General features: G+C 50.1%; 4 protein-coding genes across 4 annotated transcripts; 1 reads left to right on the top strand and 3 right to left on the bottom strand.

Moving 5' to 3' along the window:
• Positions 1–13,666: 13,666 nt before the first annotated feature.
• Positions 13,667–22,155, bottom strand: LOC142917424 (ephrin type-B receptor 3-like). Its single transcript, XM_076062087.1, has 7 exons — positions 22,035–22,155; positions 20,799–20,996; positions 19,449–19,510; positions 18,758–18,973; positions 17,947–18,096; positions 15,842–16,005; positions 13,667–13,688 (listed from the first exon to the last, which is right to left on the bottom strand). Exons 1-7 carry the CDS (start codon positions 22,153–22,155, stop codon positions 13,667–13,669), a joined length of 933 nt encoding a protein of 310 aa, XP_075918202.1.
• A 3,573-nt stretch (positions 22,156–25,728) lies between these two features.
• Positions 25,729–27,260, bottom strand: LOC142917423 (ephrin type-B receptor 2-like). Its single transcript, XM_076062086.1, has 3 exons — positions 27,096–27,260; positions 26,104–26,206; positions 25,729–25,822 (listed from the first exon to the last, which is right to left on the bottom strand). Exons 1-3 carry the CDS (start codon positions 27,235–27,237, stop codon positions 25,729–25,731), a joined length of 339 nt encoding a protein of 112 aa, XP_075918201.1. The 5' UTR covers positions 27,238–27,260.
• Positions 27,261–38,450: 11,190 nt separating this feature from the next.
• On the bottom strand, positions 38,451–43,178 carry LOC142917422 (uncharacterized). Its single transcript, XM_076062085.1, has 3 exons — positions 43,173–43,178; positions 39,769–40,734; positions 38,451–38,711 (listed from the first exon to the last, which is right to left on the bottom strand). Exons 1-3 carry the CDS (start codon positions 43,176–43,178, stop codon positions 38,541–38,543), a joined length of 1,143 nt encoding a protein of 380 aa, XP_075918200.1. The 3' UTR covers positions 38,451–38,540.
• A 12,660-nt stretch (positions 43,179–55,838) lies between these two features.
• LOC142917412 (protein Wnt-5b-like) lies at positions 55,839–64,517 on the top strand. Its single transcript, XM_076062070.1, has 7 exons — positions 55,839–55,975; positions 56,948–57,056; positions 58,508–58,746; positions 59,517–59,848; positions 60,817–60,933; positions 62,198–62,507; positions 63,885–64,517. The coding sequence occupies exons 2-7, from the start codon at positions 56,971–56,973 to the stop codon at positions 63,977–63,979; spliced, it is 1,179 nt and encodes a 392-aa protein (XP_075918185.1). The 5' UTR covers positions 55,839–55,975; positions 56,948–56,970; the 3' UTR covers positions 63,980–64,517.
• The last annotated feature ends 6,884 nt before the right edge of the window (positions 64,518–71,401 follow it).

Genomic DNA, 71,401 nt, shown 5'->3' with positions numbered 1-71,401 from the left:
AACGCCACCGTGATGTTAATGACTCATCCGAATCGGACTCGGATGACAATGATCAACTTTCCGAATACTCGTTCAGTAGTAACACTCTGAAATTGATGGACAAAGCTCTCGTCAGAATTCCCTATTTTGATCCACACAATAAGAACAGGGACATTCACACTCACATCGCAACGGTAGAAGCAGAAGCAATGATCAGGGGTCTGAGGAAAACGGATGAAAAAGCGAGTTTGCTGAAACGCAGCTTGCATGGACAGTCCATATCATGGGTAAAATTGCTACCATACGAGGTTCGGAACGATTTTAAAAAGCTGAGCCTGGCAGTGATTCGGAAGTTTGGAGAATATTCAACACTGTCTGAGGGATTTAACGCTGCAAAATCTATGACCCAGTGTGCAGACGAGGATCCTCGGGATTACCTCATGCGATTTAAAATAGCGTACTATGCGGGCGATGTGGATCAGTATCACGAAGGTGACAAAAGGTTCAAAATTATGTTTTTTGGATCTTTGAGTCCAGAGATTACAGAAATTGTGGGAATGGTCTTGAATCCAGAGACAGCCTCCTTAGACCACATAGTGGATCGGGCACACATGGCTTGGCTGTACCGGGCTAAAAACAATGATTTCACAGCACACAGTGAACGGGACAAGGCAACCAGCCTATCAGAGGAAAATAAAAAACATGTGAGGCATTTGATGCACGCAGGCCCACAGTGCAGAAAACAAAAAGCACCCACGGATTACCAACATAATTACATACACGGGTGGTCAGATAACAATTACACGAGACAATGGCACGCAGACCGGGAGCGATCGCAGCGTGCAGGGTCGCGTATTTGCGAGAATCGCAACGTGTGGAGACCACGAGCAAAGTCAGACCAGTGCTCAATTCCACGGCACACAGACCGAGAGCGTTCGCAGCATGCAGAGACGCGTATTTGCGACAATCGCCACGGGTGGAAGCAAAGAGCAGGACCATATCTTCACCCAATGCAGCGGCACACAGCCGGCCAAAATTATCCACACAGATGGCGAGATAACAATTACGGTCGACAGTGGCACATAGAGAATGGGCGGCCACGACACACAAAGACACATAATCGCGAGAATCACGGCGTGTATAGGCCAAGAGCAGAATCACGCCGATTCCCCATTCCACGATACACAAGGGGCACACATGGCTTGGCTGTAACAAAGAGGGTGACATGGGCACGTGATAAATCGCTCACACTGGTTGAGAGGAAAATGACAGGGAAAGAGGTGTCCGCTGATCTGAAAAAAAAAATCACAGCCCTTGGAAAAAATCAAGCAGGCTGGAGGTTACAAACAGAACCAGGAGGGGAACCATGATTGTGGAAAACTAAATGCGCCATGCACACGCTTTGATATAGTGGGGAACGCGAGAGTCGCTCCCGTGGTGAACCCACCTATTGAACAAGGAAAATTAACCATGAAGCGTGATCTAACAGGAAATGATAACCAACAGGATCAGGGGGAGAAACATGCTTGTTTGGTAAGTGGAAACGCGATCAATTGTGTCGCAAAATTGCGTGAGAGTACTGTAAAAGTGCCAGGGAAACGCGTTACGGAGACAAAAATCCATGATGGATCGGGGAATGTGTGGAAATCCAGCACACACAAAAACATGGAATCGAATCGAGGCACGGAATCGAATCGTGGTACGGAGTCAGCAAATCTGCACATGGCTGCGGAGAAGGCAAATGACTTCAACAGTCAAGCACGGAAACTCGTGTTGTGTACTAATCCTGGTGGCGCTCGACATGGCTTCACGCCACATAAACCCACAGGGAAGGCGAGGGATAAAAAAAATTACCGATACGAACCAAGGAACCGTGCTCATTTGGCTAAAGCCATACCGACGATGAACCAAAACGACGATGTGATGATGTTGCATGGAAAGGTCACAGGTTACTCTAAAATACCTGGTCATGAGAAAAATTATTCTGCACTCTTGACCAAAGGTGGCAGTAAGGTTGCCAATAACTTGGTAAACATTAAACAAAGAGATGCCAGGAGGGAAACGGTGTACCACCGGGCTCGAAACCGCTATCCAGTGTTTCCCAGGAACTGAAACAAAAATCAAAGCAATAATTGATAACAACCGATGTAACATGTTGCCTTTATTTTTTTTCCTGTTCTTTTATTTTTTTTATTTCAAATGTAATCATGCTGTGACACGTACGCGCGCGTTGTAAGGAAAAATCACAAACTTGATGGTTCATGGTGGAAAAAGGCATTTTTCTTTAATATTAAAAATAACCGGTGGCAGACCACCGATCATTTTTAAAAGGGCGGAATGTTGTATACGGCCCTTTTTCCACAATTAATATCCGTAAGAATATTTACGGATGCATACACCTAGATTTCTTTTTCCTTTCTTTCGTGACAAACAATATATATATTTTTAATAATGAATCAAACCCGTAAGCCAGAAACACGAAAAACCAGATGTCGGTCATAAACAGACCATTAAGAAATAAAGAAATAAGAAAACTCTCGAGGCGAGGATGTAACAGCTATCGGCGAAAATCTCCAGATGAACAAGAGTTTGATGGGCCCCTTAGGAAAGGTCCCCCCGAGGTCAGAACACCAAGAGAGCAGACACCAGACGCCAACAGGGTAAATCGTATACATATTCTTTTCCTTATTTTCCAGTAAAACAACAACAAAAAAATTAAAAGGCAACAACAAGAATAAGATAAAAGTAGCGAGCCTAACGCTCACTCCAATTAAGAACAGGCCACCAGACACATCAGTGAATTATTATCCAATGATTAATTCGCTATCAAATGATTTTCACCTTTAATACTTTTACTGTTAAAACAAAGCTTGGAGCAAGAATACCGAGTCACATCAAAGGTTATCGAGAAGGAATGAGACAACGAGCAAACTTGCGAAAGAGTTTAAACAATATTCCAAGCAACCCCGACCACATTTGTCTCTCTCACAGCGCGGAGAAGCAGGAATTACACCTTATCACAAGGGGCCATCTGGAAAAGCCAGCCGGGTTTGATGAGGAGACACACCCACCCCACACACGACAACCAGGCAAAGAAAGTTTTAAAGAAAATTGCAAAATAATATTAATAATAACAACGTGTTAACCTTACACGACATTCCATTATAGAACCTTACAGAACCAAGGGATATGGATTCCAACAATCAAGAAATGGACCTCTTAAACTCAGGATGATAATTATTTTTCTTTTTAATAATTCCATCATAACAATTCGAACCTCGGTAAAACCGAGAGGTGTCGGGAAGACGTAGTTACAAACACGAGTCTTGGCGAACATGGGACCAAATGGTATTTGAGAAAAATAAGTCGAAAGTATAAAGAGGTGCTCCCGACCACCTTTGTCTCTCCCGACCACCTTTGTCTTTCCCTGCAGCACGTGATAAAATGCATACGCTCGGAAGAGCATCTTCACTTGGAAATAAATCAAATACTATGAATCACAAGCAGGATCATAACTGTGTATGATAAGATACCAACTGTGATGTGAAATGTTAAACTTAAAAAAAAATCTTAACCATTTCTTTGTGCGTCGGAACGCGAACGGAAAAGGGGGGGGGGGGAACCCGCCCCTCTCTCTGGGTGGAGGGATCAGACAACCAGACGCCACCGAGATGAATCGAGGTGTCTGTTGTCTTGATGTTTATGGCTTGAGGAAAGACCCGAACAGGGCCATGTCATAAATGACACACACACAAACATACACACTGACACACGAACCCCCCCCCCACCACCGACACACGAACCCCCCCCCCCACCGACATACGATCAGATCAAAGATAGCTCCACCTCGTGAGGGGGAGCCGAGAAGGGGAGAGATTTTTGGCATAAAAAGGAGCCGTTTCAGCATTGAAATCAACTCATCAGCCCTTGGGGCCAACTCATCAGCCCTCGGGGCCAACTCATCAGCCCTCGGGGGCAGCTCAACAGAAGAAGACTCATCTCAACTCAGCTCAACAGAAGAAGACTCATCTCAACTCAACTCAGCAGAAGAAAAACTTGACCTGTCGCTCGCGAGCGCAGCGTCAGCTACTACAGCAGCGGAAAGAGCGCGCGCCGGCGTAGCTCATCCAGCAGTGGAGGAAACTGCTGTCAGCGAATCAGCACGGGCGCGTTCGCGCATCTTCAAGGAGAAAGAGCGCGGCCAGCAACGCCAAGCAAGAGCGTGCAGCAGCTCAGCCAGCAGTGGAGAGAAACTGCTATCAGCGAACCAGCACGGGCGCGTTCGCGCATCTTCAAGGAGAGGGAGCGCGCGCCACCAGCGTGCCATCAGCACCAGCATCAGCACCAGCGCGTGCCAACAGCGCGCCACCAGCGTGCCACCAGCACCAGCACCAGCGCCACCACGAGCGAATCGTGAGCCTGCAATCTACAACCGCCGACGACGGAGCACCAGCGCGCCGCTGCGGGCGTGCTTCTAACGCCGTCTACCAGACGGTCATCTCAGCTACAACAACGCATCTACTCGTTCACCAACGTCCGTCGAGTCCGAACCAACTACTGAAAGAAGAATCAACTGATACGTATGATACACTGCCCCCCACTACACACAAACCAGACGTCTGCTTGACGCAAAGAATCGATTCCGAACATTGGCCTACTCTTCCACCACTCACACCATTCAACACACACACACACGGGTCATTAACAAAGCCTAAAAACCTCAAGCCATTGAACCATCCGTGATTGTGGAAACATCGCAACGACCGAGTGAATAATCCATCGTTTTTAAGAGTGTTCATAATTTTTCTCTGTAATATTGTGCTGGGGCTGTACTTCTAACCGCATAAATTACCAACTGACCCATTAACAAGGATTAATTCTTGACACCTCACCACGGAGCGCCGCTCGCGGGGTTGAAGAGCGGGTTCAACCGGTTCCCTGTCAGGGGTCTGGCCACAATTAATTAAAAGATTGGCCCGAGATAAGGATCTCAAAAGGAAACATCGCCACCCATTGAGTCGCGTTGAGAAGTTGATTAGGAATACTTGAGTCGTTCGTTAATATTTGTCTTTCTGCATAATCTTGCTGGTATCCACGAATGAAATAACGAATTGAAACGCATAGTTGTGCCTCCAAGAATAATACTGGTTGTAGTGCCCTGTCAACGAGTAGCGTTGCATAATAATCAGTCATCCTATTGTGAACAACGTGACAATAATTGCATTAAGGGCCGCGCATGATCAATGACCGAATGCTGTGTTGTGTGACAATTCAAGTAACGAAGCATTGTGGCCATCGAGTGGTGTTGATAAGGCAATTCGAAGTATTTCAGTCGAACGCTTTAAATTCACAATCGTTATGAATCAATGAACGAACATCAACGTGGTACTGTGCTGACGATTTCAAGCATAATAACTTCGCATATCAGAATGTATTAAGGATTGGATACGAATCAGAGACCAAGTGCCGTGTTGTGTAACAATTCAAGCATACGAGTTTGCATATTATAAAGTTAAGGTTTGATAGAATAGTTCGCATGTTTTTAATCTCTCTCTCTCAACAACCGATCGATTGCGTTACGCGTCGGGAATTAACCACAGGTGCCGCTATCGAGGTGAAACAACGCAATCGTGATGGTATCATGTTAACGCTGTGTTGGAATTCCAAAATCCCGAGATTGAGTTTTCATATTATCCAAAAATTAAAGTTAGCTAGAAATAAAATTGATTAATGCAGAAGGTTTGCGTGTGATTCTTCCTGAAATTCTGCATAATATTGTTCTGCGTATGAGATCTGAATCTTGGGGACCTATCATAAGCACACTATCACCACACATAATCCATAACACACATAATCCGTAATGTTCAATCGAGAGTAATCGTATCCTTATCGATAATACGGAATTAAAGAGCAGAGTCGAATCGACTCTCTCTCATTCACGCTCACAACGCCTGCATCACTGCATACGATTAATTGCGTTATTCCAATTCATAACACAATCCTCGTCACCGAGGCTCGACCTGATAATCCATAACGACCTGCATTATCATAACCACGCCCACTCGCATACATTAATACGATTATCTCTCGAATCAGCATAATTTATGCGCATAATTACACCAATTAACATAATTTCGGATAAATTATGCAAATTGCAAATTTCATTTAATTTTCATTATTTTCATCAATTTTCATAACACCTATATATACAACAATACACTATGGTATACAGTACACACTACACTATAGTACACACTATAGTACATAGTACACACTACACTATAGTATGCAGTACACACTACACTATAGTACACACTACACTATAGCATATAGTACACACTACACTGTAGTATACAGTACACACTACACTACAGTACACACTACACTATAGTATATAGTACACACTACACTGTAGTATACAGTAGACTACACTATAGTACACACTACACTATAGTACACGCTACACTATAGTACAAACCGCACTACAGTACACACTACACTATAGTACACACTACACTGTAGTATATAGTACACTACACTATAGTACACACTATACTGTAGTATATAGTACACTACACTACAGTACACACTACACTATAGTACACACTATAGTATACACTACACTATAGTACACACTACACTATACACTACACTATAGTATACACTACACTATAGTACACACTACACTATAGTATATAGTACACACTACACTATAGTATACACTACACTATAGTACACACTATAGTATACACTACACTATAGTACACACTACACTATACACTACACTATAGTACACACTACACTACAGTACACACTACACTATAGTATACACTACACTATAGTATACACTACACTATAGTATACACTATAGTACACACTACACTACAGTACACACTATACTATAGTATACAGTATACACTACACTATAGTATACACTACACTATACACTACACTACAGTAAACACTACACTACTGTAGCGACTCACTCCGAGACGGGGTTCTTAAGACACCGCCTTCATTTCTACACGTAAGGGAACCCCAGACGCCCTGCGCGCTGACTGCAAGTCAGCCGCACGTCCATCGCGTGGAGGTACTGCCTGGCTAGCGCAGTCGGCAGGCTGCCTGGCCAGCCAGCTAGCGACGCCGCCTAAAGGTGGTCGAGACCTGGGACGTGCGGTCACGGGAGGCAGGGGAGGCAGAGCCTTTACCTGTCATGCCACAATGAAAATAAGCTGTTACTAAAAGTAAAAAAAAATCTGATCAAATAAAGATTACGTTTTTCCCACTGATCTGTGTTATGCCATTTCTGTATGACTCCACGATCATTTTTTACAGTTAAAATCGCCAAATTTGCGGAGCTCCGCTGCAAATACAGGGAGGGGTGAGAGGTGAGGCAGCGACGAGCTCAGCCTCCCCTCTGATTGCGCAACTCCTCAATAACTGGATGGAGCGCGGGCAATAAGCGCGTGCCTGTTACTGTCTCAATATGTCACTAATGTAATGTTTGTAGACCCCTTAATTTCATGTCCTCGCCTTCCATAGTCCAGGTAACTTACTTCACGTATGTGTATAAAGATATTTAGACTCGCTGGTCTCATCGTGAAACTGCAATGAAAAAGCATCGGGGGAGGCAGCTATCACATCTGCCTCACTGAGGGGGACGTGTCTAACACGCCTCCTCAGTGAGGCCACGCCCCCTCTCAGTGAGGCCACGCCCCCCTCAGTGTGTGAATCTGGCTCTGACACTGGCCAGTGCCTGCCTAGCCATTGACCTCACCGCACGTCACTGGTCGAGACGAAGGGCGACACTGCCAGCAACGGCCCCGGGCCCCTCTCATATCCTGGCAAGGGCGGGGCGAGGTCACGCCCTAGCCACGCCCTACATAGCCACGCCCTACCTAGTCATGCACTACCTAGCCGTGCCCTACATAGCCGCGCCCTACATAGCCGCGCCCTACCTAGTCACGCCATACCTAGCCACGCCCTACACAGCCACGCCATACCTAGCCACGCCCTACCTAGTCGCGCCCTACCTAGCCACGCCCTACCTAGCCACGCCCTACCTAGCCACGCCCTACGTAGCCACGCCCTACCTAGTCACGCCCTACCTAGCCACGCCCAACCTAACCCACGCCCTACCTAGCCACGCCCTACCTAGCCACGCCCTACCTAGCCACGCCCTACATATCCACGCCCCCCCTTCTAAAAGCGACTTGCGGGTTCTCAGCTTCCAGATGGACCCCTGTCCTGGGCTCCCCACGTGATCTCCTCACGCCAAAGTGTGCACTGCCCCCTGCCGTCAGTGCCCCTTACACCGTCACAAACCCGCGTTATTACACTACACTATACACTGCAGTACATACTATAGTACATACTACACTACAGTACACACTATAGTATACAGTACACACTACACTATAGTATACAGCACACACCACACTACAGTACACACTACACTATAGTACACACTATAGTATACAGTACACACTACACTATAGTATACAGTACACACTACACTATAGTACACACTACACTATAGTATATAGTACACACTACACTGTAGTATACAGTACACACTACACTATAGTACACACCACACTACAGTACACTATAGTACACACGACACTATAATACACACTACACTATAGTACACCCTACACTATACGCTATAGTATACACTAGAGTCTACACTATAGTACACGCTACACGTATAGTTCCAACGTGCACACACACACTGCAGTGTAGTGAAATATGCCGTGCGCACAGTTGGCCGAGGGGCAAGTCGATGCGCAGTGTGCAACACGTGAGGGTCGTTGATGTGGGTGGTGGTGATGATGGTTGATGTGGGTGGTGGTGATGATGGTTGATGTGGGTGGTGGTGATGATGGTTGATGTGGGTGGTGGTGATGATGGTTGATGTGGGTGGTGGTGATGATGGTTGATGTGGGTTGTGGTGATGATGGTTGATGTGGGTGGTGGTGGTGATGATGGTTGATGTGGGTGGTGGTGATGATGGTTGATGTGGGTGGTGGTGATGATGGTTGATGTGGGTGGTGGTGATGATGGTTGATGTGGGTGGTGGTGATGATGGTTCATGTGGGTGGTGGTGGTAATGATGGTTGATGTGGGTGGTGGTGATGATGGTTGATGTGGGTGGTGGTGATGATGGTTGATGTGGGTGGTGGTGATGATGGTTGATGTGGGTGGTGGTGATGATGGTTGATGTGGGTGGTGGTGATGATGGTTGATGTGGGTGGTGGTGATGGTGGTTGATGTGGGTGGTTGTGATGATGGTTGATGTGGGTGGTGGTGATGATGGTTGATGTGAGTGGTGGTGATGATGGTTGATGTGGGTGGTGGTGATGATGGTTGATGTGGGTGGTGATGATGTGGGTGGTGGTGATGTGGGTGGTGGTGATGATGGTTGATGTGGGTGGTGGTGATGATGGTTGATGTGGTGGTGGTGATGTGGGCGGTGGTGATGGTTCATGTGGGTGGTGGTGATGATGATGGTTGATGTGGGTGGTGGTGGTGATGGTCGATGTGGGTGTATAGATGTTGTGTGTGTAGTGTATAGTGTAGTGTATGTGTTGATAGCTATGTATATAGATGTGTGTAGTTTATAGTGTAGCGTATAGTGTAGTGTATGTGTTGATAGCTACACTACACTATAGTACACACTACACTAGAGTACACACTACACTATAGTACACACTACACTATAGTACACACTACACTATAGTACACACTACAGTACACACTACACTATAGTACACACTACACTGTAGTATACAGTACACTACACTATAGTACACACTACACTATAGTACACACTACACTATAGTACACACCACACTATAGTACACACTACACTATAGTACACACTACACTGTAGTATACAGCAGACTATACTATAGTACACACTACACTATAGTACACACCACACTACAGTACACTATAGTACACACGACACTATAGTACACACTACACTATAGTACACCCTACACTATACACTATAGTATACACTAGAGTCTACACTATAGTACGCGCTACACGTATAGTTCCAACGTGCGCACACACACACACTGTAGTGTAGTGAAATACGCCGTGCGTACAGTTGACCGAGGGGCAAGTCGATGCGCAGTGTGCAACACGTGAGGGTCGTTGATGTGGGTGGTGGTGATGATGGTTGATGTGGGTGGTGGTGATGATGGTTAATGTGGGTGGTGGTGATGATGGTTGATGTGGGTGGTGGTGATGATGGTTGATGTGGGTGGTGGTGATGATGGTTAATGTGGGTGGTGGTGATGATGGTTGATGTGGGTGGTGATGATGGTTGATGTGGGTGGTGGTGATGATGGTTGATGTGGGTGGTGGTGATGATGGTTGATGTGGGTGGTGGTGATGGTGTGATTGATGTGGGTGGTTGTGATGTGGGTGGTGGTGATGATGGTTGATGTGGGTCGTGGTGATGGTGGTTGATGTGGGTGGTGGTGATGATGGTTGATGTGGGTGGTGGTGATGATGGTTGATGTGGGTGGTGGTGATGATGGTTGATGTGGGTCGTGGTGATGGTGTGGTTGATGTGGGTGGTTGTGATGTGGGTTGTGGTGATGATGGTTGATGTGGGTGGTTGTGATGTGGGTTGTGGTGATGTGGGTGGTGGTGATGATGGTTGATGTGGGTGGTTGTGATGTGGGTGGTGGTGATGATGGTTGATGTGGGTCGTGGTGATGATGGTTGATGTGGGTGGTTGTGATGTGGGTTGTGGTGATGTGGGTCGTGGTGTTGATGGTTGATGTGGGTGGTTGTGATGTGGGTGGTGGTGGTGGTGATGATGGTTGATGTGGGTGGTGGTGGTGATGGTTGATGTGGGTGGTGGTGATGTGGGTGGTGGTGGTGATGGTTGATGTGGTATGTGATGATGATGGTTGATGTGGGTGGTGGTGATGTTGGTGGTGATGGTTGATGTGGGTGGTGGTGGTGATGGTTCATGTGGGTGGTGATGATGATGGTTGATGTGGGTTGTGGTGATGATGGTTGATGTGGGTGGTTGTGATGTGGGTGGTGGTGATGGTGTGGTTGATGTGGGTGGTGGTGGTGATGATGGTTGATGTGGGTGGTGGTGGTGATGGTTGATGTGGGTGGTGGTGATGTGGGTGGTGGTGGTGATGGTTGATGTGGGTGGTTGTGGTGATGGTTCATGTGGGTGGTGATGATGATGGTTGATGTGGGGGTTGGTGGTGACGGTTGATGTGGGTGTATAGATGTTGCGTGTGTAGTGTATAGTGTAGTGTATGTGTTGATAGCTATGTATATAGATGTTGTGTGTAGTGTATAGTGTAGTGTATGTGTTGATAGCTATGTATATAGATGAGTGTAGTTTATTATGTAGTGTATAGTGTAGTGTATGTGTTGATAGCTATGTATATATATGGTGTGTATAGTTTATAGTGTAGTGTATGTGTTGATAGCTATGTATATAGATGTTGTGTGTAGTTTATAGTGTAGTGTATAATGTAGTGTATGTGTTGATAGCTATGTATATAGATGTTCTGTGCATCTTCTTTGGTTCTTTCGGTAAAGTCACGTAGAATGAGAATAAAATAATAAATTGATAAAATAAAATAACACAATAATATTCTCACGACGTTTCGGCCACAACACAAGCGGCCTTCATCAGGTGAAGGGGGCGAGACTGTCTGGTAGGACAGCGCTGGAGTGAGAGAGCCACGTTCAGATCACGGCTTTTAAGCTGTGTGAGAGGAACAAAAAAAATGTTCTGTGTAGTTTATAGTGTAGTGTATAATGTAGTGTATGTGTTGATAGCTAAATAGAAGCATTGTTTCACTCTGTCCCATGTGTGTGTCTCTCTCTGTGTCTCTGTGCTGGCTCTCTCTGCTTGGATGTCAGTATATGTGTCTGTGATCTGTACTCTATCACTCTTAACCTATAATTTAGCAATCTTTGAAATAACTTAATCAGCCAGACCATGCGTTAATTGTGTTTTGACCGACCCTCTGTGCTGCATTATATTGTTTCCAAAATTTTACTAAATCTTGTTTCAATTTTATGTGCTTCTCCATCTCTCTGTGTTTCCTCTCTCTCTTAAATTTAGCTCTTCTATACCTGATGATGATTGCTTGCTTTGCAATCGAAACGTCGTATGCTATCATGTAATTTTATTTCATTATTATTTATTATTTCTACGTGACTTTACCGAAAAAAACAAAGAGTATTTTCAACCGCAAGTTCAAAAGTTCAAGTTTCAACCGCAAGTCCAAAATTTCAAGTTTCAACCGCAAGTCCAAAAGTTCAAGTTTCAACCGCAAGTTCAAAAAATGCAAGTTTCAACCGCAAGTTCAAAAGTCCAAGTTTCAACCGCAAGTTCAACAGTTCAAGTTTCAACCGCAAGTCCAAAAGTTCAAGTTTCAACCTCAAGTTCAAAAAGTTCAAGTTTTAACCGCAAGTTCAAAAGTTCAAGTTTCAACCGCAAGTTCAAAAGTTCAAGTTTCAACCGCAAGTCCAAAATTTCAAGTTTCAACCTCAAGTTCAAAAAGTTCAAGTTTCAACCGCAAGTTCAAAAGTTCAAGTTTTAACCGCAAGTTCAAAAGTTCAAGTTTCAACCGCAAGTTCAAAAGTTCAAGTTTCAACCGCAAGTCCAAAAGTTCAAGTTTCAACTGCAAGTTCAAAAGTTCAAGTTTCAACCGCAAGTTCAAAAGTTCAAGTTTCAACCGCAAGTTCAAATTTCAAGTTTCAACCGCAAGTCCAAAAGTTCAAGTTTCAACCGCAAGTTCAAAAGTTCAAGTTTCAACCGCAAGTCCAAAAGTTCAAGTTTCAACCGCAAGTTCAAAAGTTCAAGTTTCAACCGCAAGTTCAAAAGTTCAAGTTTCAACCACAAGTTCAAAAGTTCAAGTTTCAACCGCAAGTTCAAAAATTCAAGTTTCAACCGCAAGTTCAAAAGTTCAAGTTTCAACCGCAAGTTCAAAAGTTCAAGTTTCAACCGCAATTTGAAAGGCACCACGGGCGTGAGGTGGCGGCTCTCCCTGCTGGTGGAGTTGGCATGGTGGGCAGCTCTGCCAGTCGCCCCCCCACCCACCCAGTCAGTTGACCTCCCCACCACAATCCGAATTGTCTTGCGACCTCCTGCCGCGTGAGCTTCTGCCATTCCACTTTGGCTCCTCGCTCGTTCGTTCCGCCACAGGTTGCCATTGCGACGTCGCTCCGTGACATTGCCACTAGGCGGGGCTTCCCATGAAAGTGATAAAACTGTCTCATCTACCGGCGGCGGGCGCTTATAGACAATACTACTTTTTTTTTGAAACACGACAAAACAATTTGCGGGAAAAGTTAATTTTTTTATTAGAAAAGTAATTTGTCATCTCGAGCTGCTTTGTGGGGCGATGTCCCAACTCCCCCTTAGTGGATGAACCAACGCAGCAGCCCCCAGGTAGTGATTACATAAAGAGCCTCAACTCAGCGCACAACTCAAACGCCTGGAGACGTGGCAGCAGCAGCAGTCGAATCACGGCCGCACGCAGCAGCAGCAGTAACGGCGTCATCCAGCAGCGGAGAGAGGAGCTGACCAGGGATTGTGTAAGTCGTCGGCCCTGCCTCCACTATAGTCTGTGTGGTTAGTAAAGAACACGAAGAGACGATGTGATGCAGCCACGACCGTCAATTACCCCTACAGGCCGGCAGGTGTCACCCTGTCATTACACAAGTTAAGGGATCAAAGAGGAGGCACGCGAACAACAAACGAGCACGGGGAAGACGCAGGTCGTCGCGAGCGGGGGAAAAACAATAGAAAGTGTTAAAACCGACGGGGGAGCGCCGTGAGAAAAACCCAACGGGACACGAGAGGCAAACGCTGAGACCCCGAGTGGAGGACGCGCCAGCGAACACGACTACAACCGAGTGGGAGGAGACGGCGGCGGAATCGGCGTTGGCGTTGGCGGTGAGAAGGCGTCGCCGTGAATGGAGGCCACCGCTGCCGGAGACGACAAGCTGGGCAGGGGGAGAGAAGGGAGTGGAAGGTGACGAGGGTGGAACACCGACCACCGGGCAGACCCTCATTGGGACCGTGAGAAGGCCAAAGTGGTCGCGACGTTTGTGCCGCCCGCTCTCGTTTCCTGTTTTTGTTTTACCGGGAAGCGGTGCGCGTCATCATCACGTCGCCCCAGTGCTAGCGATGCTTACTACACAACGCACCGGGTACTCGTTTGAGGCCGAGTCGACCTAGTGGAGGCCCAGGACCAGTTCAGATAATCGTCATTGGTGTTGGCCGTGAGCGGGAATCAAATCCGGTGTCGCCGGGTTCGTAGGGCGGCGTGCTGACCACTATACCACCGCTCCCCACACGCACACACACACATACACACATACACACACACATACACACACATATACACACACACATACACTATCGCTACACTATCGCTCACACATACACACATGCACACACACACATACATACACATGTACACACATACGTACACACATACATACATACACACATACATACATACACACATACACACACATACATACACACACATACACACACACATACACACACACATACAAACATACATACAAACATACACACACATACACACATATACAAACATACATACACACATACACACACACATACACACACATACACACATACATAACAACAACCGCCATTCGCCACAAAGTGGCGGTGACGTCACCACGACGCTTGTGCCAGGCCATGCGCACCTTGAGGCCACGTGGAGTGTCTAACGCCCGCTGGCAGGAGGTCACGGGACAGACCCAGCAGGTGCCACGGGTCAATTGACAGAACATGCTCTTCTGTCACTATGTAGTTCAGCAGATGTTCTTGCTTGCATCCATGATGGTGCGTGGATGCGCCGATGCCGGAACAGCGTGTTGGTAATGACAAGCTCATGGGCTGCATAAAAATTTAGCAGCCTCCTGCCGCTGTTATTGAGCTGATCTGGCTCATGCCTTCCAATCACTCCAGACCAGGTGACAGCATCATGACCAACTCAGGTGAGCACCTTTGACAGGTGCTCACCTGACTCATCGGCCTTGCCTGCATCCCTCCACGGATGTTCGTCTTCGGTGGGGGCATAACTAACCACGACCACCACTCCTTGCCTCCGGTTGATGGGAAGGCGAGCCCAAAGTAGCCTGGGGCTTACAGCTTCCCCCACCTCACCGCCACGCTTCCACGCCCCTTTCATTCTTTTGTTTAGATAGAAGAGCCACTCGCTCTCTGTTGTTTAGCAGTCCCCTGCCCCGAGTAGAGGACTATCCACCCCTCATGGTGGCAGGAGCCAGAGCCGGTCTACCGGACCTGCTGAATATCGCAGAGATCCAGGCGGTTCCGGTCCAGCTCCCGACAGAGGAGTGGCAGCCTCTCCTCCGCAGTGAGCGTTCGAACATTCCACGTGGCCACGCGTAGTGGTTTTTTGTTGTTGTTTCTGGAGGAGCTCCGATGGTGAGGATTCAGTCTCCCGGCTCCGCCAAATGGGGTTTTGGCCAGGAGATGTCATAGATGCCTGTCCTCCGGCACAAGCTTATTAATAAAAAATTTCATTCATGATTTAGTCGTAATTAATTGAAGGTGGAGGGGTTACCAACCCCTCGCACCCGTCCAGATCCCCCATTTGGTCGCTGTGGTGGTCACAAACACCATGAAGGGAAAGGCCAATTTAAATTGTCCCTCCTCCCACGGCACCGCCCACGACAGCGTTGCAGTCCGGCACCACGAAGAGGTAGGGGGTTGTTTTCTTGCTCCCCACACACACACACAGACACACGCACACACAGACAAACTCACACACACACAGACGCACACACACAAACGCACCTGGCCGTGTCGTGCAGCGCGTTAGTGACGGCGGTAACGAGGCGGCTGAAAGAGGGCCGCCAGGAGCTCTCCTGCTGCCAGCAGCTCAGCATGAGGCGGCGGAGAAGCATGGGGCAGTCCATGGGGCACGGCAGACGCCAGCCGCCCTCTACTGCCTCCATCACCTGGGGGGTACGAGACCCATAGACTACTCACACAGAGACCCATACAGTACTACTCACACAGAGACCCATAGAGTACTACTCACACAGAGACCAATAGAGTACTACTCACACAGAGACCCATAGAGTACTCACACAGAGACCCATAGAGTACTCACACAGAGACCCATAGAGTACTACTCACACAGAGACCCATAGAGTACTACTCACACAGAGACCCATAGAGTACTCACACAGAGACCCATAGACTACTCACACAGAGACCCATAGAGTACTCACACAGAGACCCATAGACTACCCACACAGAGACCCATAGACTACTGACAGAGACCCATAGAGTACTACTCACACAGAGACCCATAGACTACTCACACAGAGACCCATAGAGTACTACTCACACAGAGACCCATAGAGTACTACTCACACAGAGACCCATAGAGTACTACTCACACAGAGACCCATAGACTACTCACAGAGACCCATAGACTACTCGCACAGAGACCCATAGAGTACTACTCACACAGAGACCCATAGACTACTCACAAAAAGACCCATAGACTACTACTCACACAGAGACCCATAGACTACTCACACAGAGACCCATAGACTACTCACACAGAGACCCATAGACTACACGTACAGAGACCCATAGACTACACACAGAGACCCATAGAGTACTCACACAGAGACCCATAGAGTACTACTCACACAGAGACCCATAGACTACTCACAGAGAGACCCATAGAGTACTACTCACACAGAGACCCATAGAGTACTACTCACACAGAGACCCATAGAGTACTACTCACACAGAGACCCATAGACTACTCACAGAGAGACCCATAGAGTACTACTCACACAGAGACCCATAGAGTACTACTCACACAGAGACCCATAGAGTACTACTCACACAGAGACCCATAGAGTACTACTCACACAGAGACCCATAGACTACTCACACAGAGACCCATAGACTACTCACACAGAGACCCATAGACGACTCACACAGAGACCCATAGACTACTCACAGAGAGACCCATAGACTGCTCACACAGAGACCCATAGACTACACACAGAGACCCATAGAGTACTCACGCAGAGACCCAGAGACTACACACAGAGACCCATAGAGTACTCACGCAGAGACCCATAGACTACTCACACAGAGACCCATAGACTACTCACACAGAGACCCATAGAGTACTCACAGAGACCCATAGACTACTCACAGAGACCCATAAACTACTCGCACAGAGACCCATAGACTACTCACACAGAGACCCATAGACTACTCACACAGAGACCCATAGACTACTCACACAGAGACCCATAGAGTACTCACACAAAGACCCATAGACTACTCACACAGAGACCCATAAACTACTCACACAGAGACCCATAGACTACTCACACAGAGACCCATAGACTACTCACACAGAGACCCATAGACTACTCACACAGAGACCCATAGACTACTCACACAGAGACCCATAAACTACTCACACAGAGACCCACAGACTACTCGCATAGAGACCCATGGACTACTCGCACAGAGACCCATAGACTCACCACACAGAGACCCATAGACTACTCACACAGAAACCCATAGACTAATCACACAGAGACCCACAGCCGCACACAGAGACCACAGACTACTCACACAGAGACCGCAGACACACACACAGAGACCCATAGACTACTCACACAGAGACCCATAGACTACTCACACAGAGACCCACAGCCGCACACAGAGACCACAGACTACTCACACAGAGACCCATAGACTACACACAGAGACCCATAGAGTACTCACACAGAGACCCATAGACTACACACAGAGACCCATAGACTACTCACACAGAGACCCACAGCCGCACACAGAGACCACAGACACACACACAGAGACCACAGACACACACACAGGGGTGCCGGTGCTGAACTCACGTCCCGGTTGCTCATGTCCCAGTACGGCCGTTCGCCGTACGACGTCACCTCCCACACGACGATGCCGTAGCTCCACACGTCGCTCGCCGACGTGAACCTGAGCTGTGCGATGGCCTCCGGGGCGGTCCAGCGGATCGGGATCTTCCCCCCCTGGTGGGGAACATTCACAACGGGACCTCGCCCTCGGGTCCGGCACGCGGGGCTCTCGCGGCCCGACGTCGTCGGCACGCGGCGAAGGGTTTGCCGGGTCAAAGCCGGCGTCGCGAGTTCGCGCCGCCTCGACGCGCCGAGCGTCGAGATTCACGGGTCCACACCGTCTCCGGTGTGGACCCGTGAATCCCAAAGACAACGGCACCGTACGCTGCACGTTCGCACTTTCACCGCGCGTGTGTGCATGTGTGCGTGTGTGTGTGTGCGCGTGTGTATGTGTGTGTGCGTGTGTGCGTGTGTGCGTGTGTGTGTGCGTGTGTGTGCGTGTGTGTGTGTGTGCGTGTGCGTGTGTGTGTGTGTGTGCGTGTGTGTGTGCGTGTGTGCGTGTGTGTGTGTGTGCGTGTGTGTGTGTGCGTGTGTGTGTGTGTGTGCGTGTGTGCGTGTGTCTGTGTGAGGTTAATGCATTTCGCTCGACGCACGGCGGCGGCAAGTACTTTCGGCGAAAAACGGAAGCCCCTTAGGGAGCGGTAACGCCGCGCCGACACACGCCGGGCCGGCGCGGCTTTGCCTTCTCCTCGACTCCGGCCGAACGTCGGCCGAACGTCGGCCGAACGTCGGCCGTCGACGACGCCGGCGCTTCTTTTTTCCTGCCCCGCCTTACCCGGGAGGTGTACGCTCCCTCGGGGTCGGCGTCCAGTAGAAGCGTCCGCGAGAGGCCAAAGTCGGACACCTTGCACGTCAGCTCGCCACTCACGAGCACGTTGCGGGCGGCCAGGTCGCGGTGCACATAGCCCCTGCGGGACAGGTACTCCATGCCCGATGCGACGTCACGCAGCATCCCGAGCAGCTGGGTCACCACGAGGTGCCCCTTCTTCATCTACACCGTGCCCGGCCAGAGGGGGGAGAGAGGGAGGGAGGAGGGGAGGAGAGGGGGGAGAGGGGGGAGGAGAGGGGGGAGAAGGAAGAGGAAGGGAGGGAGAAGAGGAGGCGATGAGGAGCCGCCTGGGTGACGTTGTGCTGCTTGTTGTGCGGCCGTCTGGAATGCTCTTCCGGGAGCTGCTATGTGCGTTTAAGTCATCGTTGTCTAAACTAATTTGTTTAGAACTCTCGCTTGTTGTGTTTAGTTTGTCCCCCCCCCCGCGCCAGTTGGCTACGTAAGGTACAAAGAAGTTTGACGCAGACGCGTGCAGTTGTCACCACAAGCGGAGCCCCGGTTAGTATGATCTACGGCACACACACACAACAACGCCACCGTGTGCTCTCCATTTGTGGACAGTTACACACACAACCGCTGAGGAGTGTGAGACTGCAACACACCGATGATCGCATCATTTGGCATTGCCACTTCTTACCCTGAGGAATAAATCCAAGGAATGGTTTTCCATGAATTCGGTGATGATCATGACAGGTTTACCTTCGTCGAGAGGACAAGAAAACCAAACGTTAGCAATCCACGCACAGCATTCACGACTTATACCGTAACATCATCACTTGGTCACATACACACCTTGTATCTCTGCCAAGATGCGTCGCTGTGGGTTCATACACAGGGACTCCTCTACTTACGAATGTTCCTCTTACGAACTCTCAGAGGTACAAACAAACCTGTTCGTACGTCCGGTTGCCCGTTCTGAACCGAGAGTCAGAGGTTCAACCTCTGCGCAATAGATGGTGGTGGCATCTGCATCTGCAGAACGTGAAGAACCAGTGGCATCTACATCTGCAGAACGTGAAGAACCAGTGGCATCTACATCTGCAGAACGTGAAGAACCAGTGGCATCTACATCTGCAGAACGTGAACCAGTGGCATCTACATCTGCAGAACGTGAAGAACCAGTGGCATCTACATCTGCAGAACGTGAAGAACCAGTGGCATCTACATCTGCAGAATGTGAAGAACCAGTGCATCTACATCTGCAGAATGTGAAGAACCAGTGGCATCTACAGCTGCAGAATATGAAGAACCAGTGGCATCTACATCTACAGAACGTGAAGAACCAGTGGCATCTACATCTGCAGAACGTGAAGAACCAGTGGTATCTACATCTGCAGAACGTGAAGAACCAGTGGCATCTACATCTGCAGCACGCGAGGAACCAGTGGCATCTACATCTTTAGAACATAAAGAACCAGTGGCATGTAGTGTATAGTAGTGTATAATGTAGTATAGAGGAGTGTAGTGTATAGTCGTGTATAGTGTTGTGTATAGTGTAATGTGCAGTGTGTATAGTGTAGTATAGAAGTACACCACACCGGTGTGTTGGAGAGCAAATCCACAACATTTCCAATCTGAGTACAATCACCAGTGATTACAACAACGGGCATAATCAGCTGGACAGCCAGCTACATAACAGACTTGCCAGTTTTAAACTTGGTTCGAAGCTTTTGTGACTGCAGGAATTAATCTTTGTTTTTTTCGGTAAAGTCACGTATAAATAAGAAATAATAAAATAACATAATAGCGTCCGACGTTTCGGTTGTATACATCTGGGGTTATGTATTTCCCCTCTCTCTTAAATTTAGTTCTTCTGTACCTGATGATGGCTGCTTGCGTTGCAACCGAAACGTCGTACGCTATTATGTTATTTTATTACTTCTTATTTATATGTGACTTTACCGGAAAAAAACAAACAAAGATTAATTGCCAGTTTTTAGTTTGTTTAAAATGCGTGTGGCATCGATTGGACGTTCTCGAAGCTCACTCTTGGTGACGACGCCCTCCAGGCGGACGATGTTGTCATGCTCGAACTGGCCCATGATGCTCGCCTCACACAGGAAGTCCTGCTGCTGCTGCTTGCTGGATCCGCCCTTCAGCGTCTTGATGGCCACGCGCACTGTCGCCGCCCCTCCGCTGCTGCCCTGGCGCTTCAGGTATCCGACGTGCACCTTCCCAAACTCTCCTGCGGGCCGAGGGGTCGATGACAGTGGGTAGCACGTAGAGCAGGTGTGAGGACCCCCCCCCCCCCCGGTCCAGCTGCTAAGTAAGGTTCGTCACGTGAATAAAACGTGCCGATTGCTTGCTGGTTGTGCACTGGCCGGTCGCTGTGTGGTGCATGCGTTGGGGAGTGTGAACCCACGGCAAACGACGGGGTGCTGCAAAACAATGTTAACACTTTTCGATTTGAAGCTTTCGTGACTGCGAGGATTCATCTTCTTTGGTTCTTTCGCTAAAGTCACCACCACGTAGAATGAGACTAAAATAATAAATTGCTAAAATAAAATAACGCGGTAAAACTCTCACGACGTTTCGGCCACAACGCAAGCGGCCTTCATCAGGTGAAGGGGACGAGACTGTCTGGAGGACAGCGCTGTCCAGACAGTCTCGTCCCCTTCACCTGATGAAGGCCGCTTGTGTTGTGGCCGAAACGTCGTGAGAATATTATTGTGTTATTTTATTTTATCAATTTATTATTTTATTCTCATTCTACGTGACTTTACCGAAAGAACCAAAGAAAATGTTAACACTTATATTGGACTATTGGTTTTTCATGGAAAGAGAACGGATAATAATAATACTACGCTGTAACATGATAACAAATCCATAATGGAGATTTTTTTTCTCTGGTTAGTGCACGTAAATTTATAAATGTATGGTTAAACTCGCCACCACCCGACCCAGCCAACTAGTAAGGCTTGTCACGTATGGATGATCTGGGTTCGCGAAAGCCTACGTGTTAAACATGATAACAAATGTAACGTTAATAGCTTCCAAAAGTCAAAGAGTTTCTCCCACTCGTTCGCCGTCGTTGTCACCGTGCGCCTGGAACCTTCTCCAGGCGGTCTCCAGAGCCCCGGAGGCACAAACATTTCTTGCGGCGGCGTTGCAAATTCTCAGCAGTGTCAACATTTGAAGTGGGCGCCCTGTGAGTAAGTTTTAGTTAACGGGTACCACGGTACAGACGTGCCCGCCCCCGTCCCCCCCCCCCCCCCCCGTTCACCTGCTACGATGACGCGTCCAAGTTTGATTCGCGAGGCGTCGATTTCCGTCGTGAACTCGCGGAGAGCATCGCTGGGCTCGTCGTAGTCGTGTGGGTCAATGTACAGCCTGAAGCCCGGCATCTTCACTGTGGGTGGCAACGGCGAAATCAACCATGCACAGGGTGTGTGTGTGTGTGTGAGTGTATGAGGGGTGGTGTGTGAGGGGTGGTGTGTGTGGGGTGGTGTGTGTGTGAGTGTCCGGCAAAACAACCCCCTACCTCCTCGCGGTGCCGGACGGGAAACTCTGTCGTGGACAGTGCTGTGGGGGGAGGGCCAATTCCGATTGGCCCCTCCTCTCATGGCGTCTGTGACCACCACAGTGGCTAAACGGGGGCTCTGGACGGGTACGAGGGGCCGGTAACCCCTCCACCTTCAACATTTTTACCACGAAACTACGAATAAAATTTTTTACTAATAAGCTTGTGCCAGAGGCCCCGGGGGGACAGGCGTCTATGACGTCTCCTGGCCAAACCCCAATTGGCAGAGCCAGGAGATTGAATCTCTACCCTCGGGTCTCCTCCAGAAACAACGAAAAGCCACTTCGTGTGGCCACGTGGAATGTTCGAACGCTCACTGCGGAGGAGAGGCTGCCACTCCTCTGTCGGGAGCTGGACCGGTACCGCCTGGATCTCTGTGGCATTCAGGAGGTCCGGTGGACCGGTTCTGGCTCCTGCCACAATGAGGGGTGGACAGTCCTCTACTCGAGGCAGCAGACTGCCAAACAACAGGGTGTGGCTCTTCTTTTGAACACAAGAATGAAGGGGGCATGGGAGCGTGGTGATGAGGTGTGGGAAGCTGTAAGCCCCAGGCTACTTTGGGCTCGCCTTCCCATCAACCGGAGACGAGGAGTGGTGGTCGTGGTTACTTATGCCCCCACTGAAGACGAACATCCGTGGAGGGATGCAGGCAAAGCCGATGAGTCAGATGCCTTCTATGACCTGTCACAGGTGCTGGCTAAAGTGGCCCCTCGGGATAGAGTCATCTTGTTTGGTGACTTCAATGCCCGAGTTGGTCATGATGCTGGCACCTGGTCTGGAGTGATTGGAGGGCATGGGCCAGATCAGCTCAATAACAACGGTAGGAGGCTGCTTGATTTTTGTTCAGCCCATGGGCTTGTAATTACCAACACGCTGTTCCGGCATTGGCGCATCCACACAACATCATGGATGCATGCCGGGTCCAAGCAAGAACATCTGCTGGACTACATAGTGACGAATCAGCGGATGCGAGCCCATGTCTTTGACACCAGGACCTACCGTGGAGCTGATCTGCCCTCTGACCATCGACTAGTCATCTGTGAGATGCGCCTGCCATTCTTCCACTCCGGTGGTGGGTGTACACCCAGGACCCCATTCCAACCTAAAGTGGCCTAGTCTCAGTTATCTGATGAAAGTTGCAAGCGAGAATTTCATCATCGCTTGCGGCTGGGGTTGGCATCGTCCCCCACTCCTCCTGATGTCGAGGGTAAATGGGCGAGCTTTAGGACTGTGACTCATGCAGCTGCATTGGCTGCTTTGGTTACGCAGTCCAGACCTCCCCAGAGACCCTGGCTGAAAGAGGAGGTGATCAGGATAGTTTAGAAAAAGCGACAGGCCCACTGTCATCGGCTACAGAATCCCGCATCAGAGAATGAGGAGGCTTACCGCAGCCTTCGCTCGGAGGTTCGGAGAGCCGTGAGGCGCTGCAAGGATGGGTGGTGGTCGTGGGTTGCTGAGGAGATGGAGTCTGCCTCAGTGGCCCGTGATCACAAATCTCTATTTAACTCCATCAAAAAAGCAACCTGCAGCGCCACACCTATTACCAACATTAGGGGAAAAAACGGTGATCCAATCTCCGACCCCCAGGAACCGGTTTGCAGATTTGCTGAGCATTTCTGTGAGGTCCTGGAGGAGGGAAAATCTCTCAGCCAGGAAAACATCATGGCACAAAGTGGGGATGACCCTGCTGAGGCTGCGGTGCCTCAAATATTGGAAGAAGTCACCCCCTGTGAGTGGCTGGCTGAGGTGCCATCTGTTGAGGAAGCACTGAAGGCGATCCGGAGTCTGAGACCAGGAAAGGCACCGGGCAGAGATGATCTCCCAAGCGAAATGCTGAGGGAGGGTGGCGTTTGTGCACAGACTGCCCTATATGACATCATAACAACAGTCTGGACCACTGGACAGGTTCCACAGGATTGGAAGGATGCCCTGGTGGTCCCCCTCTTTAAGAAGGGGGACCGCACAGACTGTAACAACTACAGGGGCATCTCACTCCTCAGTGTGCCGGGAAAGGTCCTGGCAAGGATTATTCAACATCGCCTTGCCAGGCACGCTGAGGAGAGGCTTGCGGAGCCCAAATGCGGTTTCAGGAAAGGGCGGTCCTGCACAGATGCGATATTTTCTGTCCGTCTGCTACAGCAGATGTGTAGGGAATTCCAGCAAGACCTACATCTCTGCTTTAGTGACCTGGTCAAGGCCAGGTCACACCGCCCTCTCCAGCTGCGACATGATTCCCAGTCGCACGCTCGTTGTCACGCGCTTCGCTCCGTCCCCGTTGCTCGAGGGTGAAGATGGCAATGGCGGTAACGGTGATTGTGGTTGGTGTGCTGGTGGCAGGTGGGGTTTTTGCCACCTCTTCGTGGGAAGAGGAAGAACACTGTCTCTCAATAGTGGAGGAGCGGAGAGCGACTTGTGCATGCATCAATGTCTTGAGTGGCGTACCACTACCACCACCAACATCGGAGGGTGGAGGAGCGATGCTCACAACAACGAGCGGAGCGCCGGGTGGCTAAAGCACAGCGGGTTGGCACAGTAGGGGGCACAGGTGGTGCATCAGCCAGTCATCTCAGTCAGTCGACCTGTGGCACCTGCTGGGTCTGCCCCGTGACCTCCTGCCAGTGGGCGTTCGACACTTCGCGTGGCCTCAGGGTGCACATAGCCTGGCACAAGCGTCGTGGTGACGTCACCGCCACTTAGTGGCGAATGGCGGTTGTTGTTTTGAGTGTATGAGGGGTGGTGTGTGAGGGGTGGTGTGTGAGGGGTGGTGTGTGTGTATGTGTGTGAGAGGTGTGTGTGTATGAGGGGTGGTGTGTGTGTGTGTATGAGGGGTGGTGTGTGTGTATGAGGGGTGGTGTGTGTGTGTGAGTGGTGTGTGCGTGTGTATGAGGAGTGGTGTGTGTGTGGGTGTATGAGTGGTGTGTGTGTGTGAGGTGTGTGTGTGTGTATGAGGAGTGGTGTGTGTGTGTATGAGTGGTGGTGTGTGTGTGTGTGAGAGGTGTGTGTGTATGAGAAGTGGTGTGTGTGTGTGTATGAGTGGTGTGTGTGTGTATGAGGAGTGGTGTGTATGAGGTGTGTGTGTGTGTATGAGAGGTGGTGTGTGTGTGTATGAGGAGTGGTGTGTGTGTGTGAGAGGTGGTGTGTGTGTGTGTGTATTAGAGGTGTGTGTGTGTGTATGAGAGGTGTGTGTGTATTAGAGGTGTGTGTGTATGAGTGGTGTGTGTGTGTATGAGTGGTGTGTGTATGTGTGTGTATGAGTGGTGTGTATGTATGAGGTGTGTGTGTGAGAGGTGTGTGTGTGAGTGGTGTGTGTGTATGAGAGATGTGTGTGTGTATGAGATGTGTGTGTGTGTGTTTTAGAGGTGGTGTGTGTGTCTGTGCGCGCGAGGTGGAGCAGCGTTTACCCCGCACGCTGTAGAAGCGAGGATTGTCTCTCTTCGCGAGGCTCCGACTCTGCTGCTTGCCAGTGACCACTCCTCCTCCTGCTCCTCCTCCTTCAAACGCAACGCGATGCACGCAGCCATCAAGGCGGCGGCGGCGGCAGTGCTGAAGAAGCGAGTTCGCTCTGGAGGGTGCCGCCTCTTACCCAACGTTCAGGGAGATTGCCTCTTGGTGGTGCAGCCAGATCACGTGGGAACACTCAGAACGCCCGTGGGAACCCCCCCCCAGTGTGACCCCCCCCAGTGTGACCCCCCCCCCAGTGTGACCCCTCAGTGTGACCCCCCAGTGTGACCCCCCCCAGTGTGACCCCCCCCCCAGTGTGACCCCCCCCCACCTCTTCTTGACGATGATGCAGGCAGCAGCGATGAGCAGCATCAGCCCCACGAGGCCAGCGGACAGCAAGGAGGCCCAGAGGGTCACTTCCTGAGTCGCTTGTGCTGGGGGAGGGGGAGGGAAAGAGTTACAAACACATCCTTCACTTACTACAACAACCACAACAACCACAACAACCACAACAACAAACACAACAACTACAACAACACCACAATAACCACCAACACAACAACAAACAACAGGACAACACCTACAACAACAACCACAACAACTACAACAGACAGGAGGGGTGGGGTGGTGGTGCTGTTGGTGGGGTCGTGGTAGGTTGGTAGTGGGGTTGGTGGTGGCGTAGTGGTTGGGTGGGGATGGTGCTGGTGAGTGGTGGTGGTGGTGGTGGTGGGTGGTGGTGGTGGTGGTCCTTGTGGCGTAGTGGTTGGGTGGGGATGGTGCTGGTGAGTGGTGGTGGATGGGTGGTGGTGGTGGCGTAGTGGTTGGGTGGGGATGGTGCTGAGATGATGGGGATGGTGCTGGTGAGTGGTGCTGGTGAGTGGTGGTGGTGGGGTGGTGGTGGTGGCGGCGTAGTGGTTGGGTGGGGATGGTGCTGGGGTGGTGGTTGGTGGTGGTGGGGTTGGTAGTGGTTGGTGGTGGGTGGGTGGTGATTGGTGGTGGGTGGTGGTGGTGCTGGTTGGTGGTGGTGGGGTGGTGGTTGGGGGTTGGTGGTGGTGGGGTTGGTGGTGGTTGGTGGTGGTGGGGTTGGTGCTGGTTGGTGGTGGGTGGGTAGTGGTTGGGTAGTGGTTGGGTAGGGTTGATGCTGGTTGGTGGTGATTGGGTGGTGGTGGCTGGTGGTGGTGGGTGGTGGCTGGATTGGGTGGTGGTGATGATTGGGTGGTGGTGATTGGGTGGTGGTGGTGATTGGGTGGTGGTGGTGATTGGGTGGTGGTGGTGGTGATTGGGTGGTGGTGGTGGTGATTGGATGGTGGTGTTGTTGCTCACGTGCGGGAGACGTCTGGAAGTGGAGTGTGGGGCTGTAGTCTCCGTAGCCGGCGGCGTTGCGAGCGCGGACCTGCAGTGAGTAAACCGCGGCATGCCGGAGCCCCGTCACGGTGATGCTCGGCACGCTGGAGATCAGCCTCATTACCTCTCTCTCGTCGTCGTCATCCTGGTGGGGGGGGGGGGGGGTACAGATGGGGGGGGGGGGTACAGATGGGGGGGGTACAGATGGGGGGGGGATGGGTTCAGACTCATCCCACAGAGACCCATTGAACCTGGGTCACGTGGTTCACAGCATATTGTTGTGTTAACTCTACTGCCCTCCACTTGCTAATGCAAAGACAAAGAACCCCCGTATAGTGTCAGCAGACTGTCGGGGCGAGTGCTGTTAGCGGCCACCTATGGAGGCACACGAGGGGGTGGGTGGTCAGCACCACGCCCGGCCGCCTTTGTATCCACAGTGGTGATGTTGTTGTATACGGCCCTTTTTCCACAATTAATATCCATAAGAATATTTACGGATGCATACACCTAGATTTCTTTTTCCTTTCTTTCGTGACAAACAATTTATATTTTTTAATGAATAAAACCCGTAAGCCAGAAACACGGAAAACCAGATGTCGGTCATAAACAGGCCATATATATATAAAGAAATAATAAAACTCTCAAGGCGAGGAGGATGTAACAGCTATCGGCAAAAATCTCCAGGTGAACAAGAGTTTGATGGGCCCTTAGGAACGGTCCCTCCGAGGTCAGAACACCAAGAGAGTAGACACGGAGACGCCAACAGGGTAAATCGTATACATATTCTTTTCCTTATTTGCCAGTAAAAAAAAAGGCAACAACAAGAATAAGATAGAATTAGCGATCCTAACGCTCACTCCAATTAAGAACAGGCCACCAGACACATCAGTGAATTATTATCCAATGATTAATTCGCTATCAAATGATTTTCACCTTTAATACTTTTACTGTTAAAACAAAGCTTGGAGCAGGAATACCGAGTCACATCAAAGGTTATCGAGAAGGAATGAGACAATGGGTAAACTTGCAAAATAATTTAAACAATATCCCAAGCAACCCCGACCACCTTTGTCCCTCTCACAGCGCGGAGAAGCAGGAATTACACCTTATCACAAGGGGCCATCTGGAAAAGCCAGCCGGGTTTGATGAGGAGACACACCCCACCCCACACACGGCAACCAGGCAAAGACAGTTTTAAAGAAAATTGCAATATAATATTAATAATAACAACGTGTTAACCTTACACGACATTCCATTAAAGAACCTTACAGAACCAAGGGATATGGATTCCAACAATCAAGAAACGGACCTCTTAAACTCAGGATGATAATTATTTTTCTTTTTAATAATTCTATCATAACAATTCGAACCTCGGTAAAACCGAGAGGTGTCGGGAGGACGTAGTTACAAACACGAGTCTTGGCGAACATGGGACCAAATGGTATTTGAGAAATATAAGTCGAAAGTATAAAGAGGTGCTCCCGACCACCTTTGTCTCTCCCGAAGAGCGCGAGAGAGGAATTTCACGCCAGGGCAAACAGATCGTTATCGCGGGGACCATCTGCCACACACGGGACTTAGTAGTGGCCCCACCCCACCCTGCACACGGGCAGCAAAAGAGCGAGCGTGCTTTAAGTTAAATAAACTGTCACACATTTATAAACACAAAGTGACGAAAATTAAAAAAACTAAGTAAGAGCCAAGGTAACGGGGTGGATTAGGCTGTTAGAATGTGGAGTCGAAATGATATTTGCAAAGTATAGAGAGATGGGAAGATCCCGGCCACCTTTGTCTTTCCCTGCAGCACGTGATAAAATGCATACGCTCGGAAGAGCATCTTCACTTGGAAACAAATCAAATACTATGAATCACAAGCATGATCATAACTGTGTATGATAAGATACCAACTGTGATGTGAAATGTTAAACTAAAAAAAATCGTAACCATTTCTTTGTGCGTCGAAAACGTGTACGAAAAGGGGGGGGGGAACCCGCCCCTCTCTCTGGGTGGATGGAGTAGACAACCAGACGCCTTCAAGATGAATCGAAGTGTCTGTTGTCTTGATGTTTATGGCTTGAGGAAAGACCCGAACAGAACCGTGTCATAAATGACACACACACAAACATACACACTGACACACGAACCCCCCCCCCCCCACCACCGACACACGAACCCCCCCACCGACATACGATCAGATCAAAGATAGCTCCGCCTCGTGAGGGGGAGCCGAGAAGGAGAGAGATTTTTGGCATAAAAAGGAGCCGTTTCAGCATTGAAATCAACTCATCAGCCCTCGGGGGCAGCTCAACAGAAGAAGACTCATCTCAACTCAGCTCAACAGAAGAAGACTCATCTCTACTCATCTCAGCAGAAGACCCGCTCAACTCATCTCAGCAGAAGACCAGCCATCACCGACGCCGGAGACGCCTCTACAACTCGCCGAATTGGCGAGTGTCGCCGATTGGCGACCCGCTGCCGCTGTTAGCGGCCAGCGCCACCACGAGCGAATCGTGAGCCTGCAATCTACAACCGCCGACGACGGAACACCAGCGTGCCAGCTGCTCGCAGACGCACTGCGCACATTACCTACCGTCCGCGTACAACCGCGCCGCTGCGGGCATGCTTCTATCGCCATCTACCAGACGGTCATCGCAGCTACAACAACGTATCTACTCGTTCACCAACATCCGTCGAGTCCGAACCAACTACTGAAAGAAGAATCAACTGATACGTATGATACACTGCCCCCCACTACACGACAAACCAGACGTCTGCTTGACGCAAAGAATCGATTCTGAACATTGGCCTACTCTTTCACCACTCATACCATTCAACACACACACGGGTCATTAACAAAGCCTAAAACCTCAAGCCATTGAATTATCCGTGATTGTGGAAACATCGCAACGACTGAGTGAATAATCCATCGTTTTTAAGAGTGTTCATAATTTTCCTCTGTAATATTGTGCTGGGGCTGTACTTATAACCGCATAAATTACCAACTGACCCATTAACAAGGATTAATTCTTGGCACCTCACCACGGAGCGCCCTCGCGGGGGTGAAGAGCGGGTTCAACCGGTTCCCTGTCAAGGGTCTGGCCACAATTAATTAAAAGATTTGCCCGAGATAAGGATCTCAAAAGGAAACATCGCCACCCATTGAGTTGCGTTGAAAAGTCGATTAGAAATACTTGAGTCGTTCGTTAATATTTTTCTTTCTACATAATCTTGCTGGTATCCACGAATGAAATAACGAATTCAAACGCATATTTGTGCCTCCAAGAATAATACTGGTTGGAGTGCCCTTTCAACGAGTAGCGTTGCATAATAATCAGTCATCCTATTGTTAACAACGTGACAATAATTGCATTAAGGGCCGCGCATGATCAATGACCGAATACTGTGTTGTGTGACAATTCAAGTAACGAAGCATTGCGGCCATCGAGTGGTGTTCATAAGGCAATTAGAAGTATTTCAGTCGAACGCTTTAAATTCATAATCGTTATGAATCAATGAACGAACATCAACGTGGTACTGTGCTGACGATTTCAAGCATAATAACTTCGCATATCAGAATGTATTAAGGATTGGATACGAATCAAAGACCAAGTGCCGTGTTGTGTAACAATTCAAGCATACGAGTTTGCATATTATAAAGTTAAGGTTTGATAGAATAGTTCGCATGTTTTTAATCTCTCTCTCAACAACCGATCGATTGCGTTACGCGTCGGGAATTAACCACAGGTGTCGCTATCGAGGTGAAACAACGCAATCGTGATGGTATCATGTTAATGCTGTGTTGAAATTCCAAAATCCCGAGATTGAGTTTTTATATTATCCAAAAATTAAAGTTAGCTAGAAATAAAATTGACTAAAGCAGAAGGTTTGTGTGTGATTCTTCCTGAAATTCTGCATAATATTGTTCTGCATATGAGATCTGAATCCTGGGGATCTATCATAAGCACGCTATCACCACACATAATCCATAACACATAATTCATAATGTTCAATCGAGAGTAATCGTATCCTTATCGATAATACGGAATTAAAGAGCAGAGTCGAATCGACTCTCTCATTCACGCTCACAACGCCTGCGTCACTGCATACGATTAATTGCGTTATTCCAATTCATAACACAATCCTCGTCACCGAGGCCCGACCTGATAATCCATAACGACCTGCATTGTCCTAACCACGCCCACTCGCATAAATTAATACGATTATCTCTCGAATCAGCATAATTTATGCGCATAATTAGACTAATTAACATAATTTCCGATAAATTATGTAAATCTCAAATTTCATTTAATTTTCATTATTTTCATCAATTTTCATAACACCTATATATACAACATATTGGGGGCGTCGTCCGGGATCTCTCGCAGACAGTTTATGCTTGATCTAAGGAACAAATCACTGTTGTATTAACCAAGGTATTATGATCTATATATACAACAGTGTACTATAGTGTAGTGTTTACTGTAGTGTAGTGTGTACTATAGTGTAGTGTATACTATAGTGTAGTGTGTACTGTAGTGTAATGTATACTATAGTGTAGTGTATAGTGTAGTGTGTACTATAGAGTAGTGTATACTATAGTGTGTACTATAGTGTAGTGTATACTATAGTGTAGTGTGTACTATATACTATAGTGTAGTGTGTACTATAGTGTAGTGTATACTATAGTGTAGTGTATAGTGTAGTGTGTACTATAGTGTAGTGTATACTATAGTGTACTGTATACTTCAGTGTAGTGTGCACTATATACTATAGTGTAGTGTGTACTATAGTGTAGTGTGTACTATATACTATAGTGTAGTGTGTACTATAGTGTAGTGTGTACTGTATACTATAGTGTATACTATAGTGTAGTGTATTGTATACTACAGTGTAGTGTGTACTATATACTATACTGTAGTGTGTACTATAGTGTAGTGTGTACTGTATACTATAGTGTAGTGTGTACTATAGTGTCGTGTGTACTATAGTGTACTGTAGTGTGGTGTGTACTGTAATGTAGTGTGTACTGTAGTGTGGTGTGCACTATAGTGTAGTGTGTACTACAGTGTAGTGTGTACTATAGTGTAGTGTGTACTATAGTGTAGTGTGTACTATAGTGTAGTGTGTACTGTAGTGTAGTGTACTGTATACTACAGTATAGTGTGTACTATAGTGTAGTGTACTGTATACTACAGTGTAGTGTGTACTATATACTATAGTCAAGTGTGTACTGTAGTGTAGTGTGTACTGTAGTGTGTACTATAGTGTAGTGTACTGTATACTACAGTGAAGAGTGTACTATATGCTGTAGTGTAGTGTGTACTATAGTGTAGTGTGTACTGTATACTATAGTGTAGTGTGTACTGTGTACTATAGTGTGTACTATAGTGTAGTGTGTACTGTATACTATAGTGTATACTATAGTGTAGTGTGTTCTATAGTGTCGTGTGTACTGTAGTGTGGTGTGTTCTATAGTGTAGTGTGTACTGTAGTGTGTACTATAGTGTAGTGTACTGTATACTATAGTGTAGTGTGTACTATAGTGTAGTGTGTACTGTAGTGTAGTGTGTACTGTATACTACAGTGTATTGTGTACTATATACTATAGTGTAGTGTGTACGATAGTGTAGTGTGTACTGTATACTATAGTGTAGTGTGTGCTGTATACTATAGTGTATACTATAGTGTAGTGTATACTATAGTGTACTGTATACTACAGTGTAGTGTGTACTATATACTATAGTGTAGTGTGTACTATAGTGTAGTGTGTACTGTATACTATAGTGTACTGTAGTGTGTACTGTATACTATAGTGTAGTGTGTACTGTATACTATAGTGTATACTATAGTGTAGTGTATACTATAGTGTACTGTATATTACAGTGCAGTGTGTACTATATACTATACTGTAGTGTGTACTATAGTGTAGTGTGTACTGTATACTATAGTGTAGTGTATACTATAGTTTAGTGTATACTATAGTGTGTACTGTATACTATAGTGTAGTGTATACTGTATACTATAGTATAGTGTGTACTATAGTGTAGTGTATACTATAGTGTGTACTGTATACTATAGTGTAGTGTATACTGTATACTATAGTATAGTGTGTACTGTAGTGTAGTGTGTACTATAGTGTATACTATAGTGTAGTGTATACTATAGTGTAGTGTGTACTGTAGTGTAGTGTGTACTATAGTGTGTACTGCAGTGTATAGTGTAGTGTGTACTGTATACTATAGTGTATACTATAGTGTATACTATAGTGTAGTGTATACTATAGTGTAGTGTGTACTGTATACTATAGTGTATACTATAGTGTAGTGTATACTATAGTGTAGTGTGTACTATAGTGTGTACTGCAGTGTATAGTGTAGTGTAATAACGCGGGTTTGTGACGGTGTCAGGGCCGCTGACGGCAGGGGGCAGTGCACACGTGGGCGTGAGGAGATCACGTGCGTAGTTAATGTGGCGCTGCACTCTGATGTTGTAGGTAGAAAACATTAAAAAGTCTATTTAATTAAGTAGAACGTGTTGTCTATTTAAAATTGCGCAATTTGATGTGACGTCACATTTCTCAAACCCCCCACCCCCCCCCCCTTGTCACACATCGTCACAAATGTCTGACCCCCCCCCCCCCCCTAGGTGCGTGACGTCATTTACGGACGGCCCCTAACTGTCAACAGCCTCCACACAGAACAGGCAGTGACGTCACGCGTAACAGACCCAACATAGTGACGTCACGCGTAACAGACCCAACATAGCAGGACGTCACCCAAGGGAGGGGGCAATGGAAAATGAATCTAAATCAACTTAAATTGCATCCCCGCTCTGTGACGTCACCACTCAGCATGACCTCATCGGCATGAAGTGCCAGCAAGAGGCGTACCTCGCTAGTGACGTCATGTCACCAAGGTATTCACACTCCCCCAACCCCGTCCACAGCGCTCTTGAGCGTGACGTCACCTCCGCTTGGGTCACTGCCGATATCAATCCAGTGGCAATCCTTATTTGGGCAAAGCTACGCCCAGTGACTGGCGGTTCATTAAGATAATGTGTCCGTTGAATCCGTCGCGAGTTTATTTCGACGGGTTCAGCAGCCACGCCCCATCTCTCGACATTTGGCCCGGACTCATTAACATAATTTATTCAGTTACAGAGCAGCTCATTGTGGGAGGGGCGTGTCTCTTACCACAGAAGTGACGTCATGTTACCTGCTTACACGCGTGACGTCGCGAGGTAACAGGAGGCTGCCGATCCGCGCTTGCACTGAAATCCGAGGTGAGAAATTCTCATGGTGGTGGTTGTTGTTGTTGTTTACCAAGGTAGAGCCTCTCTCGTAGGGATGTCAGTTGAGTAGCAGCGAGCACGGGAATCGATGTCCAGGTTGGAACTTTACAACGCGGGGCCTAGCCACGTGTGGCCTTGCCTCCTGCCCTCGCCTGATTGCATTCACTTGAATTATCTCGCTTAAGTTTAATTTGTCTTCACCCGGCTCGCCACTTTGTAACTTTGTTTTATTGTAAATATTCACGCAGTTTTTATGTTCTTTTGTTACCAGGCCAAGCCCGCTTGAGCTGCTATACCGCTCTTGTTATCAGGAGCGACCTGCCCACAACAACACAAGGTGAGGCTTTGTCAACGTGTGTGAATGTTTTGACTTAAAACTTTGGTGACTGCAGGAATTAATATTCTTGGTTCTTTCGGTAAAGTCACGTAGATAGAAAATGAAATTAAAATAACAGATAATAATTTTTCTTTTTTAAATGAAGCAAAAAACCCCACAACGTTTCTATGGCAACATTAATGTTGAAGATGCGAGGGCTTACAGGAATATTTATGACATTTGCCCTCTCATTGCGTACCATGACAGTGCTGTTTGCACAGTCACACATAGTCACTGTAAGATGATTTTCTTGGTCGTGTTTTTGTTTTGTTGCTTGTTGTGGTTGCACCCGATTCAAGAGCCGAATGGCTCACGGGACTATAACCAAAATAAATAAACTGAAAATCAAAAAACTGAAACCGCGTGATGAATTTTGGGAAAGTTTTTCACTGCATCTCCAAATATATATAAAAGACAAAGTTGTGATTGTGTGTGTTGTCTGTTCAAAATGTTTAGCGTACTTCCCGACATGCAACAAACTGGAAATTTGCCATGTGGGTACTTTCCAGACTGTACACCGTGCAAACATTATACAAATACACTTTTGTGTTTTTAGGGGGGGAGGGGAGCTCAATAATGTATAGATTTTTTGCACGGCAAGTGAGCTGTGACGTCAAATCTGTTACGTGACCCTCGCATGTGGAAGAGTAACGCATTGTAGTGTAGCCGTTAGCGTTGTCTGTGGGTGTGTGTGTCTGTGTGTGTCTGTGTGTGTCTGTGTGTCTGTGTGGGTCTGTGTGTGTCTGTGTGTGTGTGTCTGCTTGTGTGTGTCTGTGTGTGTGTCTGTGTGTGTGTCTGTGTGTGTGTAAGCGTAACTCATTGTAGTGTAGTGGTTAGCGCTACGCGGCGCTACGAACCCGGTGACCCGAGTTCGATTCCCGCTCACGGCCACCACCGGCGACGATTATTTGAACCGCTTCTGGGCCTCCGCTAGGTAGACTCAGCCTTAAACGAGTAACTGTTGTGGTGTGAACATCGCCACTGGGGACACAAAGGCGGCCGGACGTGGTGGATCCAAGTCCCGGGCGAAGCCGGGTAGTACAGCTAGTCATGAATACATGAATGAATATAGACGTGCAAGTCACGTGTGACTGTATATATTCATTCCTCCATGCCTCGATACTGACGTGTAGATGGTGTGGATATTCTTATTTTCTGTCTGCAGCTGACGCTGGTCTGATGGAGCAAAGGCCCTCAGCACAGCAGCTCGGTACGACAAGTCAACAATGCGACCAGCGTGCATACAGCACGGATCGGACTGGAAATTTGACACGGCACCAGAGAAGTCACACAGGAGAGAAACCCTTCAAATGTACTGTGTGTAACAAGGCATTTGCATGGCCATCAGTTTTTCAGACCCACCAGAGAACACACACGGGAGAGAAACCCTTCAGGTGCACGATGTGCGGGATGGCGTTTGCACAGTCATCTAATCTTGTAACACACCAGAGAACACACACAGGAGAGAAACCCTTCAAGTGCAGTGTGTGTGGGAAGGCATTTTTACGGTCATCTTCTCTTAAAAAACACCAGAGAACACACACAGGAGAGAAACCCTTAAAGTGTACTTTGTGCAGCAAGGCGTTTTCAGATTCATGTCATCTTGTAACACACCAGAGAACACACACGGGAGAGAAACCCTTCAAGTGCAATGTGTGTTGGAAGGCATTTTCAGATTCATCTCATCTTCAAAGACACCAGAGAACACACACGGGAGAGAAACCCTTCAAGTGCAGTGTGTGTGGGAAGATATGATTACTCTCGATTGAACATTATGAATTATGTGTGTTATGGATTATGTGTGGTGATAGTGTGCTTATGATAGGTCCCCAGGATTCAGATCTCATACGCAGAACAATATGCAGAATTTCAGGAAGAATCACACACAAACCTGCTTTAATCAATTTTATTTTCTAGCTAACTTTAATTTTTGGATAATATGAAAACTCAATCTCGGGATTTTGGAATTTCAACACAGCGTTAACATGATACCATCACGATTGCGTTGTTTCACCTCGATAGCGGCACCTGTGGTTAATTCCCGACGCGTAACACAATCAATCGGTTGTTCAGAGAGAGATTAAAACATGCAACTATTCTATCAAAACCTTAACCTTATAATTTGTAAATTCGTGTTTAAACATTGCCCACACAGTACCACATCCATTCATAGACCTTCAAGTCAATTATCACGTTGTTAACAGTAGGACGATTGGTTATTATGCAACTCATCAATGACAGCAGTATTTTCCTTTATGAATTGATTTTTAATGCACCACCTTGGAGTGGCACCCTTCTTGATTATCCCGATATGCGTATCGTGTGTCTTCTTTATCAATGGTTCAATTCCTTGCGTAAAGCAGACGCCGAGGTTAGCATCTCTTGTGTCCAAAATGTGTTTCCTGTGTGTTGCGGCGCGGTGGGGGAGTGAGGAGGGAGTGTGGAGGAGGGGTTGCATACGAACGGCTGCCAGTTTCTGTCCACTGCTGGCTGGATGAGTCAGCACGACGCTCGCCGTCGTCGCGCCGATGGGTGTTGAGTGCGGGGCCGCTGCCCTCTCAGCCCTGGTGATGCGAAGTTGCGCGCTGTGGCACGCTGGTGGTTAATGTTGGCACGCGCTGGTGCTGATGCTGGTGCTGATGGCACGCTGGTGGCGCGCGCTCCCTCTCCTTGAAGATGCGCGAACGCGCCCGTGCTGGTTCGCTGACAGCAGTTTCTCTCCACTGCTGGTTGAGCTGCTGCACGCTCTTGCTTGGCGTTGCTGGCCGCGCTCTTTCCGCTGCTGTAGTATCTGACGCTGCGCTCGCGGGCGACAGGTCAAGTTTTCTTCTGCTGAGTGAGCCGAGTCGCACGTGCTCTCTTTGTTGAGGTTGTTGGCGGCTCTCTGGCAGCAGGTTTCCTCCACTGCTGTATGACTCAAGTCGCACGCGCTTGGTCGCTGGTTTGCTGAATTTGTTGGCGGCTGTCCAAGCTTTTCCGCTGCTGGTTCAGCTACGTTGCACGTGCTTTCTCTGTGGAGATGCTCGAGCGCTCTCAGCGCTGATTCGCTGATAGCAGTTTCTCTCCACTGCTGTATGACTCACTTTCGTTGATACATGGCGACTCATGCGATCCTCACTACTCAGCGAGGCTCGGAGCCAGCCGCTCCATGCGACTGCTCGTCCTGTGGACGTCTTGACTCGCTGATCTGTCTTGACTCGCTGCTTCACTCTTGACTGACTTTTGAAAATGCGGCTGACCGTTATATTCAAAGACAATTCTCTTCGCGCAGTGGAAAAGGGGGGGGGGGGGGGGGGGGCGTGGTCTGTGTGTGTGTGTGCGTTCGTGTGTGTGTTTGTGTCCTGGTTCTGTTCGGGTCTTCCTCAAGCCATAAACCATCAAGGAAACAGATGCTTCGATTCATCTCGAAGGCGTCTGTCTGTCGACGCTGTTCGTCCAGAGAGAGGGGCGGGTTCCCCCCCCTTTTTCGTACACGTTTCCGAAGCACAAAGAAATAGTTAAGATTTTTAAAGTTTAACATTTCACAACAATGCATTGCGTTGTGACCAAAACGTCGTGAGAATTTTATTGTGTTATTTTATTATTTTATTCTCATTCTACGTGACTTTACCGAAAGAACCAAAGAAGATTACTTAGAACTGTTTTTGTCCTTCCCCCCCCCCCCGCCGCTCCCGCATCTCCGACTCACACGCACCTACGTGTACGCACCTGGCCGAGTCGGCGGGACACCCTTCACCAAACACACACACCCCGCGCTGTCACGCGCCACGCGGGGAGGAGCCGCATGCCGCGGCGGTCTCCGCCAGCACGGCCTGCAGCAGGCCGACGTAGCGAACCGTCGCACGCAGCGTCGCCACCCGCGACGGCCGGAGGCGGTCCAGCGGCAGCAGGCGACGCAGCAGCAGGAACGCGCGGTTCAGGTATCGCACCTGAGGGCACGGAGACGCAGACGGACGGACGCGCGCGGACACGCCGTCAGCGCCGGGGATGGACGCCGCTTGGCCCTTGAGCGACAGCGCTCGAGGGCCAAGCGGCGTCGAAGGCGATCGACGATCCGGTGAATCGCCGATCGGCTTCCGGTCGCTCGCTGGCGGTCAGTCGCCCTCCCTATCGCTCTTCTCTCGCCACCAGCACGGGATTTTTGTTCCCATGAATTTAACTCGTTCCGCCACCCGTGGGCGAGGACTCGGTTCGACCAGACTTAAACCGTCTCGCGTCACCCCGTGCCGTGTTGCACGATAACGCGAAGTCACTCAAAAGCACGGGGAGAGAAACGGGCACGCGGGAGGATGGACACACGGACGGACGGATGGTTCCGAGTTTTAAGTTAAATAATTATTTGTTTCTATTCTTAGCTCTTTCGGTAAAGTCACGTTGAAGGGAAACAATAAAATAATAAAATATATATAAAACAATAAAAATTATCACGACGTTTCGACCATAACACAAACAGTCGTCATCAGAATTTTTATTGTTTTATATATTTTATTATTTTATTGTTTCCCTTCAACGTGACTTTACCGAAAGAGCTAAGAATATGAATTACTGCAGTCGCGAAAGCTTTAAATCAAAATTATTTGTTTTATGCGGCGTCCTCGTCGCGGGCCATCTCTTCGCGCGACGATGAGCGACTTTACGTTTTACACCTCAGACGTTTGAAAGGGCACCCGCCAGCTCTCCCAGTGGCAGCTGTCCTCGTGCTGCACCACGTGACGCCCGGCCTGCAAGTGGGGGCCAGTCGGGAGGAGACTGTCGCTGCTACGTGCGGTCCCAACTGATGTAGGCGCAGTGTCAATGTTTAAAACATCACTCACATGGACCACGATGGGCTACTCTTTTCACGTAATCGCTGGGGTGGCCTGCGAGATCCGAACCGAATCTCGAACATGCCACCGCCGGGCCATATCACCCCCCCCTCCCCTCCCCCCCTCCCCCCCCAAGTTTTATTTTAGTCTGAGTCAACCTAAGGGGATCGTGGCCTCTCACCCGGAGCCTTTCGCGCGCGTTCGCTTTGCTCTTCCGAGCTAACGCGGCAGCAGCCGCTGTCCTCGGGGAGGCGGAGGAGCACCAGCGGGAGGAGCGCGAGGAGGTGGAGCAGACGGCGGTGGAGGAGGTGGAGCAGACGGCGGTGGAGGTGGTGGAGCAGATGGCGGTGGAGGTGCTGGAGCAGACTGCGGTGGAGGTGCTGGAGCAGACGGCGGTGGAGGTGGTGGAGCAGACGGCGGTGGAGGTGCTGGAGCAGACGGCGGTGGAGGTGCTGGAGCAGACGGCGGTGGAGGTGGTGGAGCAGACGGCGGTGGAGGTGGTGGAGCAGACGATGGTGGAGGTGCTGGAGGTGCTGGAGTTGACGGAGGGACCCGTGAGAGTCCTGCAGAGCCCAGCTGGAATCTGAGACCCCTTGAGAACCACGCAGGACGACCCCGCTTGCAGCACCCGCTGCTGTTGCTGCTGCTGCTGGTGGTGGTGGAGGTGGTGGACCTGCTGCTGGTGGTGGTGGTAGTGGACCTGCTGCTGCTGCTGCTGTGGCTGCTGCTGCTGGTGGAGGTGGTAGACCTGCTGGTGGTGGTGGTGGACCTGCTGCTGGAGGAGGACCTGCTGCTGCTGGTGGTGCTGGTGGTGCTGCAGGAGGACGATATCGACGAGACTTGGCTGGGAGTCGTCTCGCAGCTCGCCGCGCTGCACGGCAGAGAAGAGCTCCGGTGCCGGGGTGCGGAACAACCGGGGGGGCGGCACCGGGGGGCACCGGGCCACCGGGCCGGCCCGTGGGCCTGACGCTCGGCGCTGCGGAAGGAGAAGCGCAGGGCGAGAGCGAGCGACCCCATCTCGATGGGGGGGGGGGGGGGGTAAATCTGTCGGCCTGCTCTTCCACGCTGGCCAAGACGACTCGGGGAGAGGCGGCGGCCCCTCCCACGACTCGGCCCGCCGCACACGACCTGCCCCGTTGGGCTTCGACTGCCGCGCCACAGAGACCGCCACAGAGACCGCCACAGAGACGGCCACACGTCACTGACACACAGCACAGCCAACACAACACAACACAGCGAACACAACACAGCCAACACAGCACAGCGAACACAGCACAGCGAACACAACATAGCAAACACAGCATAGCCAACACAACACAGCCAACACAGCACAGTGAACACAGCGAACACAACACAGCCAACACAACACAGCCAATACAACACAGCCAACACAACACAACACAGAGAACACAACACAGCGAACACAACACAGCCAATACAACACAGCCAACACAGCACAGCGAACACAGCGAACACAACACAGCGAACACAACACAGCGAACACAGCCAACATAACACATCGAACACAACACAGCCAACACAACACAGCAAACACAGCGAACACAGCGAACACAACACAGCCAACACAACACAGCGAACACAGCCAACATAACACATCGAACACAACAAACACAACACAGCGAACACAACACAGCCAACACAACACAGCGAACACAACACAGCCAACACAGCACAGCGAACACAGCACAGCCAACACAACACAGCGAACACAACACAGCCAACACAACACAGCCAACACAGCACAGCGAACACAACACAGTGAACACAGCACAGCCAACACAACACAGCGAACACAACACAGCCAGCACAGCGAACACAGCACAGCCAACACAACACAGCGAACACAACACAGCCAACACAACACAGCCAACACAGCACAGCGAACACAACACAGTGAACACAGCACAGCCAACACAACACAGCGAACACAACACAGCCAACACAGCACAGCGAACACAGCACAGCCAACACAACACAGCGAACACAACACAGTGAACACAGCACAGCCAACACAACACAGCGAACACAACACAGCCAACACAGCACAGCGAACACAACACAGCCAACACAACACAGCGAACACAACACAGCGAACACAGCACAGCGAACACAACACAGCGAACACAACACAGCCAACACAACACAGCGAACACAACACAGCGAACACAGCACAGCGAACACAACACAGCGAACACAACACAGCCAACACAACACAGCGAACACAACACAGCCAACACCGCCCCTCACCGGCTGGCCAGGCCAGGGGTGCCCCGGGGGTCGGCCCGGCTCCGAAGGCCCCGCGGGTCCCGGAGGCCACTGCCGGAGTCTCGCCGGGTCCGCGGAGGCCACGGGTCCCAGAGGGGTCACGGGGCCCCACGGGTCACGTGACCCCCGGGAGCCGGCGTTCACAAGGCACGTCACGTACATCAGAGGCGTTCACAAGGCACTGTGGTGCATCAGACGCATTCACAAGGCACTGTGGTGCATAAGCCGCGTTCACAAGGCACCGTGGTGCATCAGAGGCGTTCACAAGGCACTGTGGTGCATCAGAGGCGTTCACAAGGCACTGTGGTGCATCAGAGACGTTCACAAGGCACCGTGGTGCATCAGAGGCGTTCACAAGGCACGTCACGTGCATCAGAGGCGTTCACAAGGCTCTGTGGTGCATCAGAGGCGTTCACAAGGCACTGTGGCGCATCAGAGGCGTTCACAAGGCACGTCACGTGCATCAGAGGCGTTCACAGGGCACGTCACGTGCATCAGAGGCGTTCACAAGGCACTGTGGTGCATCAGAGGCGTTCACAAGGCTATGTGGTGCATCAGAGGCGTTCACAAGGCACTGTGGTGCATCAGAGGCGTTCACAAGGCACTGTGGTGCATCAGAGGCGTTCACAAGGCACGTCACGTGCATCAGAGGCGTTCACAGGGCACGTCACGTGCATCAGAGGCGTTCACAAGGCACTGTGGTGCATCAGAGGCGTTCACAAGGCTCTGTGGTGCATCAGAGGCGTTCACAAGGCACTGTGGTGCATCAGAGGCGTTCACAAGGCACTGTGGTGCATCAGAGGCGTTCACAAGGCTCTGTGGTGCATCAGAGGCGTTCACAAGGCACTGTGGTGCATCAGAGGCGTTCACAAGGCACTGTGGTGCATCAGAGGCGTTCACAAGGCACTGTGGCACATCAGAGGCATTCACAAGGCACTGTGGTGCATCAGAGGCGTTCACAAGGCTCTGTGGTGCATCAGAGGCGTTCACAAGGCACTGTGGTGCATCAGAGGCGTTCACAAGGCACGTGATTTTGTTTCTGCTGAAGGTCAAGTCGAGGTCAAAGTGATTTGCCGCTCAGGTGAGCGGCGGTGCTCGTGTCCGGTTTCACAGCCCTGAGCCGATGGTGGAAATTCCATATTCCTCTGGCGGGGCCGATCCCTTTCAACTCCCCTCCCCCCCCCCAACAAAGTGGTCGTTATTTTATCGACCCTGGCAGGACTGGAAAGGCGGCGGGCATTAATCTCCTGAAATGTCGGAGATAGGCGCACGCGAATGAAGATGCATACACACACACACGTGCATTCATTCGTTTGCACTACAGATCGGTGAAATAAATGTGCGGTCTTAATGAGGACCTACTGTGCAATGTGTGTTGACGTTCACGACATCGCGGGGGGGGGGAGGGAGGGGGGGTGGCGAGGGAGCTCCGTTACCTGTGAGCGTTGTGGGATGGCACGGCCGTGCGAGGCGTCACGCGCCGGCACACGGCAGATCACCCCGGCCGGGGGTGCCGGCGAGGCGCGCCTGGTGCCTGCCTGGCTCACAGCGGCAGCGGCAGCAGCAGCGCCAAGGGCTTTCACACCGTGCCACAATAACACCCCACTGCTACCACCACCTCCGCCGTCATAACCACTACTACCATCACCACCATTGCCACCATCAATATTACAACCAGCACTACCACTACCAACACGACCGTCAATACCACTACTACTATCACCACCATTGCCACCATCAATATTACAACCAGCACTATCACTACCAACACCACCGTCAATACCACCACTACCATCACCACCATTGCCACCATCAATATTACAACCAGCACTACCACTACCAACAACACCGTCACTTCCACTACCATTGCCACCATCAATATTACAACCACCACTACCAACACCACCACCATCATCAATACCACTACTACCATCACCACCAATGTCATAACCACCACTGCCACCGTAATCAATACCACCACTGCCATCACCTCCGCCGGCACGTGGAATAAGCCGCCCTACCTGCGGCACACCTGCACAACTCACAGCTCCTGGGTGGGGCTCACCGGACCGAGTCTCACCTGGAGGACTCGGGTCTACCCGCAGCGCACCCGTGCGGCGACTCGCACCTGAGCTGCCGACACTTGCGTGAGAGGCGCCCCGCGGATTGGCGTCCAACCAGGGCGTGCCAGACCGCACCTCTGCGTCACCTCCGCTCCTCGCGCCCGCACGAGTCCCGGCGGCGTCTTCGCCGTCGCCCGCACCGCGACCCGCGAGCTCGCCGCCCGCCCGCCCGGCTTGCCAACCGGGCGAACGCGACTCCGGCTTCGGGCGGGGCGCCCGCCGCTCGCCCGCCGCCCACGCCGGCGTCGACACCGGCCGCACGCCCGTCGTGAACCTCCAACGAGCGTGGCCCTTCTGAGAGCCTGGCTGGCACTCAGCCACGCCTGGCTGGCACTCAGACACACCTGGCTGGTATTCACCCACACCTGGCTGATACACAGCCACACCTGGCTGGTACTTATCTACACCTGGCCGATACACAGACACACCTGGCTGATACACAGACACACCTGGCTGATACACAGACACACCTGGCCAAGGCACACCTGGAGGTACGTGCAGGTAACCCTGCGATAGTGAGACTAGCCCGGTGCCGACACCATGTGACGCAGCGCCTGCGAGTGGCCACGTGGTGCTCGCGGCTGCGGCCTCTCCTCCTCCTCCTGCTAAGGAGTTGGGAAGAGTCTCGCTGGCAGCGCTGCACTGCATGGCGGTCGTGACGCTGCTGCTGCTGCCTCTGTTGCCGATGATGATGATGCTGTCAGATAGCGACAAGGGCAGTGATGATGATGATGTCAGATAGCGACAAGGGCAGTGATGATGATGCTGTCAGATAGCGACAAGGGCAGTGATGATGATGCTGTCAGATAGCGACAAGGGCAGTGATGATGATGATGATGTCAGATAGCGACAAGGGCAGTGATGATGCTGCTGTCAGATAGCGACAAGGGCAGTGATGATGATGCTGTCAGATAGCGACAAGGGCAGTGATGATGATGCTGTCAGATAGCGACAAGGGCAGTGATGATGATGCTGTCAGATAGCGACAAGGGCAGTGATGATGATGCTGTCAGATAGCGACAAGGGCTGTGATGATGCTGCTGCTGCTGCTGTCGAGGGCCGATGATGATGCTGCTGATGATGATGATTCAACTGATGATGCCACTTAATGCTATCACAGCTGGTGATGATGATGATTGACAAACATGATTATTATATTCTTTGGATCTTTCTGTAAAGCCACGTAGATAGAAAATAAATAAATAAAATAATAACAATATCATATAGCGGGCGAGCTGCTGAGGCAGGAAACATAAAAGTGATTCTTGCAGTCACGAAAGCTTTAAGTCATTAATATTATGGTCATCGCAAAACATCCTAACGGCTCGGCATTGTACGAAATGCATAACGTAACCCAAGAGCTACAGTATAATTACTACTACCACTACTGCTTAACGCGGTGTTTGTTGTTGTTGAAATTAAGAATGATCACATTCTCCAGAAAGTGCGTCTATGAATCTGGAGACTACGGTAGAGAACGCACAGAGTTGGGGGTCTGCCACGCGTCCACACCCCACCCCCCACTCGGCTATTTGTAGCTCGAATAACAAACGTCGTAAACTCGAGACAACAAACCGTGCTCCTGGCCAGGTGAAGCTTCACTTTGTGCCCCAACTCCTTACAACACCACCACCACCAATGTCGAGTCCAGTGAACGATCATTAACAAGCCCTCCACAGCGCCGGCGGTAGCCACCGCTCCACACACGCACCGAGTGAACAATTCACTATTCACTAGGCTCACTCCTCCTTCAGCCTGCCCGCCTTGATTCATCAATCAGTGGGATTGCGACACTAATTTGCATAATTGATTGGCCGATGCCTTGACGGCCACGTGACGCTGGGAAGCCACGCGCGTGGATGTCAATGATTGCCAATCGGGTTAATGAGTTAATTGCGAGAGCACGTGACGTGGACGCGTGTTTACAAGGCCATATTGGCACTTAACTATTATATTCATCACTTGCACGAGTGGGTGGAGGTTTATACATTGTGTCCGTGTGTGTGTGTCTGTGTGTGTGTCTGTGTGTGTGTCTGTGTGTGTGTCTGTGTGTGTTTGTGTGTGTGTCTGTGTGTGTGTGTCTGTGTCTGTGTGTGACTGTCTGTGTGTGTGTGTCTGTGTGTGTGTCTGTGTGTGTGACTGTGTGTGACTGTGTGTGTGTCTGTGTGTGTGTCTGTGTGTGACTGTCTGTGTGTGTATGTCTGTGTGTGTCTGTGTGTGTGTGTCTCTGTGTGTGTCTCTGTGTGTGTGTCTGTGTGTGTGTCTCTGTGTGTGTCTGTGTGTGTGTCCGTGTGTGTGTGTCTGTGTGTGTGTCTGTGTGTGTGTCTGTGTGTGTTTGTGTGTGTGTGTCTGTGTGTGTGTGTGTCTGTGTGTGTTTCTGTGTGTGACTGTCTGTGTGTGTGTGTCTGTGTGTGTGTCTGTGTGTGTCCGGCAAAACAACCCCCTACCTCCTCGCGGTGCCGGACGGGCAACTCTGTCGTGGACAGCGCTGTGGGGGGAGATCCAATTTTGATTGGCTCCTCCCCTCATGGCATATGTGTCCACCACAGGGGCTAAACGGGGGCTCTGGACAGGTGCGAGGGGCTGGTAACCCCTCCACCTTCAATTAATTACCACGAAACTACGAATTAAACTGAAATATATAACAACTAAGCTTGTGCCGGAGGCCCCGGGGGGCCAGGCGTCTATGACGTCTCCTGGCCAAACCCCAATTGGCGGAGCCAGGAGATTGAATACCTACCCTCGGGGCTACTCCAGAAACAACGAAAAGCCACTACGGTTGGCCACGTGGAATGTTCGAACGCTCACTGCAGAGGAGAGGCTGCCACTCCTCTGTCGGGAGCTGGACCGGTACCGCCTGGATCTATGCGGCATTCAGGAGGTCCGGTGGACCGGCTCTGGCTCCTGCCACCATGAGGGGTGGACAGTCCTCTACTCGGGGCAGCAGACTGCCAAACAACAGGGTGTGGGTCTTCTTTTGAACAAAAGAATGAAGGGGGCGTGGGAGCGTGGCGGTGAGGTGTGGGAAGCTGTAAGCCCCAGGCTACTTTGGGCTCGCCTTCCCATCAACCGGAGGCGAGGAATGGTGGTCGTGGTTACTTATGCCCCCACCGAAGATGAACATCCGTGGAGGGATGCAGGCAAAGCCGATGAGTCAGATGCCTTCTATGACCTCCTGTCACAGGTGCTGGCTAAAGTGGCCCCTCGGGATAGAGTCATCATGTTGGGTGACTTCAATGCCCGAGTTGGTCATGATACTGGCACCTGGTCTGGAGTGATTGGAGGGCATGGGCCAGATCAGCTCAATAACAACGGTAGGAGGCTGCTAGATTTTTGTGCAGCCCATGGGCTTGTAATTACCAACACGCTGTTCCGGCATCGGCGCATCCACACAACATCATGGATGCATGCCGGGTCCAAGCAAGAACATCTGCTGGACTACATAGTGACGGACCAGCGAATGCGAGCCCATGTCCTTGACACCAGGACCTACCGTGGAGCTGATCTGCCCTCTGACCATCGACTAGTCATTTGTAAGATGCGCCTGCCATTCTTCCACTCCGGTGGTGGGTGTACACCCAGGACCCCATTCCAACCTAAAGTGGCCTGGTCTCAGTTATCTGATGAAAGTTGCAAGCGAGAATTTCATCATCGCTTGCGGCTGGGATTGGCATCGTCCCCGACTCCTCCTGATGTCGAGGGTAAATGGGCGAGGTTTAGGACTGTGACTCATGCAGCTGCAATGGCTGCTTTGGGTACGCGGTCCAGACCTCCCCAGACACCCTGGATGACAGAGGAGTTGTTCACGATGGTTGAGAAAAAGCGACAGGCCCACTGTCATCGGCTACAGAATCCCACGTCAGAGAATGAGGAGGCTTACCGCAGCCTTCGCTCGGAGGTTCGGAGAGCCGTGAGGCGCTGCAAGGATGGGTGGTGGTCGCGGGTTGCTGAGGAGATGGAGTCTGCCTCAGTGGCCCGTGATCACAAATCTCTATTTAACTCCATCAAAAAAGTAACCTGCAGCGCCACACCTATTACCATCATTAGGGGAAAAAACGGTGATCCAATTTCCGACCCCCAGGAACAGGTTCGCAGATTTGCTGAGCATTTCTGTGAGGTCCTGGGGGAGGGAAAATCCCTCAGCCAGGAAAACATTGTGGCACAAAGTGAGGATGACCCTGCTGAGGCTGCGGTGCCTCAAATATTGGATGAAGTCACCCCCTGTGAGTGGCTGGCTGAGGTGCCATCTGCTGAGGAAGTATTGAAGGCGATCCTGAGTCTGAGACCAGGAAAGGCAGCGGGCAGAGATGATCTCCCAAGCGAAATGCTGAGGGAGGGTGGCGTTTGTGCACAGACTGCCCTATATGACATCATAACAACAGTCTGGACCACTGGACGGGTTCCGCAGGATTGGAAGGATGCCCTGGTGGTCCCCCTTTTTAAGAAGGGGGACCGCACAGACTGTAACGACTACAGGGGCATCTCACTCCTCAGTGTGCCGGGAAAGGTCCTGGCAAGGATTATTCAGCATCGCCTTGCCAGGCACGCTGAGGAGAGGCTTGCGGAGCCCCAATGCGGTTTCAGGAAAGGGCGGTCCTGCACAGATGCCATATTTTCTGTCCGTCTGCTACAGCAGAGGTGTAGGGAATTCCAACAAGACCTACATCTCTGCTTTATTGACCTGGTCAAGGCCTATGATACCATCAGTAGGCCTGGGCTCTGGGTCGTTCTTCGTGCTTTTGGAGTACCTGACCCTCTGCTCACGATCATTAAGGACCTTCATGATGGTGAGCGGGCCCGGGTAAAACTACGTGGCCGGGAGTCAGAGCCATTCCCTGTACACCTTGGGGTGCGACAGGGATGTCCTCTGGCTCCCACATTATTTAACATCTATTTTGACCACGTAGTTCGTGAAGCCTTCAATAGCTGTACCGGGGGAATCTCCATATGGTACAGATATAATGGGAGGCTAATCGATGCCCGGGTGCGGTCAAGGGATGGCTCTCTATTGCTCAACCACGTTATGTATGCTGATGACTTGGTAATAGCTGCTCAGTCAGAGGAGGAGTTGGAGACGCTGCTGCTGAGACTGGAGCGTGCCACTAAGAGGTGGGGCCTTACCATCAGCCCCACCAAAACTAAGCACCTGCCTGGGTATTTTGTACCATCGGACACTCCACCCCCACAACTCCCAATCGGTGATGGGGCAGTTGTGGAGAGAGTGGAGAGTTTCCCATACCTGGGCAGTGTGCTTATGACTGGCTCCAGTTTAACAGCAGAGGTCTCACTCCGAATCAGTCGAGCGGCAACATCTTTTCATCGGTTGCGTAACGCTGTGTGGAAGCTACCTGGTCTGTCGCTCCGCACTAAGCTTCAGGTCTTCTCGGCCACGGTCATTCCCTCCCTTCTCTACGCTTGCGAAACGTGGACCCCCCTAATGGAACATCTTCGCCGGTTAGAAACATTTAGGCTGGCCTGCCTACGATCCATCCTGGGTTTAACCAGACTGGATTGTGTGAGGAGCTCACAAATCCTTGAAAGATCTGGGCAGGGTCCCATCGGTGAGCTCCTCCGGCAGGCAAGGCTGCGATGGCTGGGTCATGTAGCCCGCATGCCCAGCCACCGCATGCCGAAACAGCTTTTGTTTGGCCGGATTGAGGGGGCTAAGCGGGCGCGGCACGGGCTAGAGAAGAGATGGAGTGATGTGGTACAGGAGGACGTGGAGCTGAGTGGACTTGCCGATGACTGGTACCAGCGGTGTCAAGATCGGCCTCTGTGGAGGAGGCTCGTGAAGGATGCTACTGGGCAGTTGGAGGCAGTTGCCCTCCAACAACAACGGAGGGCGGAGGAGCGACGCTCACAACAGCGAGCGGAGCGCCGGGTGGCTAAAGCACAGCAGGTTGGCACAGTAGGGGGCACAGGTGGTGCATCAGCCAGTCATCTCAGTCAGTCGACCCGTGGCACCTGGGTCTGCCCCGTGACCTCCTGCCAGCGGGCGTTCGACACTTCACGTGGCCTCAGGGTGCACATAGCCTGGCACAAGCGTCGTGGTGACGTCACCGCCACTTAGTGGCGAATGGCGGTTGTTGTTGTTGTTGTGTCTGTGTGTGTGACTGTGTGTGACTGTGTGTGTGTCTGTGTGTGTGTCTGTGTGTGACTGTCTGTGTGTGTATGTCTGTGTGTGTCTGTGTGTGTGTGTCTGTGTCTGTGTGTGTGTGTCTGTGTCTGTGTGTGTGTCTCTGTGTGTGTCTGTGTGTCCGTGTGTCCGTGTGTGTCTGTGTGTGTGTATCCGTGTGTGCGTGTCTGTGTGTGTGTGTCTGTGTGTGTGTCTGTATGTGTGTCTGTGTGTGACTGTGTGTGTGTCTATGTGTGCGTGTCTGTGTGTGTCTGTGTGTGTGTCTGTGTGTCTGTGTGTGTGTCCGTGTGTGTGTCTGTGTGTGTCCATGTGTGTGTGTCTGTGTGTGTGTCTGTGTCTGTGTGTGTGTCTGTGTGTGTGTGGAAGCGTAACACATTGTAGTGTAGTGGTTAGCGCTACGCTGCGCTACGAACCCGGCGACCCGAGTTCGATTTCCGCTCACGGCCACCACCGGTGACGATTATTTTAACCGGTCCTGGGCCTCCCCTAGGTCGTCTCAGCCTCAAACGAGTAACTGCTGTGGTGTGTGAACATCCCCACTGGGGAGACAAAGGCGGCCGGGCGTTGTGGATCCAAGTCCTGGGCGAAGCCGGGTAGTACAGCTAGTATTTTATAATCAAGGCCATCTGTCACACTTATAACGTACTCGGTACATGCTGTCAGCTCCACTGAAACAAATTACGTAATTATCTTCATTATGAAAATCATGCAGGTCAATCACCGTGGCGTCAATTATTTTGAAAAATATTGCAGAGCATTAATGTAATGGACGATGCCCATTTATTAACGACGTTAACGAACCTATTTGTTATTGATGTTTTAGTTTTTCCCGGTCAGGAAATAAAACAAATTTAAACCAGCTACAACAATCACGGGGATATGACGGTATCTAGCAGATGGATCGTACGATCATCACGGATCGTACGATTGTCGTTGATACGGCGTAGTATCACCACGTTGCGAGGACCCTGTGTAGCGTCGGACATACACAGCACGTGCTGCCCGGTGTCTACTTACCTGTGGTTGGGGGCACAGTCAAATTGGGGGTGCCACCCTGCGCTGGGGAGAGACAGGGAGCCGGGACGTTGAGGGGCCGGGTTCTCCCCCCACCGACCCCGGGTGAGGGGTTGGGGATTTCTTCCAGAGCCATGATGATAAACAAAGGCAGGCCAAGCCCACTTTACCACGCCATTTGCTTAATCGGGACAGTTGCACGCACGCCTCTTAACTATGCTCAGATATATTATTGGTTCTTTCGGTAAAGTCACGTTGAAGGGAAACAATAAAATAATAGAATATATATAAAACAATAAAATTCTCACAACGTTTCGACCGCAACACAAGCAATCATCATCAGGTGTGAAAACCTGATGATGACTGCTCGTGTTGCGGTCGAAACGTCGTGAGAATTTATTGTTTTATATATTTGATTATTTGATTGTTTCCCTTCTACATGGTGACTTTACCGAAAGAACCAAGAATATGAATCACTGCAGTCACGAAAGCTTCAAATCAAAATTCATGCTCAGATGTGTTTTTGGCATCTTTTTTTCCCCCCAAACGTTATTCCAGAAACGTGCGTTCCGTATGACGTCACGTGACGAAGTGTCCGTCTGGAACTCTCGCGAAGCGGAGCGGCGGCCTCCACCACCCCTCCCCCCTCCCCCCGCTCGCGAGGCGGATTTCGCAAGCGTTTCTGAGATTCCCTTCAAATGACCTTCGATTGACACACACACCCACCAGGAGGAGGGGGCACAACACTTCACGTCGATGCCCTGCGACGAGGCGAGCAAACAGCATGTTGATTGGACGAGTCGAATTATGGTGAGAAAAAAAATATTTATTTGTGTAGAGCTGGAACTTGGCCCAAATTAAGTGAGAACTATTTTTAGCACGATGATTAGCGTAGTCGTTGGTGATTTGGCCGACATCAAATGTACACATTTAAGGGTACGGTTTAAACATTAGGCGGTTGTTGCTTGGATTCAAACCCAGGGTCTCGGCGATTCTGGCTCAATGCCCTCGCTGCAGATCCGTCCATCCGTCCGTCCCAACGACACTCAAGATAAACAACTGGAGCTGCTCAGAAATCCATCAGCAAAAAAAGGCATTTTGAGATGAAATTGGGTTTCAAATAGATTTCAGTGAGGAGCCTAAAGGATATCAGTCCATTGTACAACGTCAGTCTCTTAGAAACTCAACCGCATCGGCTTGAAAACAGTAATTGAGGTGCTGCTCAGTTAGTCCTGAAATTTGCGGATAAAATAAAAACCAAACAGACAAATACATGATCATAGGGGTTTTCCCCTTTTCTTCTGGCAACGAAACAGCGGCGTTAAGATGTTAAAACACCAAAACTGAAACCTTTTAACAAGGAATCACGTTGCTGCATTAACCACAATGCTTGTGGTCAGAATGCAAACAAAAACAACACACTCTGATAATATTTGATGATGCATTGTCTTTGAAAACTGATTGGCCCACACCAGAGACAGCTTTCTTAGGAGCCTCGTCTCAGACGGTGTTAGACCAGAGGACGCCAAAAGGCCAAAAATGCGTCTCTGGTGTAGACCCAAGCAGTTTCAAAGACAATGCATCATCATATATGATCAGAGTACGTTTTTTGTTTGCATTTTGACCACAAGCATTGTGGTGAATGCAGCAACGTGATTCCTTGTAAAAGGTTTCAGTTTGGCGTTTTAACATCTTGACGCCGCTGTTTCGTTGCCAGACAAAAAGGTGGACAAACCTACCATCACTTTTTGGCGCTGGCAAAAGGAGGTCCCAGGATGAAGACAAATGTTGTCTGACCATTGTCGCGCGTGGCAGGACTTGTAACACACAAACTACATTCCGCTGCAAATCATGAATTACCTCCGTGATAGAGGTGTTTTTTGTGTTAGATCGCGTAAATATATAAATGTGTCGTTAAACCCGCCACCACCCGACGCAGCCAGTTAGTTTGTCCCGTGAACAGAACGTGGCCCAATTCGTCACTAGCACGGCAACAGCGGTGCGCTGGAGAGCAAAGCCCAAACATGAACAACGTGAACACGACGTTTCGTCAGTAATCACAACAAGCAGCTTCACCGACGTTCGGTGCTTCTCGGCTATCGGCCGTCAGAGGGGCCTGGCCGGATTTCCCTTGCCGCCCCTCTGGGCATCACCGACCGAGACCCCCAGCCGACGTGACTCTTGCGTCACGTGCTGCGCCGCCCCCGGCCGTTCGTTCGTCCGGCCCGGGGAATGAATCTCGTCACTTGGGGACCGCGACAGTCACCAGGGGCCCTTCTTGATGACGGAGTGGCCTTGGCAAATCCCTCCAAGCCTCTACAATCAGCGGTGCAGATTTGTTGTGTGGTAACACCGCAGTGCAGCTGCAATGCCAGCGCTTTTAAAGCGTAGGCTGATCAATGATTTTACTTTCGTCGGAGGATGTCTCTGTTTAAGACAACATCATGGTTTATAATGGCTGCTGTGAATTATACGAAGCATTTCTGAACGGTTTAACACGTAGCAGGCTGTAACGAACATTATCATCCACGAGAGGTTTTTGTGGGGTCAGATCGCGTACAAATATAAATGTTGTGTCGTTAAAACCCGCCACCACCCGACACAGCCAACCAGTAAGGGTTGTCACATGAACAGAACGTGGCCGATTCGTCACTAGCACAGCACGAGTGTGTAGTGTAGTGTATAGTGTAGTGTATATTAGTGTATAGTATAGTGTATAGGGTAGTGTATATTAGTTTATAGTGTAGTGTATATTAGTGTATAGTGTAGTGTATAGTGTAGTGTATAGTAGTGTATAGTGTAGTGTATATTAGTGCATAGTGTAGTGTATAGTAGTGTATAGTGTAGTGTATAGTGTAGTGTATATTAGTGTATAGTGTAGTGTATAGTAGTGTATAGTGTAGTGTGTACTAGTGTATAGTGCAGTGTATAGTGTAGTGTATAGTAGTGTATAGTGTAGTGTATAGTGTAGTGTATAGTGTAGTGTATAGTGTAGTGTATAGTGTAGTGTATAATAGTGCAGTGTATAGTGTAGTGTATAGTAGTGTATATTAGTGTATAGTGTAGTGTATATTAGTGTATAGTGTAGTGTATAGTGTAGTGTATAGTAGTGTATAGTGTAGTGTATTGTGTAGTGTATATTAGTGTATAGTGTCGTGTATGTCAGTGTATAATGCAGTGTATAGTGTAGTGTATAGTAGTGTATAATGTAGTGTATAGTGTAGTGTATATTAGTGCATAGTGTAGTGTATAGTGTAGTGTATAGTGTAGTGTATAGTGTAGTGTATATTGGTGTATAGTAGTGTATAGTAGTGTATAGTGTAGTGTATAGTGTAGTGTATATTAGTGTATAGTGTAGTGTATAGTGTAGTGTATAGTGTAGTGTATATTAGTGTTTAGTAGTGTAGTGTATAGTGTAGTGTATAGTGTAGTGTATAGTGTAGTGTATAGTGTAGTATACTAGTACAGAACACCGGTTGTGTGTTGGACAGCCAAGCCACGACATTAACAAACTGAGTACCATGACGTTTCGCCATTAATCACAACGAGCTTCAGGTGACAGCTAGCCAGCTCTCCAACACACAACCGGCGTGCTGTACCAGTGACGAATTGGCCACGTTCTGTTTACGTAACAACCCTCACTGGTTGGCTGGCTCGGGTGGCGGCGGGTTCAACAACACAACATTTACACATTTACGCGATCTGACCCCAAAAAACCTCCGTTATTGATGAATTTGTTAACACATTCGCGGGCTTCCGTTGACTTCTGTTCTTCACCGTATGGCTCTGCCTTGAATAACTCACCCACGAGCGAGGAGGGCCTTTGACAGACCGCGCGGTGTTGTACGGTAGAGCGTAGTGACCCGTGAGAGTGCAGCGATCACTCAACATAGACGTTGGACTTCTTTCGCGCCGTACGTGGCAATCCAAACAATTCCTTACATGGGAAAAAAAACCAATGAATAACGATTGAATGATTACCAATCTATTATATAATTACAATACCCGCTCCGCCTCAAATCACCGCACCAGACTGGGTTAAATGATGACGTCACCCTGCTGCTGCTCTATTTAAGACCGGGAGCAAGTGGAGAGGGCTTCACCATTCTGGCAAATCGCCCGTTGATGCTGAATGTAATTACCAGCGAAACGTCGTACTACTCAAAAAATGTAAATGATGTTTATTCACTCTTCAACACACCGATTGGCTAAAGCAGTGAACTATTTGTCTTTTTTAAACGTGACACTTTTTTTACTGTTTGGCCGTGTCGGGTGGTGGAGAGTTAAAACACATTAAATAACACGATCTAACCCAAAAACCTTGATTGTGAATAATATTGGTCGCGAAAGCCTACGTGTTAAACTCAACATAAATAATATGTCGAGAAAACCACGTTTACGCATCTGCGTGAACGTGGACACAACGTTGCGGACATAACCCACCCCCCAAGTCTATCACTGTGGCAGTCAGAGTGATGGCGTTGGGGGCAGGGTGTCTCTTGATTGATGAGGAGCGAGGGACGCACGTGGGGAGGGGGGCAGGGCTTTGTGGAAAGTGGCTGCAGGTGTGTGTGGGATGAGATCATCTCGGGAGCACGTGGACTCGTGATGAGCACGCCGTGATGACTAATTTGACAAACAACAAGATCTATAAAAGGGCCCTCCGCTGACACTGCGGGGGTGTGGATTCCACTGCCTGCCCGCCTACCTGCCCGCCTGCCTGCCTGCCTACCCGCCTGCCTGCCTGCCCCACCTGCCTGCCCTGCCTTCCTGCCTGCCAGCCTACCTACCTGCCTGCCAGGCTGTGTACCTGCCTGTGCACCTGCCAGGTGAGACTGCCGACGACGGGGAAACTCGTCCACGGCCCGTGGAGCACGTCCCGAAGTGTCGCACCATTTGCAATCGGAATGGCGCCACATTGCGGGCGAGTTTTTTTTCGTCTTCACGCGAAAGGATTTCGCTCCTTAGCCGCTTCGCCCCGAAGGGAGCGAGCGAGTGGTCAAACTTCCGGCCTTAAAAATATAAATCTGATGAACGTAGGTGGAGTCAATTCTTGACCCGATTTCAGTTCCCTCGCTCACGGCCAACGCCAGTGACGATTATCTGAACCGGTCCTGGGCCTCCCCTAAGTATACTCGGCCTCAAATGAGCACACCTGGTGCGATGGGTAGACCTCGCCACAGGGGAGACAAAGGCGGCCGAGCGTGGCGCCGCTACTCGCTAACGGTACTTGCCTCGACGGTCTAAGGCTTGCACGGGGGACCTTTGTCTTTGTGTGTGCGTGTGCAAGTGTTTCACGGTGGGGAGCATGAAACTCCCCGGGCCATCGCGCTCTTCAGACGATACCGGGGAGACTCATCATCCTCACATGCCCTCACCCCCCTCCACCAGCAGCCACGCTCCATTGAGACTACCGTAGTTTCAAGCATGTAACCCGCAGAAATTCAGATAGCCCGCACCTCCATATACCCCGCATGCATTCATAGATTTAACGTCGTTACCGCAGCTTAATTCCATCGTACCCACCAGAGTGACGGCAGTCGAGTTGGTCACGATCACTGTGGCTAGGAGATGTTAACTCCCTCGCCTGGTACGCAAGCGGTCGTGGGTTCGATCCCGCGTACCACGCGAGGTAATGAACATCTCCCAGCCACCGTGGTGGTGATGATGATGATGATGAGCGAGACGTGAAAACTCAAAACATACGGCAGCGGGCATCGTCAGGGTCGAACCCACGACCTCTTGTGTACCAGGCGAGGGAGTTAACATCGTCACCACCGGGCCGCTTCTCTTCTGCGCAGCGCCGCTGACCACGAGGATTTCGATGGATCCCCTGCGACATGTGGACTGGTTCCCGCTGGGGCTCTGCGCCTTGGCACAGCTGTGGGCAGTCGCCAGCGCCTCCTTGTGGTGACCGCAAGCCGCCGCCACTGCCGCTGTCTTCGTCCTCACTGCTGCGATGAGAGCTCACAAGTTTCGACGTCGATTTGAGCAACCTTCTTACCTTGCCTCTATTTTGCACACTCAATACGGTTGTTGTACGGGATTTTTTTTATCGTGTGCGTGTATATACATCACATATACAGTATCTAGCGCGGTATATTGGGGCACCATGGTGGCTAGGAGATGTTGACGACCTCGGCTGTTATGCAGGAGGTCGTGGGTTCAATCGCGACCTTGACACATGCCGTATATTTGGAGTTGCTATATTTTCCCCGTGGTCGTCTTAAGAATTTTTATTCCGGGGTCCTCCGATTATTCCCTCCACATTTAGAAGCACGCGTTGAGAGTGTTTGCCTACTGCTGTAAGTGTCAGCGTGATGATCGCCAGGTCGCCGCTGAGGAAAGAGTCACTTGGCTCGGCCGGGGTCTTGCGCGCTAAAAGACAATCGCTTGTTTCCCATCCTGCGCCCATGTAGCGTCCTCCTCCGGCGTGCGGCACGCACACGCACAGTCGGAGACGATGCAGTCGCAGGAGGCACCGTCTCTTATTTCCGTTACACCAACTCCGGCCTCTCTCGACCACGCTGCCGTACAGCCGCGGCCCAGACACGACCCTGAACCGCGTTGCGTCGACCGAGACGACCAACCGCTGTCCGGCCGCACAATTACCGGTGAAGGCGACAATGAGAAGAAGAGTCCATTCCCAGTACCGGCAGCCCGGAGCGCTCTCACCGCTGCTTTTATATTGCCCCTGGCCCCTGGCCTGGCCTGGCCCCGCCCCTGGCCCTGCCCTGGCCCCGCCCCTGGCCCCACCTCCCTTCTCAAACCAACCAGAGGGTTCCAGGGGCCTCCCTCCCTGTGAGGTCTTCCGTGACCCTTGCCCCGGTTCCTCCGCCCTGCCGGCACGCAGCGGCCGTGTGTAGACTCTCGACGGCGTGAGTGCACTCGCTGTCCACAGCAGTTGCCGCCGCTGGACAGCGGTCGGCGCTGTGTCACTACACAACTTCAGAGAAGAATAACTCGTGTGTGTGTGTGTGTACATCGTGTAATATTCAAATTTACAAACCTGTAGAAATTCCACAGATATTTGCTCTATTTAACTTTTTATCATGTAGCACTTTTTCAGGAGAGGCCTGGCTATCGCACTTTATAGCTCAAGCAAGTGGCCGATATCATCATCACGTGGTGATTTATAGCAGCAGCCAAATCACTCCAAACGCGTAGAGACGTTGATTCTAAACCAGAGGGACCTGGAGATGAATCCACGCAACCACGGGGAGAGACATGCAAACTCAAAACGTACATGCAGCAGCAGGCATTTTTTAAGGGGTTGGGATCGAACCCACAACTGCCTGCGTACCAGGCGAGGTAGTCAACATCCCCCGGCCACCGTGACTTCCGCCCCCATCCCTCTGCAGGTCGCTCGCACTGTGGGCCCCCAACTTTGACCCCTCCGAGTATCGGCTGCTGTGCATTTGGGTGCCGGGGCTGTCTCCCGCACAGCGCAGAATATGCCTGCGGCACCGGGACCACGTGGCGCACGTGGCCGAGGGCGTCCACCTGGCGCTGTCCGAGTGCCGGCACCAGTTCCAGGGCAAACGGTGGAACTGCACCGTGCCTGGCGCGGAGGACGCACTGGACCTCGTGGCCGAGTCGGGTAAGGGGTCAGAGCGAGCCCGCCACATCCACTAGCACCTAAGGTGCCCGACCGCTTCCCCGAGACACGCACACAGAAGCTTTTTTTTGGGGGGAAAGGGGGGGGGGTCGTCCGGTCGCCCACCTCCCACCCCTACGCGACTCTGCTTCGGAGTTCCCGCGTTCCTCCTCCAGGGGTTTCCCCCTCCCCTACGCGACTCTGCTTCGCAGAGTTCCCGTCCTCGGGCAGCGGGAGATGTCCGCGGGCGGCCCAAGCGGCCGCCCCGTTATCCCGATGGCAACCGCCTTCGCTCTGGGCCAGTGCCAGGCTGCGGCTCGCTCGCTTCACTGCTCCTGACGCTCCTGGCACGCCTCTTGGGGGTCCCGGACGTCCCACCGGCCCTAGTTCGCTCCCCAGGTCGGCCGCTGTAAAAGCAGCGATCGTAATACCCGTCACCTGATCGTTTCCCTGTCCCGAGATCTATTCCGCGGAGTTGGAGACGGCGCTCGGCTCCTACCCGCGGCAACGATCCCCCTGGTCCCCACTCGTGTCGGTCCTTGAGGGTGGGAGCTCTCCCCAGCCGCTCGTGCTGCTGCCGCTTCTGAGCTGCGCCCCCACGCCGCCGATTCGGGGGCTCTCCTTTCGCAGGGCCGCGGAGCCCATTGTTCGGTCCCCGGGCAAATCCCGTGAGAGGGGTCTGTCTCTAAATAGGCGACGTTTTCCCTACCACCTGCTTGGCGTGTTCTCCCCCAAAACCCCTTCCCACACCGGTCTGGCCACACCGTCTCCAGCTGACGGGGCGGGCTTCACGCACGACGCCCCCCTGGGAGTCTCCCCAGGCTCGCGCGAGGCCGCGTTCGTCTCCGCCGTCACCGCTGCCGGAGTGGCCCACGCGGTGGCGCGCGCCTGCCGCCAGGGGGCCCTGCAGGGTGCTTGCTCCTGGGTCGTTCCCCACGCCATGAAGCTACCGCCGGATGCTCGGCGGGGCGGCTCGGGAGACGACGTCGAATACGGATACCAATTCGCCAAGTGGTTCGTGGATGCGGGCGATCGCAATCGTGGCAGCGGGCAAGGAGGGGAGTCTTTGGCGATGAATTTGCACAACAACGAGGCCGGCCGGCTGGTGAGTGGGTGAACGGGTGGGTTGTGCATGTGTGTGTATTGTCATTAAAAAAACAAATGTAATGGAAAAAAGTTATTTTATGCGATCAATGCAAATTAGGTTCGGCTTTGTCGGCTCGGGTTGTATTACCAATCGTGATTGATGCAATGATTCTCGCTTTAACTTTCACCGGTTATATTCTTGGTTCTTTCGGTGAAGTCATGTAGAAGGGAAACAATAAAATAATAAAATAATAAAAATATGAACATTAAAATTCTCACGACGTTTCGACTGCAACATAAACAATCATCATCAAAATTTGAAGAAAAAAACACAACTTTTTTCAAATTTTCTTGCTGTGGTTTTCACACCTGATGATTGCTTGTGTTGCAGTCGAAACATCGTGAGAATTTAATTGGCTTATATATTTATTATTTCATTTTTCCCTTCTACGTGACTTTACCGAAAGAACCAAGAATATGAATCCCTGCAATCACGAAAGCTTTAAATCAAAATTTTACCGGTTTATGTTTCAAGTACAATAACGTCTGGTCGCAGGATACAGTTCTTACATTTAAGATTATTGTTATGCATGAATCTTGATTTGAAGCTTTCGCGACTGCAGGAATCCACACCCCTTTGGGTTCTTTCGGTAAAGTCATCACGGAGGTAGAAAAAATAAAACGTCCACGCTGTTTTGATCGCAACACCACAAAGTGGTCGTCTTTAGGGCGAAAAAGCATACCCCAGCAGTTGAACTGCTGGAGCAGCGAGAGAGCCGTTACACACAGCAAGAGGTGATGTTTGTGGCGAAGGGCACGCTGGGTCTGAGCTGGAAAGGAATTCCATCCCCGGACGCAGGCACAGGTGCCGTCGTGACGTCACCGCCACTTGTTAGCGAACGGCGGTTGGTAGTGGCGATTATGATGGTGGCGGTGAGTGTGGTGGTGGTGGTGACGATGATGACGGTGGTGGTGGTGGTGCTGCAGGCGGTGTACAATCTGGCGTACATGGGCTGCAAGTGCCACGTGTTATTTGGCACCTGCATGCTGAAAATCTGCTGGCAGCAGCTCGCCGACTTTCGCAGCATTGGGAACTTTCTGAAGGTGAGCTCACGGCTGCAGGTGATGAGACTGCACCCAGAGGAGGTGAGTGTGGGGTGGGAGTGACGAGGATGAAGCCTTCTAGATTTGAAGTTTCATGACCGCAAGGATCTTTCGGTAAAGTCACGGAGGTAAAGAAAATAAAAAATAAAAATATTTTAAAAATCACGACGTTTCGATTGCAACACAAGCAATCGTCATCAGGTGTGACAACCACAGCAAGAAATGTTGCTGAAGTGGGAAAGAAGCCGGAGTCAAGGGGTTTATACTGGGCATGGTGGGGGTGGGGGAACCATCACGTCACCATACATAGCAGGCGTTACCAAAAAGATTTCCAAAATCTTAAAAACAAGCACAAGATCCAGGTCCGATTCAGTACAGTACACAATCCCTGATCTAATCCCATCTGTGAAGGATGTCATTCCTGACATGCAATACCCTGGAGTTTACAAACTGAGTTGCATTTGTTTCGATTGTTACATTGGGGAAACGAAATGTCATGTCTCAGACCGTATCCGCGAGATTTGAAATACGGCAGGACTAAATTTTCCGCCGTGGCTGATCACTGCTACAACGCCGTGGGCTCCCATGATATTGTTTTCTCCGAGACCAAAGTGCTCTGCAAGCCGTCTGGCTACCATCAAAGATTTGTTCATGAAGCCATCCAGATATACAAACACAGACATAACTTCAACCCAGAGGACAGATACAAACTGAGCAATCATTAAAATGTGTTATTAACCAAGTAAAATTGAACAGTTCATAGTTGTTCCCTCTTATTTACCGGATACTAGTTTATTTTACAGAGTTAATTACATCGTCAGCGCTTGGCAGTGCGGCTATTTTGTTGCGAGTGCCACCATCCGTGTTGGCGGCAATCGTTGTAGATGCGTGGCTCTCTCCCCACTGGCCCCTCTTCCCGCACCTACAGCCCCGCCCACTCCCCCCCCCCCCCTACCATGGCCAGTATAAACCCCTTGACTCCGGTTTCTCTCCCACTTCAGTAAAATGTTCTTGCTGTGGTTGTCACACCTGATGATGATTGCTTGTGTTGCAATCGAAACGTCGTGATTACATTTTTTTTATCTTTTATTTTCTTTACCTACGTGACTTTACTGAAAAAACCAAGAGTGAGGATAAATCCATAGGAGGGTTACAGACGGGGGGGGGGGGTTGGGGAGGGGGGGTCCCTCACAGCTAGGGTAGCTCCCCGCATTCACTCAACAACCACCACATCCCCTGATGACGACGATGATGGTTGCCGCAGGAAAAGTACGACAGAAGTTCCGCCGTGCAGCTGGTGAGCCACAACGGTGGGGGCGGTGCCGGAGGCGCCAACGGCGGCAGGGCCGGCGCCACCCGCTGGCCCCGCCGGCGTCTGGAGGCGGTGAACGAGCGATTGACGGCGCCCACGGCGAGCGACCTGGTTCACGTGAACGCCAGCCCGGAGTATTGCGAGCGCGACGAGACTCACGGCGTCCCCGGCACGGTGGGGCCGCAGTGCAGCGTCACCTCGGAGGGGGCCACCGAGGGACGCTGTGTCACGTGCTGTGACAGAGGATACGACACCTCTCAAGGTGCGCACCTCACCCCACCCACCTCCCCCCTCCCCTCCCCGAAAATAAACTAAAACTATTCATTAATAAGCGGCAACTATTTCATATTACACAAAATCCGTGATCTAATCCCATCTGTGAAGGATGTCATTCCTGACCTGCAATACCCTGGAGTCTACAAACGAAGTTGCACATGTGGTGATTGTTACATTGGGTAAACGAAACGTCACGTCTCTGACCAGATCTGCGAGCACAAGGCCGATCTGAAACGCTCCAAACATACAGCAGCGGTCATTGTCAGAGTTGGGATTGAACCCACGACCCCTGCATATCAGGCGAGATAGTTAACATCTACTAGCCACCGTGATGATGATGAGACGCAGACTCCAAATATGCAGCAGCAGGGGCCGGCATCGAACCCACAACCTCTGCTGTCTCTCTCTCTACATGTGTGTCACATTTCAGTGAAAGGACATTTTCTGAATTTTTCTAATCTGGTATCGAGCAAAAATGTACAACTCAAACGTAGCAGCTTTATTGTTGAAATTACGGACGGCCAAAACACGGAATTGGGAGCCCGTGATCTGAAACGGAGTCAGCCATTTTGATTCCGCTCAGCCACTCGGCTTTCCACAAATAAACCACGGTAAAAAAATGATCTCGTCCAGGAGCGTGAACCGTTGGAACAAACTCCGGTCATCTTGGTAGCAGCGGCTTTTTGGCTCGGCCATCGAACAAAGACGGTGGTCACCGCATCATTGCGCAGCGCTCTCGGATGTGCTTCTGCGGCCGTCTGGAATGCTCTTCCGATATTAGGAGGCGCTTAGATTTAAAGCTCTTCTTTAGAAGCACTTTTAGTGTTTGTCCTTCCCCCGCACCTCCTGAGCATGGTTAGCTATGTACCGTGTGAAGAAGTTCAGCACGCACACTATGCACTGCAATGCACGACTACACTATACATCACACACTATACACTATGCTGCATGCTACACTATACAACTATACACCACTCTACACTATTCTACACTACTGTAATGTCCCTCGGAAAACTTGCCTTCGTTCTTTTTTTATTAGGGCACATTGTGCAGATAACATACTTTCATATCCTACGGTACTTCGCTATGACCAGCATATACAGCGCTTGGGCTAGGATAGAAACAAAAACTTGGGCTAGGATAGAAACAAATACTTGGGCTAGGATAGAAACAAAAACTTGGGCTAGGACAGCCACCCAAGCAATGCCGGCACAGAGACGGCGGCGTCAACGGCGATCGCAAGATTGCGATGAAAAAAATCTCGCAGTCAAAACAAAAAAATCTCGAAGGTCAAAACGACGACGGTTCTCGCGTTCGTTTCGCACTCTCGCCCCGCGCTGTTCCCCCCCCCCCCCCCCCCCAGTCACGGTGGAGAAGCAATGCGGATGCAAGGAACAACTCCACTGGAACGTCGATTGCGAGCTGTGCCCATGGACCGATCAATTCTTATGCAAGTAGCCTTAAGCCGCAGCCCAGGGGTGGCCTCGGCTGAAATCGGACTCCATCTAGTTTCAGCCCCGGGTCCTGCGGGTGTTTGGTGACCCCCACGAAGTTTGTTTGGGGCACCACGGCATCCAGCATGCCCATCGCTACGAGCCGCGTTACACTATACGTTACACTACTACAAACGCTACACTTTGATACGCTACACTTCGCTGTCCTACTATACACTTGTCAACATCCGCACATGGTGAATTTCCACAATGCAGAAGCACCGTTGTTTTTGACCGTCACCACTTGAATGCGGTTAGTGACTAAGTGGCCTTGTTGTTCCTTTTAACTCCGTTCTTGTTAACGCCGCGTTTTGCCAAGTGTTAGAAACATTCACTCGGCACACTGAGGATTCACAGTGCGGTTCGGTGACCCCTACAAAGTTGTTTAGGGAGCCGCCCCTGCAGCATCCGTCATACCCTTCACTGAGCCGCGTTGCACTGTATACACTTCACGCTACACTTGTAGACAACCTTGCCTATAAAAGTAATTTTCTGTGTGTCTATCTGTGTGTGTGTGTGGACGTCAGGGATGCGTTCCTGAGTATCGAAACGGCGTTATACCGAAGCGATTGATAGTGTGGTGGTGGTAGTGGTAGTAGTAGGTGGTGATGGTGGTAGTGGTGGTAGTAGTAGGTGGTGGTGGTGGTAGTGGTGGTAGTAGTAAGTGGTGATGGTGGTAGTAGGTGGTGGTGGTGGAGGCGAAGGGGCTGAGAGGCGATGGATAATGAGAGAGGACGGACGGTGATGCTGTCAGCGACGTGAGTGTGGGGGTTGAGGCGACGCAAATCGGGTGGCGATGTTAATAAAGTGACCACCTAATTTGCGAAGCGACGTTAAATCAGAGTATCACTGTAATTTCTGTGCGTTTTGGGTCTCGATTAAGTCGGCTGTAGTGTTCATGATGGCGTATAGTGGTGCACTAGTTCTGCATCGATTGCAAATGATAACCAAGGGGGGGGAGGGAGTGGGCGTACTCATGGATCCCGTAACGCTCTCCAGCAACGCCTTATCCCACTGGAACAGTTTCATTATCGATAAACTAGAATCGCGCAACATTCGCGAGTTTCCCCTCCGTCTGTCCACACGCGCAGGGGCGGAGCCAGGATTTTGACTTTGGGGGGTTGCTGACTTCAACATTCTGCGATATCCAGTTTATGTTTTCCAATGGGCGCCACAAATGTATGAAACAAATTTTATTGGATTTGAACGCGGAGTTTATTAATAGGTTGGATCCGCTGACGTGGCCGATAAATTCGAAAGGCTGCCGCTCAAGCAGCCTGCAGGGCAGCACACAAGGTGGCAGCACAAGGTGGCAGCCTGGAGGGCAGCACGAGGTGGCAGCCTGCAGGGCAGCACAAGGTGGCAGCCTGCAGGGCAGCACAAGATGGCAGCACAAGGTGGCAGCCTGCAGAATTTTGCAGCAGCCAGATATCGGGTTATCCCGATTACCGACTTTCCCAAAATGTCAGGGGGGCCAAGCCCCCCCCAGCCCCCCCCTGTGGCTCTGCCCCTGCACGCGCATGATGCCTCCCCAAATCGGTACGTCAGATGACAGCAAAAATAACAACTGGGTGTGGAGTGTAAATGATGATTATTTAATTATCCAGGAAGTTACACAGAATGAGCAATGCCTGAATCCTTACCCTTGGGGTTCCTCTAGAAATGGCAAAAAGCCACTGAGAGTGGCCACGTGGAGGAGAGGCTGCTACTCTGTACAGAGCTGGACCGTTACCGCCTGGATCTCTGTGGCATTCAGGAGATCCAGTGGGCTGGCTCTGACTCCAATCATCATGAGGGGTGCCGAGTCCTCCACTCGGGCAGGAGAATGCCAAACAACAAGGAGTGGCTCTTATTCTGAAAAAAAGAATGAAGGCGGCGTGGGAAAGTGGCGGTGAGGTGTGGGAAGCTGTAAGCCCCAGGCTACTTTGGGCTCACCTCGCCATCAACAGGAGGCAGAGAATGGTGGTGGTGGTGGTGGCTGCTGACGCCCCCACCGAAGACGAACATCAGTGGAGGGATGCAGGCAAGCCCGTGGATTCAGATTCCTTCTATGACCTCCTGTCACAGGTGTTAGCTAAAAGTGACCCCTCCTGATAGAGTCATCCTGTTGGGTGACTTCAATGCCCGAGTTGGTGATGATGCTGGCACCTGGTCTGGAGCGATTGGAAGGCATGGGCCAGATCAACTCAATAACAACGGTAGGAGGCTGTTAGACTTCTGTGCAGCCTTTGGGCTTGTCATTGCCAACACGCTGTTCTGGCATCTGTGCATCCAGACAACATCGTGGATTCACGCCGGGTCCAAGCAAGAACATCCGCTGGACTATATAGCAGTGGACCAGCTAATGCAGGCCCATGTCCTTGACACCAGAACCTACAGTGCTGCTGACCTCACTGACCATTAGCTTTTCATATGTAAGATCTGTGAGCTGGGTAAATCTGCGAGCAGGAGCGAGGTACAATTAAGCTCCCAAGCATTCACTACGTTATAAACAACATTTGCACTCATAAGTCGCTTGCCTAATTGCCTCAGCAACTCGGTGTTTCGTATCGAACCTCAAACAATCTAAGGGTGCCCCTAAGTGGCAGCTGCCCCTGTGTGGCACAAGGTGGCCCTCCACCGGCCTGCAAGAGGCATGAGTCTGTCGGTAGGGGGCGATCATTGACGCGTCATTTCCGTGGTAGAGTTTCCGGATGTTTTGGAATTAACCACAATTTTGACCGTGACACCAACATGCAATGACCTGTGCGTTGTGAGTGACACAATACTCTGTTTGACATCCGCCGTGAAGCAGAACAGCGCATATTGTGGTGAATGTTACTGGGGTAGCCAGGTGTGCCTGTCGGATTTGAACTTTGAACCTCTGCAACAAATAGTGAATGCGCTACCATATTCCTGGTTCTTTCGGTAAAGTCACGTAGATATAAAATAAAAAATAAACAAAATAAAATATTTTAAAAATAAAAAATGTAAAACAAATAAAAATAATACATTTTAAAAAATAAATTGATGAGAAGATGCCATGGGTCGACTGACTGAGATGACTGGCCAATACACCGCCTTTGCTCCCCACTACACGCACACACAGTGTGTACGTACACACACACACAGTGTGTGTGCGTGTAGTGGGGAGCAAAGGCGGTGTATGTGTGTACACACACAGTGTGTACACACATAAACAGTGTACACACACACTGTACACACAATAATGTCCACGTTGTTGTTGCTGAGTTCATGCACCCAAGGGAGCGGGCAATGGAAAATGAATCTAAATCAACTTAAACTCTATCCCCGCTCTGTGACGTCACCACTCAGCATGACCTCATCGGCATGAAGTGCCAGCGGGAGGTGTACCTCGCTAGTGACGTCATGTCACCAAGGAATTCACACTCCCCCCAACCCCGTCCACAGCGCTCGTGAGCGTGACGTCACCTCCGCTTGGGTCACTGCCGATATCAATTCAGTGGCAATCCTTATTTGGGCAAAGCTACGCCCAGTGACTGCGGTTCATTAACATAATGTGTCCGTTGAAGCCGTCGGGTTCAGCAGCAACGCCCCATCCCTCGACATATGGCTAGTCACATTAACATAATTTATTCAGTTACAGAGCCGCTCATTATGGGAGGGGCGTGTCTCTTACCCTGGAAGTGACGTCATGTTACCTGCTTACCCGCGTGACGTCGCGAGGTAACAGGAGGCTGCCGATCCACGCTTGCACTGAAATCCGAGGTGAGAAATTCTCATGGTGGTGGTGGTTGTTGTTTACCAAGGTAGAGCCTCTCTCTCGTAGGGATGTCAGTTGAGTAGCAGCGAGCATGGGAATCGATGTCCAGGTTGGAACTTTACAACGCGGGCCTAGCCACGCGGGGCCTTGCGTCCTGCCCTCGCCTGATTGCATTTACTTTAATTATCTCACTTAAGTTTAATTTGTCTTCACCCGGCTCGCCACTTTGTAACTTTGTTTTATTGTAAATATTCACGCAGTTTTTATTTTTTTCACCAGGCCAAGCCCGCTTGAGCTGCTATACCGCTCTTGTTATCAGAAGCGACCTGCCCACAACAACACAAGGTGAGGCTTTGTCAACGTGTGTGAATGTTTTGACTTAAAACTTTGGTGACTGCAGGAATTAATATTCTTGGTTCTTTCGGTAAAGTCACGTAGATAGAAAATAAAATAATAAAAATAAATTATTATTTTAAAAAAAATAAAGCAATAAACCCACGACGTTTCGATCGCAGCACAAGTGGTCTTTATCTTATTGAATTTAATCTGTTATTTTTATTTTCTATCTACGTGACTTTACTGAAAGAACCAACAATACGTGCGTCAATGTATCTATCGGTCAAAGACGCTAAGCGCATGCCGCTGTTGACTCTGAATGTGTGGAGGGGAACACCTTCACCACGGGGAGAGAGAGACAGAGACACGGATAGCCTCGGCTATGTTGATTGATCCTCGATTCATTACTTGGTGGAGTGAGGAAGAATTAATGCTGAGCAGATGAAGATGGCCAGGCATGGTTCTGGTCACACCGCCACCTGTTTACCCATGGCAGTGTGTGACAGTGTCAAGTTTGTGTTTGCAGTAAAGTCTATTAACTCTGTTGAACACGGAGGTTATATCAAAACAATAGTTTATTTTTGTTTTCCTCTGGAACGCTTTGTAAGAATGGAAACAGGAGGTGAACACAGCACACACATTCAGCTGAAGTCAGAACTGTTCATCCCAGCATTCAAGGACATCTGAGCCTGGATTCACACCTCTAAGTTGCGATTGAACATTAATTTCTGCATAACACAAATAGTATTGCTATGTCAGCTGAATTTAGCTCTCATAAATATTCCTTTTGTAGTCAGACAGCCGAAATTGTGTGCTTAGAGTTTTGGGTTAACATTCATCTTGAAGATATGAAGGCTTCCAGGCATATTAATGACATTTGCCCTCTCACTGTGTGCCATCACAGCCCGTGGAGAGAAACCCTTCAGGTGCACTCTGTGCGTGAAGGCATTTGCACGTTCATCAAATCTGATGAATTTGAGAAACTTTTTCACTACATCATGAATATATTAATAAGTATAGATGTGTAAGTCACGTGTGCATTCCTCTGTGCCTGACGTGTAGATGGTGTGGATATTATTTTTTTATGTCTGCAGCTGACGATTCCTCTGCAGAATTGGTCTGATGGACCAAAGGCACTCAGCGCAGCTCGGTACGACAAGTCAACAATGCGACCAGCGTGCATACAGCACGGACTGGACTGGAAATTTGACACGGCACCAGAGAAGTCACACAGGAGAGAAACCCTTTAAGTGCACTGTGTGTAACAAGGCATTTGCATGGCCATCAGTTTTTCAGAACCACCAGAGAACACACACAGGAGAGAAACCCTTCAAGTGCAGTGTGTGTGGGAAGGCATTTTCAGATTTATCTACTCTTAAAAAACACCAGAGAACACACACAGGAGAGAAACCCTTCAAGTGCAGTGTGTGCGTGAAGGCATTTGCACATTCATCTGATCTTGTAAAACACCAGAGAACACACACAGGAGAGAAACCCTTCAGGTGCAGTGTGTGTGTGAAGGCATTTTCATGCTCATCTGATCTTGTAACACACCAGAGAACACACACCGGAGAGAAACCCTTCAGGTGCACTCTGTGTGGGAAGGCGTTTGCACAGTCACCAAATCTTCAAGCACACCAGAGAACACACACGGGAGAGAAACCCTTCAAGTGCACTGTGTGTGGGAAGGCATTTTCACGGTCATCTGCTCTTAAAATACACCAGAGAACACACACGGGAGAGAAACCCTTCAAGTGCACTGTGTGTGGGAAGACATTTTCAGATTCATTTGCTCTTAAAACACACCAGAGAACACACACGGGAGAGAAACCCTTCAAGTGCACTGTGTGTGGGAAGGCATTTGCACAGTCATCTACGCTTAAAAAACACCAGAGAACACACACGGGAGAGAAACCCTTCAGGTGCAGTGTGTGTGGGAAGACATTTTCAGATTCATCTACTCTTAAAAACACCAGAGAACACACACGGGAGAGAAACCCTTCAGGTGCAGTGTGTGTGGGAAGGCATTTTCACAGTCATCTGCTCTTAAAACACACCAGAGAACACACACGGGAGAGAAACCCTTCAAGTGCACTGTGTGTGTGAAGGCATTTTCAGATTCATCTGCTCTTAAAACACACCAGAGAACACACGGGAGAGAAACCCTTCAGGTGCAGTGTGTGTGGGAAGACATTTTCAGATTCATCTACTCTTAAAAAACACCATAGAGCACACACGGGAGAGAAACCCTTCAGGTGCAGTGTGTGTGGGAAGGCATTTTCACAGTCATCTGCTCTTAAAACACACCAGAGTACACACACAGGAGAGAAACCCTTCAAGTGCAGTCTGTGCGGGAATGCATTTGCACATTCATCAAATCTTCAAGTACACCAGAGAACACAGAAGCATCAGAAGATCCACAAGGAGTGGAGTCTAAAATCAGCTTGTGAAAGTCAAAGTGCCGCAATGAGCCCATCCCTCATGAAACAAGAACCGGAAGAAAATCCCAGCTTGGACACTTTTAAAGGTATCGAGGTGAAATATGAAGAGGTGATGGTGAAATGTGAAGAAGTGATGGTGAAGAGCGAAGAAGTGAAGGTAAAATGTGAGGATGAAGATTCAACTCGAAAATGGGACCTTCACATAAATGGAGGCAACGTGAAGCAGGAGGAGAATTCTGACTGTGAGGCAGAGCGAGACAACTCCCAGCAGTTTGTGGAAGTGGAGGTGTGGGTGGACTTCCTCCGAGACAATACAAAGTCAAGTGGAGACCCGGTAGATGTGTAAGCTTGAGATGATGTCGCTACAATAGATGCACCTTTGTCACAGGCCTTTAATGACAAGAACGTGAAGTTGGACACTCAGTTCCTAGCGACGTGAGTGTGGGGGTTGAGGCGACGCAAATCGGGTGGCGATGTTAATAAAGTGACCACCTAATTTGCGAAGCGACGTTAAATCAGAGTATCACTGTAATTTCTGTGCGTTTTGGGTCTCGATTAAGTCGGCTGTAGTGTTCATGATGGCGTATAGTGGTGCACTAGTTCTGCATCGATTGCAAATGATAACCAAGGGGGGGGAGGGAGTGGGCGTACTCATGGATCCCGTAACGCTCTCCAGCAACGCCTTATCCCACTGGAACAGTTTCATTATCGATAAACTAGAATCGCGCAACATTCGCGAGTTTCCCCTCCGTCTGTCCACACGCGCAGGGGCGGAGCCAGGATTTTGACTTTGGGGGGTTGCTGACTTCAACATTCTGCGATATCCAGTTTATGTTTTCCAATGGGCGCCACAAATGTATGAAACAAATTTTATTGGATTTGAACG

Source organism: Petromyzon marinus, unplaced genomic scaffold, assembly GCF_048934315.1.
Source record: "Petromyzon marinus isolate PM22_M1 ecotype Great Lakes invasive population unplaced genomic scaffold, UKy_Petmar_22M1.pri1.0 PM_G_Scaffold_49, whole genome shotgun sequence".
Lineage (NCBI taxonomy): Eukaryota > Metazoa > Chordata > Hyperoartia > Petromyzontiformes > Petromyzontidae > Petromyzon > Petromyzon marinus.
Note: the sequence above shows the minus strand (reverse complement) of the source record. Positions and strands in the feature narration are given on the sequence as shown.

What these genes read in the sequence shown, in the direction of transcription:
- LOC142917422 (XM_076062085.1), bottom strand. An exon ending in ACGCGCGCGAAAGGCTCCGG is followed by an intron (nt 38,712 to 39,768) that starts GTGAGAGGCCAC and finishes CCGTGCCCTCAG; the next exon opens with GTGCGATACCTGAACCGCGC.
- LOC142917423 (XM_076062086.1), bottom strand. Translation starts at nt 27,237, where the DNA reads ATGAGGCTGATCTCCAGCGTGCCGAGCATCACCGTGACGGGGCTCCGG. An exon ending in CTTCCAGACGTCTCCCGCAC is followed by an intron (nt 26,207 to 27,095) that starts GTGAGCAACAAC and finishes CCCCTCCCCCAG; the next exon opens with CACAAGCGACTCAGGAAGTG. An exon ending in TGCATCATCGTCAAGAAGAG is followed by an intron (nt 25,823 to 26,103) that starts GTGGGGGGGGGT and finishes TTGCGTTTGAAG; the next exon opens with GAGGAGGAGCAGGAGGAGGA.
- LOC142917412 (XM_076062070.1), top strand. Translation starts at nt 56,971, where the DNA reads ATGGATCCCCTGCGACATGTGGACTGGTTCCCGCTGGGGCTCTGCGCC. An exon ending in ACAACGAGGCCGGCCGGCTG is followed by an intron (nt 59,849 to 60,816) that starts GTGAGTGGGTGA and finishes GTGGTGCTGCAG; the next exon opens with GCGGTGTACAATCTGGCGTA. An exon ending in AGGATACGACACCTCTCAAG is followed by an intron (nt 62,508 to 63,884) that starts GTGCGCACCTCA and finishes CCCCCCCCCCAG; the next exon opens with TCACGGTGGAGAAGCAATGC.
- LOC142917424 (XM_076062087.1), bottom strand. Translation starts at nt 22,155, where the DNA reads ATGCCGGGCTTCAGGCTGTACATTGACCCACACGACTACGACGAGCCC. An exon ending in TGGACGCGTCATCGTAGCAG is followed by an intron (nt 20,997 to 22,034) that starts GTGAACGGGGGG and finishes CTCGGCCCGCAG; the next exon opens with GAGAGTTTGGGAAGGTGCAC. An exon ending in GGGACATGAGCAACCGGGAC is followed by an intron (nt 16,006 to 17,946) that starts GTGAGTTCAGCA and finishes CGTACCCCCCAG; the next exon opens with GTGATGGAGGCAGTAGAGGG.